Genomic DNA, 72,089 nt, shown 5'->3' with positions numbered 1-72,089 from the left:
TATATATATACATATAAATATATATATAATACATATATACACTTATCTCTATTTCCTAATTTTATATTGTTATTAAGTTGTTTCAGTCATGTCCACCTTTTTGTGACCCCATTTGGGGTTTTCTTGTCAAAGATACTGGAGTAGGTCACCATTTCCTTGGAAACTGGAGCAAACAGGGTTAAGTGACTTGTTCAGGGTCACATAGCTTTTAATTGTCTGAGACTGGATTTGAACTCAGGCCTTCCTGCCCCCAGGCCAAGTATTCTAGCTACCTAATTACCCAGAAATATGTATAGTATTGGGTTTTTCACACCATACACCCACTTGAATTCTGCTGCCTGCTCTGTCTCTATAGTCTACTCAGGGTTAGGTCTGTGTTTTAGATTTAATAGCAGTACCTACATGCTTTTCCTCATTGCTAGGTGGCATAGTGTGTCAGGCCTGAAGGAAGAATATACAAATACTCAGTTGAGTACAGAAATACTTTGCAATGAATGGGGAAGTAGGAAGGAAAGGGTAAAAGTGGGGAGGGTAAATTAATGGATGGGTTAATCCTAAACAAAACAAATTCTAAATATGTACAAATTATTTATAGTTCTTTTTGAGGTAACAAAGAAGGGGAATCTAAAGCAATTTCCATAAAATGGGGAATGGATGAACAAGCTATGGCAGATAAATAGGATAGAATACATTTTTTTTAAATTTGTGGAATAAAATAAGCACTTCTGTAACATAGTACAATTAAAAAAGATGATTATAGGGGCAGCTAGGTGGCGCAGTGGATGGAGCACCGGCCCTGGAGTCAGGAGTACCTGGGTTTGGATTCGGCCTCAGACACTTAACACTTACTAGCTGTGTGACCCTGGGCAGGTCACTTAACCCCAATTGCCTCACTAAAAAAAAAAAAAGATGATTATATATGAAACTGTAAATCTATTATGTGCAACTGGCTTTTCCTTTTAAATATACATTATTATCATGTAAATTTCTTTTTTTCTCTTCCCTCTCTCTCCTTTTACCCTCTCCCTTCCAGAGATGAGTACCATTAGACACAAATGGGCATCTTCTATATATAAAATTATTCCATATATACAAGTATTTATCATTTCTTTCTCTGGATGCATGTAGCATCTTTCTTCATATGTTCTTTAGAGTTAAATTGGATATTTATATTAGATAAAATGACTTATTCGCTCAAAGTCATTCTTAAAAGAACTGCTTTTACTGTATACAGTGTTTTCTTGGTTTTGCTAATTTCACTCTTCATTATTTCATGCAAGTCTATCCATATTTTTCTAAGATCATTGAGCTCATCATTTCTTATAGCACAGTAGTATTCCATCACAATCATGTACCACAACTTGTTCAGCCACACCCCAATTCATTTCACATTCACATTTAAAGTTATAATTGCTATTTGTGAATTTCTCTCCATATTATTTTTACTCAGTAAAAATTTTCCTTCTTGTACTCTCTTTTCACCCTATCCCTGTTACCTTATTTTTCCCCTTATCTTCTTATTCTACATTTTCCCCTCCCCTCTGAAAGTCCCTCCCTTAACTATTTATCCCATCCTCCTAATCCTAGCACAACATTACCCACAGCTGGGGATTAAAACTTGATAATGGTAATATTAAGTTTCTAAAAATAAAATAAGGCAAATTAAAAATAAAAAGAATAAATAAAGGAAAAAGAACCCAATCAATGACAGCAATTTTGGTGTGAAAGATCTGGATTCATATACAGAGAAAGATAGTGAGGTTAAAAATAAGTCATTCCTACCCTAAAGAGTAACACTGAATGGTCACAAACCACTCACTGCCCCCCCCCTATTTTTTTTGGGAAGAACTTACAAAAGAATTAAAATAAAATAAGAGAAATGAGAAAAAATTAGAAAAACATAAGCAATTGAAAAAAATTAGGAAAAGATAGTTAACCAATTAAATAAGAACAGGGAAAAATGAGAAAAAAAATGAAAAGAAAGTTGACCAATTAGAGAAAGAGAAACAAAATCTTAAGGAATAGCTCCTTGAAAACTAGAATCAGGCAATTGAATGATGTTATAAGACACCAAGATATAGTAAAACTAGAAAGAATAAAAGATAATCTGAAACATCTCTTTAGAAAAAACTGGAGGATAGAAGAAAATATAGAGGAAAGACAATATAAGAATTGTTGGACTACTTGAAAATTATGATAAAAATAATCTGGATACAATATAAGAAGAAATTATTAAAGAAAACTTCCCTGAACTTCTGAAACAGGAAGGTAAAATAGAAATAGAAAGAATCCACCTATTACAACATGAAAGAAATCCTAGTAAGAAACCTTACCGAAATATCCTAGCCAAGCTTCAAAATTCCCAGGTTAAAGAGAAAATTTAGCAAGCAACAAGAAAAAAACCAATTTAAATACTGTGGAAAAATAAACAGGGTTTCCCAAGACCTAGCAGTTTCTACACTGAAAGACCATGGGTCGGGGCAGCTAGATGGCGCAGTGGTAAAGCACCGGCCCTGGATTCAGGAGTACCTGAGTTCAAATCTGGCCTCAGACACTTACTAGCTGTGTGACCCTGGGCAAGTCACTTAACCCTCATTGCCCTGCAAAAAAAAAAAAAGACCATGGGTCATGGAACATTATATTTAGAAGAGCAAAGGAGCTAGGGTTGCATCCAAGATTAATTTATCCAGCAAAGTTGAGTATAGTCCTGAATGAAAAAAACAAAGGACATTTGATGAACTGAAATAGATGTTTGAGGCTGGGGAGCAATAGTATGGGCAGACTAAGTCAGGAGAGAGGTGTCATGGAGGCTAGGTACAGACTCATAGAATCACAGTGGAGAATTGGGCAAGTGCAGAAAGTCAAGTAACTGAATGAAGCAAGTTTAAGTATGGCAGAAAGAAAAGATCAATTAGGGTGCATTACCCATGGGTGTGAACCATGAGGGCCCCTGAGAAGATCAGGAGATGAAAGTACAGGGGCCCAGGGTGTCTAGGCCTGACCTCTGCACTCCTTGAGTCCCATAGCCCATAGCCAATAGTAGCCATTGCCCTTGCTACTCTGGAGTCTGCTGCTGTCACCATCAAGCATTGTTGTAGTGGTCCTTGAATGCCATGGTAACAGAATGAGAGGTAGCTAAGAGGTGTGACCCTGAGCAAAACCATGGCATTTGCCTTTGGTTCTGTTGGTGAGTGTATTGGAGTGGAGAGGAGAGCAGAGTTTTTTTGTGGTGTTTTTTGGCTTTGGTTTATTGTTCATTCTCCTTAGTTGAGATAACAGGAGCCCTTTCAGGCCAAGTAAGTATGAGCTGCTTTCTTTCCTGGACATTTATTTTCATTGTTCATCAGCTAAGATTAGCCCTTTGTCTCTAGGCAGTAGGTATTCTGTCATGATCAACTGTTTAGGGTTTGTAGGATAATGGGGGTAAAGGAGAAGTGGCCAAGTTCTGACACTGCCCCCCCCCAACCCCAATGGATTAATCAGGTTACTGATGCCAAGAGCCTGAAACTGACGTTACCCAGATAGATGATAACGGGAAGGCCTGAGAAGCAAAAGGAGAGGGGAGATATAATAGGAAACAATGGTGTCTCACTTCCAATGATCCCCAACAAAGAAAGCTCAAAAATAGAGGGTTATTGGCTAACACTGCCACCTAGCTGGGTAACAGTAAATGTGGGTGGAAATTTAGTCAATATGGAGGAAGAAATGCCCCTTTTTGGGATCAGCGTTTTTTGTTTTTTTTTTTCTGTAAATGAAGGGGCTTGAGCAGAGTTAGCATGGGTAGAAAAGACCCTTTCTATTACATTGGCATGATCCTGTTTGGATCATTCACTCATACTCAAGAAAAATAAGAATTCCACATGAAGAACATTTAGGGTAGCTTAATTTGACACACAAAAGGTAGGTAAAGGAACAAACTTGATAATTTTGTGGACACATACTATTTTGCATTTCTTTAGTAGACTTGCTTGAATTAAAGTGAACAAGGTCCATTCATCCATCCATACACAAATGCCTGTTTTTTTGTTTTTTTTGTGTGTACATCAAAGTGATTGCATGTATTTACAAAGGTATTTCTAAAGGACTAAGAAAAGGCACAAGTAGGATGGCAAACATTAAAAGGCTTTTCCAGCTGCCTGCCTTCTCTTTCTTGACCACTACATTTAATTTAATTTAATTTAAATTTTTTTTTCTTTCTTGCGTGGGGCAATGAAGGTTAAGTGACTTGCCCAGGGTCACACAGCTAGTAAGTGTCAAGTTCCTGAGGTCGAATTTGAACTCAGGTCCTCCTGAATCCAGGGCCGGTGCTTTATCCACTGCGCCACCTAGCAGGACCCCATTGACCACTACATTTAAAAGGCCACTGACCAAGACTGGTCTACAATTGGAATGAAGGCAGAGGAACATGGTTTTGGGAGCAGCTGGATAGTAGTAAGATTGGGCTAAGGGGAGGAGCCAGCTAGGTGGCACAGTGGATAAAGCACTGGCCCTGGATTCAGGAGTACCTGAGTTCAAATCTGGCCTCAGACATATATGACACTTACTAGCTGTGTGACCTTGGACAAGTCACTTGCCCCACCAAAAAAATAAAAAAAAGATTGGGCTAAAGGGGGAAGCAGGAGCAGAAGGAGGAGAGGAAGAAGGAGGAGTAGGAGGAGGAACTTTTTCTTCTAGGAGGGGATGCCTTCCCTAGGATTGATAATGATTGATATCCACAAAGCCTGCCACAGTTGTTGCAAGATCATTTGCTCTTCTTCCCCATCTAAAGTCCTTCATTCCTTTGGTATGGAGGCCAAAGCAGGGGCCTAGAGAAGGAGGGAGAGTATGTTATATGGAACACATGAAAGAATAACTGGATTGTGCATAGTTTTCCTAGCAGATTCTTTCTCATTGCTACTTCACCAAGACACAGTCTAGAATAGATCTGGATTTACCATAGTTCAGTGAAGAATTCCAAAGGGAGGAACACCTTTTGTCCCATCCTACGGGCTGAAACCAGTGTCCTCATGATGTTCTCCAGGTCTGATAAAAAGAAAGTGTGCTGATGACATCTTGTGGATGTGTACCTTGCAAATACATCTTCAGACTAGCTTGTTTCTTCATTTCCTGGACAAGCCCAATTCTCAAAGGAGACCAAGGAGGAAAATACCGTATTGGTGACCTCATATTGACCAAGTTTCCCAGAAGTTCCCATTTTGTTGGGCTTTAGGCTTTTTATTCCAGCTTGTATTGCTTTTCAGCACCACAGGGCCATTGTTCCTGGAGAACAGAGGGGGAAACCATTTCTTTGGATTTGCAAAGGGGTAGCATGTCAGGGTTTGAGCCTTAGGGAAGTTTTATATCTGCTTCTCACTGACCACTCCATCACCTTTCCTCCCACAGGAAATTCCATCGTTGCTAATCACTTTGGGGTTTTGCAGAACTCCCCTTGTTTTGCTGAGGTGAGTCCACTTGTCTTTGTCCATCAGGAAACGGTACAAGCCAAATTCAAGGTTAAATAGTTGCCCCCAAAGTGTCCCCACTTCCCCTGCATATGCTAAATGGAGCCCTCCTTGTATCCCAGAGGGGAAAACCAATAGCAGACACTGCCTTTGGTACTCTGGAGTCTGCTGCTGTCATCATCAAGCATTGTTGTTGTGATCTTTGGATGTCATGGTAACAGAATGAAGGGGGTAGCTAAGAGGCATGACCCTGAGGAATGCCATGGCTTTGGCCTTTTGTTATTTTGGTGAGTGGAGTGTTGTGCATCGGAATGTATTGTAGTAGAGAGGGGAGGGGAGATTAGGGTGATTTTCTTTGTGGTGTTTTTTGGAGGAGTGGTTTTGGTGTGCTTTCCATCTCCCTTAGCTGGCATCCTACGAGAGATTTGTGACCAAGTAGGCATGTGCAGCTTTCTTTCCTGGCCATATCTTTTCATTTTGTTCGGCAAATAGCCTAAACCCTTTGTTGGTCTAAGCTGTAATTACACCACTTTGATCAACTATTTAGGGCTCATAGAGTGTGGGGAAAAAGGAGAAAGAAAGATCAGAGTCCTTGGGTGGTGGCCTAGTCCCCACACCCCTAACTCCAATGGATCAATCAGACCACTGATGTCAAGAGCCTGAAACTGATCTTACCAGATAGATGATAAGTGGAAGTCTCCTGAGCAGCAAACAAAGAGGGGAGATATGCTAGGAAAGATAGAAGCCCAAGTTCCAATGATCCCTACAACTGAAAGCTAAAAAATAGAGGGATATTAGCTGCCATTGCCACCTAGCCACCCAGCGAGATGCACAACTAATGTGGATGGAAATATTAATATGGAGGAAGAAAAGCCACTTTTAAGGATCAGTTTCTTTGCTATAAATGATGGTGTTTGACCAGTGTTAGCATGGATGGAAATTACCTTTTCTGTCACATTGACATGTTCCTTTTTATGTCATTCACTCATACTGAAGCAAAACTAGAATTCTACAAGAAAAAAAGACATTCAACAATAATGGGCATATTAAATTGAAATAAAAAATTACAGTGAAAGTGCAAACTTGATAGTTATATGGACATGTAATATTTGGCATTTCTTTTGTAGACTTGAAATAATTTAAAGTGAATACATTCCCATCCATCTATTCATCCTTCCATCCATCCATCCATCCATCCTCATCCAATTATCCATCCTCAGATACAGAAATACCTTGTGCTACAAAGATATGTGCCGGCATGCACACATACATACATATACATACATATATATACACACATATATACCTAGATATATACAAACATGTAGACACCTAAACACATATAAACATAGGTGCTTGACAAACAAACCGAAACATACTAGCTGCCAACATCAGTTCATCTGACAGAATATATAACATTCAGCCTCTGTTTACCAGAGTCTCACCACCAAGTAGAATGAATTGTATTTCATTTTCTGTTTTTTGAGCTAGGGCCTATATTTTTCAATATGATGAAAGAATGGCAAACTTGCAGTATCTTTTTCATTTACATTACTTATAGTTATTTTGGAATATATTCCTTATTCTTCTTACTTCATTGCACATTGTTTGATAAAGCTTTACCCAAGCTGCTCTATATGTTTATGTTTTTTACATCTACTATGTATAATTTTTGATGTTGTATTTTCCAGTTTTGTGTGAATTCCTTGAGGGCAGTAAACTGTATTTTTACCTTTCTTTGAATCCCCAGAGTTCAGTGACTGACACATGATAAATGCTTTATAAATTATTCTTGACTGTCTAAACATAGTATTATATTCATGTTCCAGAATTTATTTACCTAATCTGTGATCAGTAAGGCATCCATTTTGTTTCCCACCAAGGAAGTTGTGGCTATAGGTATGGAAACTTTCTCTTATCTTGTAGCATATGTACTCAATAGTGGGATCAGTGATTCAAAGGACATTGTCATTTTAATGACCTTTATTAAATAATCTTAAATATTTTCTCCATAATTATTAGATCCATTTTTTGCTCTTCTAATAAGTATAGAAAGAGTTATCCTGTCTTTCCACAGCTTCCTTAGCATGCCTCTTCCCAGATATTATTATTTTTGCCAATTTGATCTGGATGAAGTGAAAACCCAGTTTGTTTGATTGACATTTTCCATTCCCATTCCTGATGTTGTATACTTTTTTGTAGGGCTATTGGTGGTATTTATTTCTTCTTTGGAAAATGATTTGTTTATATTGTTATTGGATAATTATCTATTGAAGGGAGTAAGATGACATTAAAGAGCAAAATCTTATAATTTCATATTAATTAATTATATATCTGAAATAGTCAATTTTGTAACTCAGAGAATAGAATGCAAGGACTTTTCACACCTGAGAAGTTTTCTTCTTATAAACTGCATTCTATTCACACAAAAATATGGATACTTGTCTTCTGTCTAGTCACCCAGCTCTTTGTACTCAGTTATGTCTGACCCTTCACTCTCCCTTACCACAAATATATCATCTTTTCAGTTATAAAATCTTGTCACTTCTACCTCCGTAATATCCCCAGCATTAACTCCTTGCACTATACTGATAGGAACATTTATGCCACTTACTCTTTTCTCTCTACTCTCTCTGACTTAGGGTCCTATCACCTCTTCCTTGGAATATTGAAAAGACATAGTGTTTTTAAAATTAAAAATTTTATTGATAACTCTTATTTTTTAAAACTCTGTACAAATTTGTTTGGTGGCCCTCTTCTTGCTCAGAGATTGCCATAACACTTTATAAGAAATAATATTTTAAAACAAAAGAGAAAAAGCATAAAAGGAAAACAATTAGAAAAACAGTTGTTGTACTGAAAACGTTTGAAAAAAAAGGCAATATTCCATCCCCTTGTGCCTCCCACCTCTGCAAAGGAGTTGAGGATAAGAAGCCTCTTAGAGGTTGAAGAAAAATTCCTCAAAGTCCCTTTTAATTCCTTAGGAGAAGGACCAAGGAAAAACTTGGAAATAAGTAGAACATCTCTTATATGAAACCTTCTCTCACAGCATGCAGGTAGCCAGTACCCCCCCCACCATGAGGTCCTTACTCCCTTACTATGGGATCCCACTAACACCTACTTTCTAGGTATAGTGGTCAAGTGACAGGAACATGGCACAGTGGGGTCAGAGCAAGCACATGGCTATCATAATCAGTGGATAAAGCAGAGTCCCTGTTACCATAGCCAGGATATAATTTCAAAGAAGGGCCAGAAACCAAGTTGATTTGATGCCCTTGATCCTGGACCACGTAAACTGTGCTTGCTTGGACTACATTCTTTGGAAGTTGGTCCATATTGTACTTTCATAGATTCTGCCTTTAAAGGGGTGTTGAGAAAATGACTTATCTCTTTCAGAAATCTTTCCCGATTGAAAAACAAAACATCATCCGAACATAAGTTTAGAGTCATATTAACTTATTTATTTAAAAATTTTGGCTTTGCTTTTCTATAGAAGGATATTTTAATTTTCTCTTTCTAAAAAGGTTTCTTTTCTGCTGGAAAGCACTGAAGCTACAGAAAAGAAAAATAAGACTGTTTAAAGAAAATACCGAAATGGAAAACATTTTTCGTGATGATTCAACTCTGTTATTTCTTTGGAGAAACAGGTAAACTCATGTATTACTAGTTGGGTTTCAGAAGTATAGAATCTCTTTAGCAAACAATGTACCAGGGGCAGCTAGATGGTGCAGTGGATAAAGCACTGGCCCTGGATTCAGGAGGACCTGAGTTCAAGTTCAGCCTCAGACACTTGACACTACATGTGTGACCCTGGGCAAGTCACTTAACACTCATTGCCCCACCAAAAAAAAAAAAAGCAAACAATGTGCCAGTCAGTATTCTTGTCAAGTTTAAAAAATAACAGTATGTGCCCCACATATGTCTCTGTCATTCTTTTATTGGGAATATAGCAAATGGAGTGCATTATGCAGACACTAAAAAAGAGATAGTTATATTCCTATAACATTTATAGTAGTATTCTTTTGTTACTCCAAAATCCTGGAGATGACTGAAATGCCTGGCAAGCTTGAGTCATCTGAAGAAATTCTAGACTATCAGCATAAAAGAATAATACCAAGTATTAAAATTCATCAGTAAGAGGAAAAGGAAAAGGGAAATTCTAGGAACATTTCTGTGAATTTGTGTAAGCACACACACACACACAAAACAGAACAAAAAAGTATTGTTTAATTTAGTAGCCTTCTACAAGGGAATATATATGCTCAGAATAAAAAGGCAAATGTTATATAGATAGTGATGAATGTTAAAGGGAACACATGAGAGAATAACTGATAAGTTATCAATATTATTTTGATTTCAGTAAATGGAATCTGTTATAGCTAATTCACTCAACTATATCAGTGGAAGAATTGGGATAGAAACCAAGATTCTTGATAATCCAAGTCAGCATGTTCCCCACTTAAAACACATACACTGTTGGTTTTGTTTTTCCAGAGAAATTAAATTCAAAAGACAGGAGCTGGCAACAAAAGCAGCCTGTCAAATTAAAGCTCAAAAATTTCTAACTGAAATCAAAGAGATGTGTAACAGGGTGAGTACCTCTTTTTTCCACAAGGATTTGATTGGGGCCTATTTGTGTCTGATCTCCAGAAAACTGGGTGATCTTATGTGTTGAGGGGGGATATAGGGAAGGCATCAAAGCAATAATCCTAACTTTGGGGATGCTATCAGTTTTGGTGGGTATCCCAAAACCTAAAAACAAATATTTCTGCAGAGAATCAATGCCTCTCAACCATTCCTAGGAATTCTGAATTAGCATTAGTTGAAGATGGAATGAGTCAGAGTCCACAAGTTTAAGACCTCGTCTCCCACGCTACAATGTGAAGGAGATCATCCCCAAATTTCCGGTATTTACTTATTTTCGTAGAAAATCAAACTGCATTCAGAAAATAGAAAAAAAACAGTAGGAAAGAAGGGAATAGAGCAAGATCACAGGGGACAGAATTGTGTGATTGATCGTAAAACAATACAAGAAAAGAGGAAGAAAAGGAATAGGATTGGAAACCAAGTTAATACATTGAAAAAAGGTTTAGAATATAGATAATATTGAATCTCCTTGTATTTGGCACTTCTTTATGCAAAACAGTAAGGGTTGGCAATCTCTTCTCACATCTTCTCTTTGGGTCATGGTTGCTTTTTTTTTTTTTTTGGTGAGGCAATTGGGGTTAAGTGACTTGCCCAGGGTCACACAGCCAGTAAGTGTTAAGTGTCTGAGGCCAGATTTGAACTCAGGTACTCCTGACTCCAGGGCCGGTGCTCTATCCACTGCGCTCTATCTAGCTGCCCCTCATGGTTGCTTTTTAAAGTTTGCAACATTATCTGCATTGTACAGAGAATAATTAGAAATTCCTACAGATATGTCGGTAGGATTTCCTTTCTGTGCTTGTAAATCTGGATTGTTGAACACTGGCTCTTGTGTGTTTCTGGGGATGTTTACAAAGTTGGTAACCTGGATGTTTTAGAAATAATTCTTTACTCGCTTGGACTGCATTTTTGGAAGTTGGTTTAAAGTTCATATTGCGCTTTCACATGTTCTGTCTTGGAAGGGGTATTGAGAAAATGACTAATCTCCTTCCGACCTTTTTCCTGCCCCCCTCCCCAATAATCATCAGAACAAAAGTTCAAAGTAGTCTCAGCTAAAAAATTTGTCTTTTGAATTTCTTTAAAAATATTTTTTGGGGCAGGTAGGTGGTGCAGTGGATAGAGCACCGGCCCTGGATTCAGGAGGACTTGAGTTCAAATCCAGCCTCAGACACTTAACATTTACTAGCTGTGTGACTCTGGGCAAGTCACTTAACCCCAACTGCCTCACAGCAAAAAAAAAAAAAAAAAAAAATTTCTCCCTAAAATGTTTCTTTTCTATAGGAAAACAATGAATATTCAGAAAAGAAAAATATCATTGAAGTAGAAAACATAAATGAGGAGGAAGACGTTTTTTATGATTATCCACTTATAATACATCTCTGGAAAACCAGGTACACTCATGTACTCCTAGTAGGATTTCAGAATGGTGGAATCTCTTTAGGAAACAATGTGGCAGTATCCTAGTGAAGTTAAAAAAAAAGTGTATCCCATCTTTGTGTCATTTCTTTATTGGGAATATACCAAATGAAGTGTATTATGCAAACGGGTAAAAGGGAGGGTTATGTTCAAATAACATTTGTAGTAGTATTCTTTTGTTATTTCAAAAACCTGAAGATGCCTGAAATGTCTGACAAGTTGAGACAAAAGAAATTCTAGATGGCCAAGATAGACGAATAATACTAGGAATTAAAATTGATCAGTATAAGGAAACGGAAAATTATAAAAACATCTGTACAATTTAGTGTGAGCACAAAAAAATTGTTGTCTGTCCTTCCTTCTCAAGGAGGACCATGACGTTGGGGAGATGATGTCATGACTTGTATTGAATTGGTTTTAAGTGAAGGGCTATGCAAAGTCAACAGCTTCACTCTCTCCTCTAGAGCCATCTGGGTCCAATGGCAAGATAGATGTATATGTATTTATGCATACACATATTGTAGAATGTTAAAATATAGGGTTTTTTTGTATCTGCCTGTTTCCTACAAAAACCCAAATCAGAGATATTAATCTTTAATCTCTCCTACAAAATTAATAAACAGATCAGAGAAGTCATAATATCTCATAATATCCTCCTACCAAAACCAGATCAGAGAACACGATATCTCCTACAAGACAAACCAGATCAGAGACAAACAGAAAAAAACATAATATCAATTTAATATTTTGTCCCAAGAAGAATATAACACATGATCATGCAGATACTCCCTTCCTAAGAAGAGAGCTCAGAGCTCCCCTTCTTTCTAAGGGTTTTTTTTTTTTGTACATGGGTTATGGGGCATTGACAATTACAGATCAACCCAAAAGCAAATACTATAACAAGAATGGATGTAACAGAGGCATCATGATAATAAGACACCTCCATCAAATCCAGGTGATCCATATATTCATATTAACAACTTACACATACTCACACGTACATATGCATATATGTATATATATGTCTCTCTCCATGTATAATACTTCTTCATTTATATCTCTCTCCATATATATGTATATGTGTATGTGTATGTATATATGTATGTATTACATATGCATGTACATATGTATACATGTATAAACAAAACTGGAGATGGGCAGGGATTCAGTAGGAGACCTTGGCCTTTTAAGCTAAGGCCCTTCACAGGTTTCAGTTTGCCTGAGACAATGCCCATTCAGTTCTTAAGGCTAGGTAAGAAAGGAGGCATAAATAGATAGATTTGGAGTGGGGGGGGTCAGGGGGGAAGAAACCCTCAGGATTTATGGCCAAAAGAGATACAATTGCTATTTAGGCCCATTCCGTGCCATCAAGAGGCCAGATAGTCTGGACTAGGACCTATTATTGTCCAATCAATGAGGGCCAGAGTTATTTAGGTTTAAGGTCCTTAGAAGACATCTTGCAGGTAGACCCCAAGAAATCTTGTGGGCACAATAAATAAAACCAGAATAAAAGGGGCATGCATTAATTTAGTAACTACTCATGAAGGACTTATATGCTTTGGATTAAAAGAGAAATGTTATACAGAGAGTGAGGAATGGACAAAATGGTAAAGAGGACATACAGGAAATCACTGATAAGAAGTTTTCATTATTATATAGATTTTAATGCATGGAGTCCAGTAAGCCTAATTCACTCCACTCTATCAATGAATGCTTTGGGCTAAAAGTCAATTCTCCTGATACACTAGCTAGAAGTCTCCCCACTGAAAACATACACTGTTTGTTTTGTTTTCCAGAGAAATTAGATATAAGAAACAAAGAATGGAATTTCAGAAAGTTTTGGAAGAGAAAAGCCAAGCATTCTTCAAGGAAATCAAAGAGTTATGTGCCATGGTGAGAGTTCAATTCACGGGTTCTCTTCCATTTTTGTATTTTACAAGGATTTATGTTTTTGTGCACCCTCTACTGAAAATTGTGGGATATAGTAAGGAGACTATAGAAAAGGCATCAAGGTAATGTTCTCCCACATGGGAGTTGTCATCAGTTTTGGTGGGAATCCCAAAACATAAAAACAAATGTTTCTGCAGAGAGGCAAAGGTACTTGCTTGTTCCTAGGAATTCTGAAGTAGGGAAGATTTTTTTTCAGCATTGTAATGTTTTTCTTATCAAGTGGCAATAGTAATATAGATTCACATTTGTCACCAAAATGACTATTATGAGAAAATGAAATTTCCAGAGAATGTTCTAAGTAGGATTGATTTATTATCAACCAGTTACATTAGTATAAACCCACAGTGTCCTGGAGAATTGCTTGCATTTGTTTTCTATATAGTCCTAAGAGCTCTAATCTTGCTTCATTTCATCAGAGACAGTAGCAACAGGAAAGAGTGTGGTGTTAAAAATGCTTGTGTTGACTTCTGGTGAATAGTAGTCTTTCTTCTGGGCAGCTTCAATTCTTAAGATTTCAGTGTAATTTCCAACTCACCCTTTCAGAGTGGTCAAAAGAAATATGTCTCTTAGAATGCCCTTCTAAAATTTGAACTGAGGTACCAATTGTGGTTTAGCTTGGGTGGGAGACTATTAATTAATCTCAATTGAGAGATAGGTGATATGAGAAGGGTCAGAAGTTTCCTTTATTTTATGCAAATGAGCTCAAAGAGCCCTTCCCACTCAGTCAGAGGTGTGGCTGTCATTAAGTTCTGTCCTCTGTTGGGAACTCCGTTCTCTCCCCCCCCCCCAAGTAAAAACCCAAACCAAACCAAACAAACCTCTGAAACAAAATAAAAAAAGAAAGAAAGAAAAGAAAAAGAAAAAGAAAGAAAAAAGAAACCTAGAAGTAACTTTTTCCCTCAAAGCTCACTTTGGTCACTGGATGTCACTTGAGACCATGCTATAACAAATTTACCAAGCCTGTGACATGCATACAAGCAAGCCAACATATATGTATATCAAGAACTACTTTGAATGACAACTATTTTCATCATCAAAATGATCCAGGACAATCCCCAAGAACTCAGGACAAAAGATGCTATCCAGAGAAAGAACTGATATTATCTGAATACAAGAATGAAGCATACTATTTTCCTTTCCTTCCTTCCTTCCTTCCTTCCTTCCTTCCTTCCTTCCTTCCTTCCTTCCTTCCTTCCTTCCTTCCTTCCTTCCTTCCTTCCTTCCTTCCTTCCTTCTTTTATTTGTCTTTTTATCAAAATGACTAATGAGATCGCTTACCCTCTCAGGGAGAGAGGGAGGGATAGAATTTGGAACTCAAAACTTTACAAAAAATGTTTAAACTTGTTTTAACATGCAATTAGGGAAAATATCATTTACATATATACATATCTATCCACATGCACAATATAATTTTTAAGTTTTGCTCTCCTTTAGGGGTTCCAAGCTTTTATTAATCTAGAGAAATACCAATAGCAATTCACTATGGGGGCAGGAATATTATCCTCAACTCCTAGACTAATGACAAAATATTGGGGAGTACCAAGAGCCAGAAAGAAAAAAAAATGGGTTTACATTCCAGTGAGAAAATAGGATTTCCCTCAATTTACTTAGCTAATTATTCTGTTGTAACCTTAAAAGTTAGTAACCTTTACCTTTTTTGTTTTGTTTTGTTTTGTTTTTTTTGGGGTAAGGCAGTTGGGGTTAAGTGACTTGCCCAGAGTCACACAGCTAGTAAGTGTTAAGAGTCTGAGGCCAGATTTGAACTCAGGTCCTCCTGAATCCAGGACCAGTGCTCTATCCACTGCACCATCTAGCTGCCCCACCTTTACCTTTTTGTCCTATTCTCAAGAGGCCTTCTTCAATGGAAGCTTATCTCCATAAAGGTCACCCATAAGAAGTGAATTTAAATTTTATTTTAACTTCTCCCTATTTAGTTCAAAATTCAAAAGATGCAGTTTACTTCATTTAGTTATTTTTGTGGAAGGAAAGTTTTTCTTTACTCTTGGTCTTCAGAAAAAACTAGTTAGATTTTAACATAGATAACATAAAAGAGACAGAGATTCCTGATCAATAGGCATCCATTTTATTTCTAGCCAGAAATTCTGGCTGCATGTATGGAGCCTTTCTCTTGTCTTTGAAATTCCCACGGTACCCCCTGCAGGGGCACTTGTGACCTGGTTTGGGGGACTAGCTCACCTAAAGAATTGGAGGCTCATCATGAATCTTGTAAAATAAAAGGAGATTTATTAGGAGAAATTTATTATTTGGCCAGGGAACAGATCACTATGGAGAACTGTTCCACTGGAGTAAGAGAAGACCTAGTCTTTTGTATCTTTACAAAATTAAAAAAAAAAAAGGGGGAGGGAATTACAAAGCAAGAAGAAATGCAAAAACTGGAGCCAGATAACTAAGAGGGGATCTTATCCAACCATATCCTACATATCATCTTGCAGACCTTAGTATTGTTTCTCAGCATACCAGGGTTATGCTTGGCCATACATTATTTCTGAGGTGCTTTTCCCTAGGGAAAGTTTTAAGGATTCCTTTGGGGTTGGGATCTTTAGGTTTCTTGGGGTCCCATTGTATTCCCATAACAGGTATTTCCATATATTATCATTATGGCCAATTTGATTTTGATGAAGGGAAAATCCAGTTAGTTTAATTGGCATTTCCAATCTTCCATGATGTAGGGTACTTTTCCATAGAGCTGTTGACTATTGTTATTGTACAATTACCTACTGAAAGGAAGAAGGATAGTAATATGTATATAGAAGACCCAAGTCTTATCAGTTTATATTAATTCTTATGGTAACTGGATGAATGCAGACTTCCTATCTGAGAGTTTTTCCTTTTGTAAGCTATATTGATTCTGCTCATGCAAAAGTTTGCTGATATAATTAAGATTATCTACAATTTTCTTTTGTGATGGCCTATACTGCTTATTGGTTGTGAATTTCCCCTATAATTATATCACAGAAAAGAAACTTCCTTCTATTTTACATGATGCTTGAATATTCCTTTCTTATATTAAGACTAGGTATGTCTCAAGAGCTTTTCCTGTTCAATTGTGTATGATATTATTAGAAACCTACTTAGCGCCTATCTGCTTTGCAGTTTTTCTTTCAGGAATCTTTCTCTCACTCATTTATAATATTAGGTTCCTTTCATAATGGACGTCTGGATTCACTTGCTTCTAAGGTCTTGGTTATACAGTCTGTTCACCTCATCTGCCTCCCCTCCCCCTTTTAAACTAAGACTAAAGAGTTTTGATGATGACTGACTGATTTCTGATATAGTTTGCCATGTAGTAATGCCGTACCCTTTTGATCCCTAATTTTTTTCAAAAGTTTTGCACCAAAAACCTTAATGATGTTATACTGTCCTTTTAGTCATGTGTGACTTTTGGTGAACCCATTTGGAGGTTTTTTGTTTTTTTGCAAAGATACTCGTTTGCCATTTCATTCTCCAGTTGTTTTGACAGAGGAGAAAACTGAGGCAAACAGGGTTACATGACTTGCCCAAGGTCACGCAGCTAGGTGGTACAGAGGATAGAGCACTTAGCCTGGAGTCAGAAAGACCTGTGTTCAAATCTGGCCTTGGAAACTTAGCTGTGTGAAGCCTGAGCAAGTCATTAAACCCTTTTTGCCTCTATAAAATGAACTGTAGAAGGAAATGACAAACCACTACAGTATCTTTGCCAAGAAAACAACAAATGAGGTTACAAAGAGTTGGACAAGACTAAAATGACTGAACAACAGCAACAATAGTGACCCCTTTTGATCTCTATTTTTTCCCCCAAATTTTCCACCCAAAACCTCAACCATCTTTTTAATTGTCGAATCCTATGGTGTCTTCTCAATCTTTCTAGTTCTTTGCTTCTCTACCACTTTTTGTTTTGTTTTGTTTTGTTTTTTAGCGAGGCAATTGGGGTTAAGTGACTTGCCCAGGGTCACATAGCTAGTAAGTGTTAAGTGTCTGAGGCCGGATTTGAACTCAGGTACTCCTGACTCCAGGGCCGGTGCTCTATCCACTGTGCCATCTAGCTGCCCCTCTACCACTTTTGATACAGTGGAGTTCCCATTCCACGTAGAGATTCTCTCCTCCCCCACCTTTCATGGTAATTCTCACTCCTGGTGCCTTTCATACCCTGTTGTACACTTCTCACTTCTCTATGTTGGGTCACCATCCATTTCCCACTCAATAAGATTGGGTGTCCTCTAGCATTCTGTCCCATGTAACCTCTTTCTACTCCCCTTTCCTTCCTGATCTCATGAGCGACATGACTTTGGGTAAATGATTATGTCTCTACAGAAAACTCCCAGATCTATAGACCCAAGCACAACATTTCTCTTGAGTTCTAGACACAATCAATCAATCAACCAGTCAATCAATCAACATGGATCTCATGCTCAACACATTCAAATTATCCAAAACTTTGATGCTTCTATTAAGGACACTGTCTGCTATCCAGTCTCCCAACTTTCTGCATTCAGTCTCTGAACTCTTCCTCACTTAAATGTGTATGTCATCTTATTGGTTGTGGAATCTTCTCATTTCTATCTCTATTGCATGTAATCCTTTCTACTTACAAGAAAACTACTTTCCTTGGTTTAGGGTCCTGACCATCATCCTTTGCCTGGACTATTGAAATAACATTGTTTTTTGAGGGTTTTTAATAGCTTTTAAAAAAATTGTAATTTCTCCTAGTGTCCCACCTCCCTCTCACAGATCCTCACACACTTTATTCTAAAACAATAAGAGAGAAGAGACAGAAAAGGAAAACAATTAGCAAAATGAATCAATGAATTTGTTTTTTGTTTTTTTGTGGGGCAATGGGGGTGACTTGCCCAGGGTCACACAGCTAGTAAGTGTCAAGTGTCTGAGGCTGGATTTGAACTCAGGTCTTCCTGAATCCAGGGCCAGCACTTTATCCACTGTACCACCTAGCTGCCCCCTGAATTTTTAAAAAAATAACACCCCTTTTACCTCCCACCTCTGCAAAGGAGTGAGGGTTGGGACATCTCACATCTCTTTTTTGGGTCATGTTTGCTCTTTAATGTTTGCAAAAACCTCTTCACTGAGTTGTAGAGGTTAAAGCAAAACTGCAGATGTCTCCATAGGATTTCTTTTTGTGCTTGTAAATTTGTTCTGTTGGGCAGTGGCTCCTGTGTGTTTCTTAGGATGTTAACTTGACTGCTTTGGAATTGATGACTTTTTCTTGATCGTACTGCTCTCTTTCAAAGTTGATCCACAGTCTGTACTGCACATTCACAGGTTCTGCCTTAGAAGGGGTGCTGAGAAAAGAAGGGTTATTCAGAAATCTTTCCTGCTTGAAAAAAAATGATCATCAAAGCATAAGTTCGAATAGTTTCAGCTCAATTATTTGGATTTGAATTTCTATAGAAATAAATTTTTTCTCTCAAAATGTTTCTTTTCTAAAGGAAAACATCAGTGAGAAGGAAAACATCATAATGGAGGAATATTTGACTAAAAAGGAAAACACTTATGATGCTTCAAAACTGTCATATCTATCACTTCTATGGAAACTCAGGTACACTCATGTACTACTAGTGGGATTTTGGAATGGTTAAATGTTTTAGGAAACAATGTGGCAGTATCCTGGTGAAGTTACAAAAATACCTGTATACCTCACCTTTTCCCTTTGTCATCTATCCCTTTATTGGGAAAAGACCAAATGGAATGTTTAAAAAGAGGTTATATGCAAAGAACATTTCTAGTACTATTCTTTTGTTATTCCCCAAACCTGCAGATGCCTGAAAGGCCTGATAAATTAAAGAAATTCTGTCAATTCTTCTGTCTGAAGAAATTCTAAATCATTACCATAGAATTATACTAACAGGAATGGAAATCAATCCATATAAGGAAAAGGAAAATTCTAGAAATATCTCTGTGAATTAGTGTGAGCACAAAAAATAAAACCAGAATAAAAAGGTAGAGATTAATTTCTACACTCTGGATTAAAAGAGAAATTTTATACAGATAGTGATGAATGCACAACATATTAAAGGGGATGCACAAGAGAATAATAATTTTTTTTGTTTTGTTTTTGTTTGTTTTTTTATTTTTATTTATTTTTAATTTTTTTTTTAAGTGAGGCAATAGGGGTTAAGTGACTTGCCCAGGGTCACACAGCTAGTAAGTGTTAAGTTTCTGAGGCCGGATTTGAACTCAGGTACTCCTGATTCCAGGGCCAGTGCTCTATCCACTGAGCCATCTAGCTGTCCCTATAATAAGTTTTTAATATTATAAAGATGCCAATGAAATGTAATATACCAAATTTACTCAACTATATCAGTGTAAGAATTGAGATAGAAGCCAGACTCTTGATGGCCAAATCTGCCCTCTACCCACTGAAAAAAAAACACATACTTTGTTTTGTTTTCCAGAGAAATTGAATTTAAAAGCCAAGAACAGATAAGAAAAGGCAGTTTGAAAGAAAGTACACAGCTATTCCTTGACGAAATCAAAGAGATATGTGCGATGGTGAGAGAGTCCAATTCATTTGTACTTTTCCCATTTGTATTCCACAAGGATTTCTGTTTGTGTGTACTCTCCTATATAGTGAGGAGAATGTGGGAAAGGAATAAAAACGATGCCTCTGAATTGGAATTGCGGGCAATTTTGGAAGGCACTCCCAAAACATAAAAATAAATGTTTTGGCAGAGGCAATACAACTCCCCTGTTCCTAGGAATTCTGAATTAGGAATTTTTTTTCAGCATTGTCATATTATTCTTCTCAAGTGGCAACAATAATATATATTCCCTATTGTTTCCAAAATGACTATTACTTAAGTCAAATAACTCTTCTAAGCTTCAACAATTGGAAAAAGTAATAAACATAATGAAACTCATCAGGTCAATTATTTGGTGGGGGAGGGAGTGGCTTATAAAGTTTATTGATACATTTTGTATCTATACACTAGTCATTATCAGATTCATCCCCATACTTTCACCACTGAGAAGTTCCTGTAATACAAAGGTACATGCATATAAACAAATCATACATATATACTTTTATAAATAAACATTTCAAGCAAAACCTGCCACCATAACTGTATCTGACAGAATATACAACATTCTGCATCTGTAGTCCACAGTGTCCTTACCAAATAGAGGCAACTAAATTCCATTTTCCAGTTTCTAGGCTAGGGATAGGATTTTCCAATACAGCTAATAAGAGAATAGCAATCTTTCGGTATTGTGCTGATTTACAGTAATTTTAGTTATGACTAATTCTGTATCAGTTTATAAATATTTACCTAGGCTACTCCAAATTCTTTGAATCTGTCATTTCCTACAGCACTAAGTCGTACTCTCCAAAGTTACCAGTGATGACTTCTGGTGCAAATCAAAAGTTATCTCTCAGTTCTTATCTTTCTCGATCTTTCTGTAACCTTTGACACCATTGATCATCCTGTTCTCTTGGATAGGCTTGTAAATTTGGACTATGGGTATTGCCTCCTGTGTGTTTCTTCGACATTTAGCCTCTACAAAGTTGGTAACCTGAATGCTTTCGAATGGATAACTCTTTTTTGCTTGGGCTGCACTGTTTGGAAGTTGGTTCAGAGTCCACATTACATTTTCAAAAGTTCTGCCTTAAAATAGGTGTTGGGGAAAGGACTCTTAATTTCTTTTGAAATCTTTCATGCCTGAAAAAAAATTATAATCAAAACATAAGTTTAGAATAGTTTCAGCTCAAAAATTTGGATTTGAATTTCTTTAGAAATATATTTTGTATCTCTCTCTTTTTTTTTAAGTGAGGCAACTGGGTTAAGTGACTTGCGCAGGGTCACACAGCTAGTAAGTGTTAAGTGTCTGAGGCTGGATTTGAACTCAGGTCCTCCTGAATCCAGGGCCAGTGCTTTATCTACTGTGCCACCTAGCTGCCCCCGTATCTCTCTTTCTAAAAATCTTACTTTGCTTCAGGACAGCGATGATGATTTGGAAGAAGAAAACAGCATTGAAATGGAAAGCATCACTGAAAATGAAAACACTATTACTGAGGAAAATATCACTGAAACAAAAAATACCACTAGGAAGAAAATTATTTGTTTTAATGGTTCATATGTGGCATGCCTCTGGACAAACAGGTACACTCATATACAACTAGTAGGAATTCAGAATGGTAGAATCTCTTTAGGAAACAATGTGGCAGTATCCAGGTGAAGTTAGAAAAATAACAGTGTACCCCACCCATATCCCTGTCATCTCTTTTTGGGGAATATACCAGGTAGAGTTTACTAGTACAGTATTCTTTTGTTAATCCCAAAACCTGGAGATGCCTGTTGACAATTCTAGGTCATATGCCAGGAGTTAAAACCAATCAATATAAAGAAAAGAAAAATTCTAGAAATATCTGTGTACATTGGTATGAGCATAAGAATAAAAGATTATAATAGATTAATTTAGAAACCACCTACAAGGGACTTATATGCATTCAAGTAAAAGAGAAATAGAATACAGATAGTGATGAATGGACAAAATGTCAAAAAAGGACACACAAGAGTAAGTGGTAAGAAGTTGATGTTATACATAGATTTCAATGAATGTAATGCAATATACCTTATTTGCTCAATTATTATTATAGAATAATTGAAATAGAAGCCAAAACTCTTGATATCTAGATCAATCCCCACTTAAAACACACACTGTTGCTTTTCTTATGCAGACAAAATGAAGTAAAAAACCAAGAAATGGCAAGAAAAACAGCTCTTGAAGAGAAAGCTGAGAAGTACATCACAGTAATCAAAGAGATATATGGGATGGTGAGAGGGTCCAATTCATGGATACTTTTTTGTGAATAATATTTCTCCCAATTACATGTAAAAATAATGTTTAAGGTTGTTTTAAAAAATTTTGAGTTCCAAATTCCCTTTCTCCCTCTCTCACCTCTCCCCTACCTAAGACAGTAAGCAATTTGATATTGCTTATTCATGTGCAACCATACAGAATATATTTCCATATTATTCATGTTGTGAAAGAAAACATGGACCAAAAAAACTCCATGAAAAAATAAAGTAAAAAAAAATGGTATGCTTTGATCTGCATTCAGAGTCCATCAGTTCTTTCTCTGAAAGTGGATAGCATTTTTCATTGTGAATCCTTTGGAATTGTTTTGGGTCACTGTATTGCTAAGAATAGCTAAATCAGTTACAGTTGATCATTGTAAAATATTTCTGTTACTGTGTACAATGTTCCTCCTGACTTTGCTCACTTCACTTTGTATCAATTCAAGTAATTCTTTCTAGGTTTTTCTGACATCAGTCTGCTCGTTGTTTCTTATATCACAATAGTAATCCATTACTATTATATACCACAACTTGTTCAGCCATTCTTCAATTGATGGGCATCCCTTCAATTTACAGTTCTATGCCTCCACAAAAAGAGATGCTATAACTATTTTTGTACAAATATGTCCTTTCCCGTAAAAACAAAGAAACAAAAAATAAAAAAAAATCCCCACCTCTTTAGGATATAGATCTAGTAGTAGTGATCTTGTTGGATCAAAGGTATGCATAGTTTTATATCCCATTGGGCATTATTCTGAATTGATCTCCAGTATGGTTGGATCAGTTCATACCTCCACAAACAGTGTGTTAATATCACAATTTTCCCACATCCCCTCCAAAATTTATCAGAATTGTTTTAATTTGTTCTCTAAGCATTAGTGATTTAGTTATTTTTTCACATGAGTATAGATAGCTTTGAATTCTTCATCTGAAAACTGCTGTTCTTCATCTGAAAACTGCCTGTTCATAGCCTTTGCCCATTTATCAATTGGGGAATGATTTATATTCTTATACAACTAATTCAGTTCTCTTTATATTTGAGAAATGAAGCCTTTATCAGAAAATACTTGCTGTAAAAAAGTTCCAGCTTTTAAACTTTTCTTCTAATCTTGGCTGCATTGGTTTTGTTTGTGCAAAACCTTTTTACATTTGATATAATCAAAATTATCCATTTTACATGTAATGCTCTCTTTGTATGGTCATAAATTCTTCCTTATTTATTGATCTGACAAAAAATTATTCCTTGCTTCCTTAATTTGTTTATGGTATCACCTTTTATATCTCTATCCAAAAACTATTCAAGACCTCCTGAAAATTGTGCAATATAGTTAGTATGATGTTGAAAAGGAATAAAAGCAATGCCTTCAGTTTAGGGTTATTAGAAGTTTTTGTTGGCATCCCAAAACATGAAAACAAATGTTTCTGTAAAAAGGTAAACGCCACTTCACCATTCCTAGGGATTCTGAATTAGTGAAGAATTGTTGTTGTTGTTGTTTTTAATATATATTCACTTTTGTTTCCAAAATAACTGTTACTTAAAACAAATCTCTCTTCCTAGCTTGATAATTTGAAGCACTAGTAAACACCATGACACCCATCATATCAATTATTTTTAGGGGGCATGAGGAGAGGGTGGGAGTGGTTTATATAGTTTATTGATAATTATGTATTTTTAATCTGATCATTCTCAGATTTATGCTCACACTTTCACCACTGAGCAGTTCCTTGTAATACAGATATATGCACATATATATATATATAAAATACATATACATACATACATACATACACACATACTCCATAAGTAAAAAACAAAACAGTTCAGCAAAACCTACCAACATGACTAAATCTGAATGAATATACAATCTTTGTTTCAGGAGCCCACAGCCTCCCTGCCAAGGGAGGAAACTGTATTTCATTTTCTGTTTCCAGGCTAGGTATAGGATTTTTCTAAAACCATTAATGAGAGAATGATAATCTTTCAGTGTTGTTTTTCTTTTCATTCATTTTAGCTATAATGATTATTCTCCTTATCTCAATGTTTCATCAATGTTTAGCTAGGCTGCTCTGAAATTTGTGATTGTCATTTTTGATAGCACTAAAGTATGCTCTCCAAAGTTACCAATGATGACTTCTGGTCCAAATCAAAAGGCTTTCTCTTTGTTCTCTTTCTTGATCTCTCTTTAACTTTTGACACCATGGATCATCCTATTCTTTTGGATAGGCTTTCCTCTCAGGGTTTTGTGACACTGCTCCTAGCTGGGGCTTCTCCTCTTTGTTCTGTCAGTCCACCTGAATCTCCTTTGGTTGAATCCACTCAACATGGATGTGTCCCCCAAGGCTTTGTCCTCTTTCCTTCTTCATTTCTCCCTCTATACTATCTTGCTTGGTAACCGTAGCAGTTCTCATGAGTTTATATGGAATGAATCTTCATTCCATATAAACAATCTTTTGCCAAACCTTCTCATTTCTATGTATACAAAATATCTCTTCTATATCCCTTTTCTCTACTCATTAAGTCATCACATTGGTGCCTTCCCTCTTTACCTCATCCCCAGTTGATTGCAAGAGCCTCTCCCTTCCTTAAATCTACTCTACTCCAATCCATTCCATGCTCACCTACCGGAGTGATCTTTTGAAAACACAGTTCTGACCATAGTTTTGCCCTAGTCTATAAAACCCAGAGTCTCCTAGATGAAGTCTGTGACTTTAATAGACCTTCACTACCTGGGCTCTCTCCAACCTTTCCAATCTTCTGATGTTTTATTCCCCTCCAAGTCCAGAGACCCAGGGGCTTCTTGCTCTTCCTCAAACATCACCCTCCATGTCCCAGCTCCATGCTCCTCCCATTCTCTTGTTCTTTCTGTCTGGAACTAGACCTAATGAAGTCAGGGGAGACAAGGTATGAAGAGCATGAAAATGGAAACATTAGCAAGAGTGAATGTTAGGACCATGAAGTAGTTGTTGTAAATGAAAGTATTAAGGAAGAAGAAAAAAGTAATTATGGGGCAGCTAGGTGGCGCAGTGGATAGAGCACCGGCCCTGAAGTCAGGAGTACCTGAGTTCAAATCCGGCCTCAGACACTTAACACTTACTAGCTGTGTGACCTTGGGCAAGTCACTTAACCCTAATTGCCTCACCAAAAAAAAAAAAAGTAATTATGATGATATTGGTTTCTTGGATATGATATTTTCAGGAAACTTATATTGGTTCATCATGATCATGGGTTTCCTTCTTGATGAGTTCATTAGCCATCCATTTCATGATATTTTCAGAAATTGATGATGCCTTTAATTTTTAGAATTGAAAAAAAACTTGATTCCTTTGGAAAGTGGGAACATCTCCCCATTTGGTAATTCTTGAGGATTTCTCAATGAGTACTGATGAGTAGTTTTGCCATTACACCAGAAAGTGTTCTATGTTCACTAAGATTCTAATCAATCCTCTGATTATAAATTGATGATGCATTTTATTTGTCTAGGGAATTGAAATACTGATTCAGGATCTGGAATAGACTGTCCCCAGTGGATATTTCCAGCCTTACTTACCATGATACTACTCTGCACACGTAATACTGCAATCCTCTCTACTTCTGTAAGGGCCTAAAATTCTAGCTATGATGTCTAAATCTAATGAGTGATCAATCACCTTAATTAGAAGCTTTAGCAAGAGTTTAGACTTTTAATTATTTATTAAAGTGCATCAGAAGTTAGTGAGGAGAGAGGGAGAGGTAAAAAGCAAACTTCATCTAACTATCTAAGAGAGCCCAGAATCTGTGTTCTCGCCAAGCCGCATTCCCCAAAATGAAAAAGGCCACTCAGTGGCTTCTCCAGAACCTCTTGTGAAACAGGAAACAGGGCCATCCACACACACAGATCCAAGCTAATTGGCTGGCAACTTTGATTGACAGGTTCACGGGTGGCAGACATCACTTCTGGATGCTAAAGTCATATGCTTTCTTTTCATGGCCAGAACTCACAATGTCCCTCCAGCAGAAGGTGTCATTCAATTCTCACACTTGCCTTTTCCACATTGCCCCTTTCACTGTTGTACTATCACATCTACACATGCAGCTCTACCCCTGGAATGCTAGAACTCTCCTTTTTTCTTCTGCAATCGTGTCCTTCCTTCAAGGGTAATTCCAACCTCTCCAAGAAGGCTCCCTGATATATCCTCCTCACTTAAAGGTCATATCCTCATGTTCATTTCTATTGTGAAGTTACATGATTCTAAGGCAATCAAAATGTTTCTCTTAATTGTTTGTGTTCCTCTCTTCCATTTCATGCTTGGGTAATATTTTCCTAAAAGGCAGAGTGACCATGTCTTCCAAGTTTTCTCAAGCTCATAGCAGCTACAGAGACAAGTTGCATGTAAATAGATCTTGACTGAATGAAATGTAATGGTGGTCATTGAAGAGTAGATGGTACAGAAATGAGTGATATATTGCAGCCTAAAAAAAATCTTAGCTTCTAAAAGTCAGTAGAAAAAAAATAAATTGGAATAATTGGAAAAAGAAGGAACAAACTATTTTTTTTTTAAATTTGTAGGTATCTGAAGTGGGAGAAAAACTAAGAAAAATGGAAGAAAACAAAGAAAATGAAAGAACTAAGAGGGATTTGGGACTTCAGATGAATATAGAAAAAGAAGAACCACCTATAATAGTATTAGAAACTGAAGATTCTTCCAATTTTGGTAAGACTGAATGAACCTGGACTCATCTGATGTGGAGATTCAGGAATACTTGGATTCCTCAAGAGCAGCTTAAGGGGTGGGGCAGCTACATGGCGCAGTGGTAAAGCACCGGCCTGGATTCAGGAGGACCTGAGTTCAAATCCAGCCTCAGACACTTGACACTTACTAGCTGTGTGACCCTGGGCAAGTCACTTAACCCCAATTGACTCCCCCCCCCCCAAAAAAAAGCAGCTTAAGGGTGAAGAACAGAGACATTAGGACTGATGACAGAGTAAATTTAGAATTGACATTTATGCAGATTCTGTCTAGCAATGGAGTAAATATATATTCACTGTCAATTTAAATGACCAGTTGTTAAATATAGAATAGTTATCAAATATAGTTATTAAATTATAGAATATATAGTTATTAAATATAGAATAGCTAGAGGACAGCTAGGTGGCACAGTGCATAAAGTACTGGCTCTGGATTCAGGAGGCCCTGAGTTCAAATCTGGCCTCAGACACTTGACACTTACTAGCTGTGTGACCCTGGGCAAGTCACTTAACCCCAATTGCCTCCCCCCCCAAATTAAAAAAAATATATATATGAGAGACATAGTTTCTGGGTAATTTAATCATTTTATTAATAAGGCTGGAAGGTTGTTAATTTATTTTTTATTTCTTTTTTTTTTTGAGGCAATTGGGGGTTAAGTGACTTGCCCAGGGTCACACAGCTAGTAAGTGTCAAGTATCTGAGGCTGGATTTGAACTCAGGTCCTCCTGAATACAGGGCCAGTGCTTTATCCACTGCACCACCTAGCTGCCCCCTGGCAGGTTGTTAATAAAAGGAAGGCTAAGGGCCATCTCTCTCAGGAACTTTCGAGGTTATTTTGTTCAAACCTGCTCTCATTTTGTAAGTGAAATGACTGAGATGCAGAAAGATTAATTACACAGCTAGCTAGGCATGGAGTGGAGACTCCAGTGCTCTTGGCTCCTAATACAGTGTTCTTGATACTACACCATACATGCTACTACAGGGTGAGCCCAAAGTCACAATATTTAATAACTCCTTTATTTTTTGTTTTTAACTTATAGTACCATAGCATCATATAGAGGAAATGAATTTATATTATGTATAAAAAATAAAATCTTACAAATGGCAAAAAATCAAGAAAAATAATTTTCAAAAAGTTTGTGACTTTTGGCCTACCCTGTACTATGAAGATGAGTTTATAAAATTCACAAGTGTAATGATTGGAATGACGCCACCTGCTGGAGAGTTACTGTAGGAGAGCTCCACCATGAGGAGAAGGCATCTGAGGGCAAGCCATGTGGTTTTCTTTGGTGTAAGAAATGAGGAGTCTCCCATTTCTGGGAGGAGAACACGAAGTAGGAAGCGGACGCTGGCGGGGGTTCTTCCTCTTTGGGTTCTAGACATTGGCTTGGTGGCAGGACTTCATGTGGGAGGCGCTAGGTAGGCTAGGATTTCCATTACAGTAACTCTCCAGCAGGTGGCAGCACTCCAATCTAAAGCTATGCTATCTAAAATCTAATGAGTGGTCGGCAATAAATTATAAGCTTTAGCAAGAATATTTAAGTGTTTAAGTATTTATTAAAGAGCATTAGGATCAGAGAGAAAGGTAAAAATCTAACTGTTTCTAAGAGACCCCATCATCTAACCCACCATGGAGAAGTCAGGAACAAAAAGGACCCAACGCTTCCTCCTTCCTCCCAGAAGTCTCCTGTGAAACTGGGAACATCCCCCACACACACAGCTCCTAGCTAATTGGCTAGTAGCTTTGATAGACAGTACCCATGAGCAAACATTACTTCCTGACGCCAAAGAAAACCGCATGGCTTGCCCTCATAAACGGGATAATTTTCAGAGTTTGACTCACTGAATTCTTATTTCTAGATAATGAATATGAGAAAGTAGCTCCTTTGAAAAGATCACCAGTGACAAAGCCTGGAAAATGGTTTCCCAGTTTTTTTCGGTAAGACTTATTTTGTAGACTGATAACAACAACAAAAAGAACTGAATAAAAATAGTTTTCCTTTGCTTGATTTTAATTGTTTAACTACCATCTTTTCTCTTTTTCTTAGTGCCCTTTTAGCTATGTCCAGAGATTCTCATGGACTCCAGTTGTCCTCAACTATGTCATAGAGTAGTAGAAAGAATTCTGAGTATGGGCAGTCAGAGGATCTAGGTTCAAATCCTTGCTTTCCCACTTTTACCAGTTTATCCATTAGCAAGAGGCTTTGAAACCCCTCAGACTCAATTTCCACATTTTAAACATCAGGGAAAAGGGCTAAGAATGGCACTTAACTTCTCAAACTACTATGTTCTATCTTTTGGTAAGTCATAGAGTAAGGGCAAGCAGACACACTCCTGTGGTTGTATGTTGGATTGAATCATTAGAAACTGATTGGAACATTTTCAAGTGCTACCCAACTGTGGGATCAATATCTAAGACTTCACTAAGGGGGAGAAGGAAATCTATTAATGTCCAAAAAGTAAAATGAACTCCTTATTAACCATTCACTCACACATGTGCATGTACTTGTGCACTCTCTCTCTTTCTCTCTCTTGGACACACACACATTTTTAATGTACAAGTTTTTCTATCTTGTAGCACATACAGGACTTACAGTAGGTAAAGTTATTTGGTCAATGATATAATCTGACTCAATGTCTGCCATGCATCCTTAACTGTTTATTAAAATGGGTCCTCTTTTTTCACCTTGGATTTCAGAACCCTAAGGAAAAAATCCAGAAAGGGGCCGAAAGACACAAAAAAAATCCCAGAAGGTAAACTTTTATTTTGATGAATTTGTCATGTAGCCTTAAGTACATCTGTTTTCACATTCTAATTAAATATATACTGAGTCTATTTGTAACCTGGATTGTGAGGAAAAAAATTTGGCACACACGCCCCTATATGGTGGGGTTAACTTATGTATCATAATTACTTAGGAGCTGGGGGCAAGACAGTAGTGAAACAATTCAATTACTTATAGTAAAGAGAACAATTTGACCAAACTTGAATTCCTATCCCTGCCTTGTAAAGATCCTCAGGACCCTTTCTTGATGAAAAAAATAAGAAACCTTTTGCAGCTTTTGGATTGCATAATTTTTCTTACTCTTATTGAATGTTTCAAGATTGAGGCAATAGCCTAGTGATTCAACTTTATCCTTTGAAAAACCATTACATCAGTCAATAGCTAAGCTGGATTTCAGTTCCACAAGAGGAAGGCATAACATTGCCTGCTTTATCCAGGAGGGATATTGAAATGCTGCCATGATTGTTCCATGATATCAGAAGTTAGTATTCACCTACATGGGCTAGAAAGGAATGACTTTTTGGTAAGAAATAATAGGCAATGGATATGCCACTGGCTTTTAAGTAGATTCAAATTGCCTTTTTGCAGCTCCCACACATGTGTTTGTATATACTTATAGAAATGTTTCTGAATTTGTCTTGGAGAAGAAGAAAACACAGGTTTCAGTTGAGAGAGGTATATATTTATATACACATACACACATATACATATATATACATACATAAACACACATACACATACACACACACACACACACACACACATATATATATATATATATTTAAATAATCACACTTGGAGTTTACCTAAGCAAGAAGGATGACTTTAAGGACAAAAGAATAAAGATTTGAAGCTCAAACATTGTGGGCCAACAGTCCTCCATTGATTTTACTCCTTTGCAGTGAGGCTTTGGGAACCTAGCAAGAATAAATTAAAGTACTGCCTCTCTTTTCTTTGGCAATGATATCACTTCCCTAGAAACATTTATCTCTTTAGCAAATGCTAAATCACATAATGCTTATTTCACTGTAAGGCCAAGCCCTCCATCTTAACCTCAAATCAAACTCCTTAGACTGATGTAATACTTCCTAAGTAATGGCAATTGTCATGTTGCTATCACTTTGTAAGCTAAAGAAGTTTTTATCATTAACTTTCTTGAAAGAAGAGCCCTCTACACATCAACTCAAATAAAAACCTTATCTTACTTTGTCTATGCGGTTTGCTTTCTGTTTTAGGTGAGAAGACAATAGATTCCTATTCTTCAGTCTATGAAAGTATGGGGGCTCTTGGTTAGATTCTTATTGCCCAAGCTGCCCTGAGTCTGCCTTTTAGAAATTTCACACCTCAATTGGCTTTGTTGAACATCTTTTTTTTTTTTTTTTAAAGAAAAGAATAATTAGGTTCAGGTTTTTAGGGATTATCATGGAAGGAGTGTGGTTTAGTTACTTGAATTGATTGTTTTTTGGGATATGCTATTCTTTTCCCTTCTGGGACTTACTGTAGTAAAAGGACATTCCTTCTATTCAAATCATCTTGTATTTATTTTTCATGCAAATCTCTCTTGGTCACTTGCTAATTTATTTTCTAGTTTGACTTGGAAATTTTCAAATTTAGCTTGATGAATATTGGAGTTTGAATTAGATGGGTGTTTTTTTGTTTTTGTTTTGTTTTTCTGGAGAGGATCAGAAGATTCCCTCAATTGAGCATTTGAGGTCTATATTAAAAAATCTAGGGAAACTTTTTGTATTATTTCCCACATTACCATATTCTGCATTCTGTTTTTCTTCCCATCTTATTTCTCCTCTTCTTTTGGGAGACCTATATTGCTTAAGGTATCTTGGTGCCTCTTGTCTTCAAGTTTAGTCACTTTGATTTGTATATAGTTTTACAAGTTCCTTTTTTTTTTTTTTGGCAGGGCAATGAGGGTTAAGTGACTTGCCCAGGGTCACACAGCTAGTTAAGTGTCAAGTGTCTGAGGCCAGATTTGAACTCAGGGAGTCCTGAATCCAGGGCTGGTGCTTTATCCACTGCGCCACCTAGCTGCCCCCTACAAGTTCCTTTTGATTAAGATTAGTCCATTTTGCTTTATTTCACACAAATTTTCCTCTACTATTTTTATTCTAAATCAGTTCATCTCTCACTTCTTTAGAGAGACTCTTTAATCATATAAGACTCCTCCCCCCTTTTATTTTTCTAATCTGCTAAATGAATTTAAAAAATTCTTCCAGAGCATTAGTAATTGTGAGGCAAATGGCTTCTGGTTGAGTAAAGTTTGTGTAGGCTAGGGTCAGGGGGATACTTAACCTAGAACTGGAACCCAGTCACAAAAGAAAACTTCCTTTCAGCCTGATCTTCTTCCCCTTGAGTTTCATGTAGATGAGCAAAGGCAATGTCTGCCACTGTGGGAACAGGAATAGAAAAAGGGTTGTTTCTGTTGAAGACTGTCGCTAGCACTGGACTTGCATAGATGAAACACAGGTACAAGCCTATGAGTTTTTCATGCTCTTACTTAACTGACAGAGACTTGGAGGTAAAGGCTATTGACTGCTTTAAAGATTCCAGTTCCTCCAGGATGAGTTCATAAGGCTTAGAACCAGTTACATGGTATGGTGGATAGAGTCCTAGTTCTTGAGTAAAGGGACCCGAGTTTAAATTTAGCTTCGGATACTTATCTCTGTGATCTGGGAAAATCACTTAGCCTCTGTCTGAGTATTTTCAACTCTAAAAAGGGCACAATAATAGCAACTCCCTTCCAGGGCTGTTGTGAGGATCAAATCAGATGATATTTGAAAAGAACTTAGCACAGTGCCTGACAAACAGTCAGGTCTTAAATAATGCTTATTGTTTATTTTTTCTCTCCTCTCTTCCTTCTTTCATTATGTGTCTGGGAAGGGATGTGTATACAATCTCTTTTGGATTGTTATGATCCCTCTACATCTAACCTAGGATTCTTTTTGAGGATTGTAGAGTGAAAGTGGTTCAGAGAAAGTTACTAGACTGCCACCTTTTGCTCATCTCATGATCTGGAAGTGTGCATGTCCCATTTTAACATTTGTTTGGTAATAGCCAAAGTTACTCTATTTGTAGGGTTCTGGATTGAATAGAATGGAAAAGGGACCACCATCTTGGTAGGAGCAAGGCTTTTGGCCCTTACCAGAGAATTGACCTGGCCAAATAATTTGCACATCTATATTTGCTTCAATTACCTCCTTTGCCAACTGGAAGGGGGGGGGCAGTAAAGGTAAGGAAGTGTTACATCTCCTCCAACTCTAAATTGACTTTACCATTCCTTCTTTACTGTAGACAGTAACACACTCAATACAAAAGAAAGAAGCATTATAGAAACCCCTTCTAGTCAGGAAGCAAGTAATGTTTATAAGGTGAGTGGACCCAGTTTATAGGTCCCTGAATGATGAAACTCTGGGACAGAAAGTGAAGAAAAACACTGTTCAAGTAGTATATTCATACTTTCCAGTAACATTTAGAGGACAGCATCTTGAATACATCAACTAGATGAAAAATACAGCATTTATACAACTCTTTCAGATTTGCAATGGGGGTTTTCACAACAAGTCTGGGATGTACAGGGAAATCTAGCACCAGAAGTTAAACATCTTTACCTTCTTGTCCAGGTAGCTACTGAACTAGATCATCCCACCAGCATGTAGGCCAGTAAGAATTGATTCTGTGCTCATGGGATCAGGATATTTTAGGATTAATGGTGGTGAAAAGAGAAAATAGTTCCCTGAAGATGGATCTAAAATCTAAGATATGAAAGAAGGTCAGTGGTATCTTTATGATAAAATAACCTGAGGAAGATACATAGAAGTAGAAACTATATGATAAAATAGAAAACTGATTCATGCTAGGATGAATTGATTTAAACATAGTGTCTTATGAACAATGAATAATTACTTCCTTTTGCCAATTTTCTTTGCCCAAGAGGAAGGGTAAGATGGACAGTCAGAGACTACTCTCTCTTTAGTAAGCCATCCATGACACCTGAGCACTTCTCAACTGTTGTAAAGATGTTGCAAGTAGGTTTTAATGTGTATTTTCTAAAAAGGCATCCCTCGATGGAATACTAATAGTGAAAATGATGCTTTCCATGGGTTACCTGAGGAGATTGTGAAGCTGTGTAAAATGATTGGGCCAAGAGGACACCAATATTGAATGATATAGGGATGGATGTGATGATAAGATGGCAGATCTAACATTGACTAAAAAGGGACTTCATGGTCAACCTAATCCACCTGAGTGGACTCCAACTAATTGACTCCAACTGAGTCATTTAGTCCAAATGAGTTTCCCTATTTTTGAAAGGTGAAGTGGAAACTGAAGCCCAGTCAAGTTAAGGGACTTGTCTAAATATGCCACAAGGAATCGCCATCAGAAGCTGAATTTGAACCCAGGTCTTCTATCTGAAGTCAGGGCTCCCCCCCACCCCAAACCTCGCTTACCATACCATGTTGCTTCTCTAAAATACTGCAACCTTGTCTTTCCTGGAAGTTAGAAAAGAGTAAGGTGTTTAGAGCAAGGCTCTCCATATATTTTTCTATGGCCTGTGTGTGGGCAATAGTTTCCCAAATCCTGGATTAGAATCACCAAAAATAAGGTCCTTTGGAGATGTTTCAAGAGAAAACAGGATAGACAATTAGAGATATTTGTTCAAAATGTCAGCTGTCAATAGGAACAAAAGCCAAACTTCAAATTGTTAGTCAAGAGAAGACAGCATTAATCCACAGAACTTAGCCATCAGAAATTTGTTTCATGATGTAGGAATTTTTAACATTCTGGAGAGGCCTAAAAGACACTTCTCGAAGAGAACCTATTGTTTGCTTCCAAAAGAAAACCTACTGGGTGCAGGCATTTCCTTCATGGACCAGGACTGAGTTAAATTGCAGTGTAAAACAGGTTTGGATTCCGTTACAGCAAATTAAGTATTTTGGGGGAATTGAATGTGATGCTTTTCAGATTTCAGTTCTTATATTTCATCCTATTGACTTTTTTCCCATCCTATGACATTATTCAAACCTTTGAGATATAAATTGTCTTTTTATATATTTTAAAAACATTTCTCAATCGTTCTTGTTGCTTTTGCAACAGTGACTGGATGATGGAGGATGAAGAAATGAGTTGGATAAGAAACACTAGAAAATGTTATTAGTGTAGTGTAGTGTAAGTGTAAGTGTAAGTGTAGTGTAAGCATACCTCCCAGCTTTGACATTTTAGGGTTTGTAATGTCTATTCCTTGCAAGTGGGGACTTTCAGTCTTTGTGCTTGTGTCTCCAGCACCCTATATAGTACCTGACCCATTGCAAGTACTTAATTGATGCTTGATCATTGATTGATTGACTCTCCAGGCTTTTAAGTATTGTCTCTCTTGACTTTGCAGTTTCCATGTTATTACAACTTGTGGTGTTGTGTGTCTAAAGCAGAAATACAAGAGGAGGAGGACAAAGATGATGTGAGTTGGAATAAACAATCTTACAAAAGTCGACAATCTTCAATGCCGGCCTTATAGCAGCTGTCCTATAAGATCTCTTCCAAATATGACCTCCTGTTCATAGATTCATAGATTGCATGACATCTTCAGCTTTATTTAGAATCTACCCTTCTTGACTGTGGCAGTGTTGGAATAATTATTACATAGTACTGAGAAATCCTTTGGCATCTTGTCAGAAAAAGAAAATTAGACTGCCAAGCAAAACTACAGAATGAAATAGTACTGTGAAATGTGGGGCTTGAAGCAAAAGACCTTTTAGTTCTATTCTGGCTCTGATGTTCTAGAATTTCCATATTGTATAATATTCTATGATTTTCAATTATATTCTCATCTTCTTGTATTGGCAGGATCGAGGAAATTTTCCAATAACTCAACTGGAAATATCACACTGTACTACGGAAAGAGCGTTCGACCATTCAAATGGCAAAACAGAAGTGTATTCTTAGAGCGTGCTAGACTGAAAAATATGAATGAGTGAATATGAAAGAATTAATGAAAAAACATTTAAGTCCTTAATATGTTGTTATAAGGATCATATCCAGCTGTAGCTGGATACACACACACACGCACACACACACACACACACACACACACATATATATTAACATAGGGTTCTATGATTTTATATCATGATGAGCATCTAAGTACACGGTCTCCTTCTCTTGACTTGGCAGTTCCCAGAAACTTACCACCATAGGGAGTTTTCTGAGGCTGTTGCATTGTGAATATGATTTCCTTTTCTACTGTTTCCTCCTGGATATTACTGCTATATAGAAGTACTGACCTTTTAATCAATTTTTTTTTCTGGTATCTTGAACCTTTATGAGGTTCTTCATTATATCAAGTAAGTTTCTTTGTTGATTTGCTGGGATTTTCTAAGGCCTAGTTATCTATAGATAGGTCTGATCTTGTCATCACAACAACTCAATGAGGTAGGAGCTGTTTTTAAAATCTCATTTCACAGATGGGGAAACTGATGTTGAAAGAAATAAAGTGACTTGCTCATGGTCATATAGCTTGTATCTGAGGCAGAATTTAAATTCAGGCTTTCCCTGCCAGTAAGTCCGACACTATTCATTGTGCCACCTAGCTGAACTAAAGTATCTAGTCACCAAAGTCTATGTAAAACCCAAGCAAGGGGCAGCTAGGTGGCGCAGTGGATAGAGCACTGGCTCTGGAGTCAGGAGTACCTGAGTTCAAATCCAGCCTCAGACACTTAACACGTACTAGCTGTGTGACCCTGGGCAAGTCACTTAACCCCAATTGCCTCACTAAAAAAAAAAAAAAAAAAAAAAAAAAAAAAACCCAAGCAAAGATCAATCAACCATAATCATCAAACAAAATCTCTAGTGTAGCTGGTATGTGCAGGGCATAGAGGAGAATATAAAATTAGCCAGTAAAATTGTCTCCCTGGTTGGGGACATAGAACCTAGGAAGTAGAACTAAAAGTGAGGAGACTAGTTTGCTGATTTGCCTAAAGGCCAGCATTTCTACATTCACATGAATGTGAATTTTCCAAGGAATCCCTGCAGTTGCTTTATATATATTTTAGAACTCATAGAGTCATTGGATTCTAAGATCCTACATTGAGAAGTGGAAGGGATCTCTCAGAGGTCAAGTCCAACACTAGGACCTCACAGATGAAGATACTTAGGACCAGAGAAATTAATAACTTGCCCAAGGTCACACAAATAGTAGAGGAAAGAGCTGAAACTTGAACCCAGGTCCTTTGACTCATGTTCATTTTTCTTTTAGTTTACAAGCCACATAAGACAAGTAATCTCATATTTCTTAGTCACATTAGTTTGTCATCCATTAGCTCATTCATTCATTCAACAAAATGGTAGTGCCCAGCTTGATCACCTTATTCATTAGACTTAGATTTGATTAACTTTTGACTCTTTTAAAAAATGTAACAATCTCTTGGAACAGACTTTAGGTGACTCAAAGAGAATTTAAACTCTATAGGAATATATTGTCTTATTTTTTTTTGTACCTGTTTCCAAAGATTAGTGAAGTGCCCAGCATAGAATAGTCCCATGATAAATGCTTATTGATTGTATATGAATCCATTTTTAATGCTTTTATGTATTCTTCCCTTCGTCTTTTCCCCACCTTTCCTCTTTTACATCACTACCAATTTACTCTCCTACCCCCTCAAACCTGTAACAAGTAAGTATAATCAAGGAAAACAATACATTAGGCCAGAACATGTGTCTCATTCTGAGCCTCAAAACTGCCCTTTGCACAGGTGCAGGAAACACACCTCAGCAGTCTTTTTTTTTTTTGGTGGGCCAATGAGGGTTAAGTGACTTGCCCAGGGTCATACAGCTAAGTGTCAAGTGTCTGAGGCTGGATTTGAACTCAGGTCCTCCTGAATCTAGGGCTGGTGCTTTATCCACTGTGCCACCTAGCTGCCCCTTCAGCAGTCTTTTAATGTCATGGTTGCTTGGAGTTCTTAAGTTTTTCAAAGTTTTGTTATTGTTTATATTACTTGGGGTCATTGTGTAAATTGTTCTAATTCTCATTTTACTCTACATCACTTCAAACAAGTCTTCTAAAGTTTCTATGAATCCTTTATATTGTTTCTTATTTTGTTTTGTTTTGTGGGGCAATGAGGGTTAAGTGACTTGCCCAGGGTCACACAGCTACTAAGTGTCAAGTGTCTGAGGTAAAATTTGAACTCAGGTTCTCTTGAATCCAGGTCCAGTGCTTTATCCACTGCACCACCTAGCTGCTCCCATATTGTTTCTTTCTTTCTTTTTTTTTGGGGGGGGGGGGCAATGGGGGTTAAGTGACTTGCCCAGGGTTACACAGCTAGTGTCAAGTGTCTGAGGCCGGATTTGAACTCAGGTCCTCCTCAATCCAGGGTTGGTGCTTTATCTACTTTGCCACCTAGCTGCCCTCCCATACTGTTTAAGGCACAATAATATTCCCTTATATTCATATACCACAATTTGTTCAGTCTTTTCCCCATCTTGTTTCTAATTTTTTGTTACATTAAAAGTTATCTTTAATGTTATTAATATTATTTTTAATGAGTCCTTTTCCTTATCTTTAACTTCTGGGGTACATTTTCCAGAATGTTGGACTTTAGCAGCCCCACCAACAGGACATTTGTGTGCCTATCTTCCCACAGTCTCCAAAAATTGTTTTATCTTTGTCAATCTGATGCCTATGAGGTAGAACCCTAGAAATGCTTTAATTTAAATTTCTCTTATTGTTAGTGATTTTAAACAGTGTTCATGATTGCTGATACACTTCTTCAGTAAATCAATATTTTCCTAAACCTAGAATTACACACACACACACACACACACACACACCCCACTTTGTATAAGGTAATAGACCCTAAATAAAACATGTAAAAACTATAGAAGTTGAAATTCACTCATAATAATTTCAACCTGACAAAATAGTTAAGATACAAGGCTAACTTATTTTACATAGCATGACAAAGGTAGTATGGGTAAATGAAAAGGAGCAAGGGATGTGTCAAAGGGTTTGTGCTGAAATCCTAGCTCTGCCACATGATGACCTGTATTATCTTGGGGAAGTCGAAAGCTCTCTAGGCCTGTTCAATCACTTGAGATTAGACTAGATGATCTCTATAGCCTCTTTTCTAGTTGTAAAGCATAAAGACCTGACATCTCATACTTAAGACATTTTTAGGCAGTAAGATAGCAACACCAACTGGCCAAATGTGATGCTGCAGATGGGCTCCTTTCAGGCATTATATGTGTTTAGATAGAAAGAAAAGGATAGGAAAGTCTTAAGGAAAAAAAATGGTGCTCAGGAGTTAACAGATGGTACAGGTGATCCAAAGGTAAGTTGGAAAAGTGCTGGAAAGTACTGAGTTGACTGACATTATGCAAATTATAATTTTGTAGTCCAAATCCCTCATTTATAGTTGAGGCTGTGGCACAGCTTGTGACTTGAACTGCACTTCCTGGTCAATGCTCTTTCCACTATACTATACCACTTCTGTTGAAAACAATCAAGAGGGCAGCTAGGTGTTATGGTGGATAAAGCACCAGCCCTGGATTCAGGAGGACCTGAGTTCAAATCCAGCCTCAGACACTTGACCCTTACTAGCTGCGTGACCCTGGGCAAGTCACTTAACCCTCATTGCCCAGCCCGCCCCCCCCCCCCCCCAAATCAAGAGTACTGGAGCTAGAAGAGACCTCAGAAAGCATCCAGTCCAATTCCCTTATCTTACTGATAAGAAAACTGAAGCCTAGAGAAATGACTTATTGAAGGTCACACATTAGACAAATGTTTCATCTATGTGCAAACATTTGCTTGGCTCTTGGTATCCAAGGATATAGAAAGTATTAAACTGACATATTATTCTTTGAACTTATTTGAGCACAATTCTAGGAAAATTTCTGCTTGAATTTGATTCTATGGGGAACATGGAAATCAAAATAAGAATTATGTTCATCTAAGAAATTGCCTTTTCCAGGAAATTATATAGAACCCAATCAACCCCAGAAGAGTTAGTTGCTTGCAATGGGTACTATGGGGCATCTCATTAAAATGACTTATTCTACAATAAACACAATCCTACAATTATGTTCTGTAACTTAACCTCACGCTTTCTGGAATTTAGCCACACCATTAAAATTTTGAGACTATAATGATGCAAGTAGAGTTTGCTTCACTCCAAATGTCAAAATTGAATTAAATAAATGAAGCAATAATATATTTTGCTACTGTTAAGAAACTGAGCCAAAGTGGTGAATCACATGCTTAAAGATATCTACTGCTCATGTGATGGTCAAGGATTTACTAAACAGCTATTAAAAAATAAAAAGAAAAAATCAAATATTGATACCAGAGCATCTAAAGAAAAAAATCTCAAACAAAAACCTGGCTAATACAGAGGATGAGATACCACAGAGTATGTTTTTTTCTGAATGTTATTTTCTAGAGAACTCAAATCAAAGGCTTCTCCTCCCCCCACCTTAGAATTAAGAGGGATTATTTTTATTAATTTTGCAGGGGAATAAGTTGCCTTAAAATAATTCCTAACTTTGAAGTTTTGGCATTCTGCAGAATGTTCAGTATTTGTGAATTAGGCTGAACAATCCAAGAATCAACTAACCTGAAAACAAAGATCCATCTGACCCAGTTAGGCTGATCTATCTAAATTGGGTCGTTTTTGCATTAATCATTTATTTTCAGATTTCCACTCAGTACAAAAAAGTAAATTGATATGCCATACTTTCACCAAAACTACATGCCATTCTCTTCAATTTCCATAGCAAAATAACCATGAATCTTGTTTGATCTATTTGGTCTGTATAGCTAGGCAGGAAACACTCAGATTTCACAACAATCACTATGTAAAGAAGAGATAATAATACTCAATAACAAGTTACAACTACTTATGGTATTTTTATGGAAAAATATTTTATTTTTCTGCATATTTATAAATAAAATTTGTGGACAATTTGATGCTAAGGTTGTCCACCAGTCATTTGGTTTCCGTTCTTTTAACAGAATGGATCCCTTTGAAACAAGAATATTTCTTGACAAGCTATAAAGTGTATACAATTGAATATTCAGAATCTAGCCTTTAAAAAAAACAAACTTTTTTTGAAAAATAGGTATGTTGTTGCTTTCATCCTCTTTATATTTATGTGTCTGGCTATCTCTTGAGGAAGACAGACCTACTACAAAGGTTTATTTAGAGACATAAAAAGCTCTACTTGTAAAAATGTGGAAATAAGATCTTTATTTCTATCTACAAGTGCCCCAAATGACTAAGTACCCCACTTAATAGTCAAGGCACTATTATGTGGTAAAAGAAATAGAAATGAAACATTTAGAATACGACTCTGGACCATCTGGGCGTTGACATGGCAAGGGATGGTTATACCATTGGCACAATACAGAAAACTTACAAGCCAAAGATACAGCTTATGAAAAGTATTAAAATAGTGTCTGTACAACTTAAGCTGCCAAAGTTGGTACATATTAAAAAAGTGCAAAAGGTGAAAAAAAGATATAAAAATATTTTCTAGATAATTGAAGTTGAAATTAATGTCACTGAATCAACCCTAATTTAAGCCAAGAAGCCCTATTTTTAAATAGTTTATATATTCACTGATTTTGCAAATAAATTTCTTAGTTTTCTTCATAGGGTCATGGTCAAGGGAATGTGATGAAAAATAAGAGTTGAGTTGACTTATAGGCATTTATTAGCACAGTAACTGTGACTATTTCCTTGTGGAAAGTAAGTGTTCACAGAACTCACTGGAGATGAGTTTATCTCCATGTTGATTACCTAAATATCAAACTTTGTCAAAACACTATTACTTATAGTATACAGCTCTGTATAAGTCCTTGCTTTTTTTGGAAAACATTTTTCAGTGCTTTGTTTATCTAACACAAAGTAGCAAACCTCTTTTTCAAGAATGGGGCACTTCTTTTTTGGTAAGAAGTACAAACGGCTGACGAAAAATAAATGATAAATCAAGTGCTCCAGCTGATGAATATATAGGCAGGTCAAAATAGCAAAGAGTGAAAAAGTAATATTTCAGGGTGGGGGAAAGAATGCATTAAAAGATAGGCAAAATATGAAGTAGCAGGAACTACTTAAAACATATAGGATTATAGAGGACTGTTTACTGAAGAAAAGGGCGATATAATGAAGTAGTTTCACAGCATGGACCCTTAGGATTTCATCAGGAGTCTTATTAGGGATGGTTTCTGTACTTGCATCGTTTATATCTATAATTAAACACGTTAAGATGGGAAGGGAAGGTAGGGATTATTTTTCCCAACCTCTCATCTTGGCAGCCCATTTAAAAAATACTGACAGTGGTGTTAAGTACAGGAAAAAAAGGGAATCACTGCTTTTCTTTATGATAAGTGATAATTTAAATATTTTCTTTTTAAGCATAAAGTGTTAATCAAAGAAGGTAATACTAGATTTTGTCATTTCCATGGGTCATTTCTTAAATAGGTGTTTGATACCCCCATTTAACAACTACAGGTGGAACCCAAAATAGAAGAGCAATGAATACATTCTGGTATAATTACATATATTTTCAGGGTAGTTATTGGCAAAAGGCCAGTGATATAAGATTAGTCTTTTCAAGTTTATATTGTCAAAAAAATAAGTTCTGTCACTGACTGAGGTATTCTGTAACATGCAGCAGTTTCATTTTATCACTGGATCACAAAAATAGATTTGGCAAATGAAACAAAAAATTGTCTATAATAAACAAATGTGTTACATTCTGACACTTGTTTTTTAAACCAAAGGCCTAAAATATCTTAGGTTACATAATGATGTTGATGTATGCAACTTGACACAAAGTAAATATCTAGAGAAAATGAAAATGAGGAAAATATCAAAACCTTAAAAGTTTTAGATTTGAGGAAGACCAATTTAAAAAATGTAGTAAAAAGTACTGCTTTTCCAACAAACATGGAGGAAGTTTCTAAACCTGAATCTAAATATCACAACTATAATTTACCAAAATTGTGCGACTTGACAAGACTTACATAGGTCTGAATTTAGAAGCTTTCAGAAATGAAATTGAAGTGCATCACAATGGGAAAAGAAACAACCTTCATCTTCTTAACCTGTGATTTATTTTTGGAAGGATATATGTAAAACTGAAATTTTTAAATAAAAAGGAGAAAGAGCCAAAACTCTCTCTCCATAAACATATAATATGGGATCAAGCCTTGGATCCAAATGAATTACTGCTTTTTATAAATGTAGGTGGTTAATATGTATTAAACAGAAATATGAGTGAACATTTGCCATTTTTTGAGAATCTCATAAATCACAAACCCTTAAGTTTACAGATGCTGAAATAAATATTTTTTTTACCTAGAAATAAGTATTTTAAAAAACTGAACATTTTTGACAGTGTTTATAGACAAAATGTCAAGTACAAACAAAGCAGCTGCCACCTAGTTTCCACTTAATTTCTTCATAATGTGACTGTCAGCTGTGGCATTCGTGAAGATACTTCCAACAACCACATGGGTACCCCAAAGTCTATGGCGAATCACTTTGCAGCAGCCCAGATCATCAACAGAAAACCCTAATTGTCGATAACGTTCATCTGTTTCAAAAAGGGTGTTGCTTGTATATGGTCCAAAAAACTAAGGATAAAAAAAATAATAATCAGTATGGAAGATATTTATTATCTGGAACCAGTGAATAGGATAAACTCTTTCTAAACAAATCCTAATTCTAAGGCATAGATAAGTTTACCTCAAAAACAGTACTTCAGATAGTGCCTCTTATAGCACTCTTTTTCTAAGAAATAAGCAATAGAAAGACTGCCCCTCTAAATTAAAATATTGCTCTCTACCCTTCTGATTTGTCTTTCTTGTGTGAAAACAAAGTCTAGTCTATCCTATACAAAACGCATCATTATACTGTCCTCTAAGTAATATCTTATGTACGGCCTAATTTAATTTGCCTAACTGGCAAAAGAAAAATGCTAGCTACATTACATACTGAAAATATATACACACACACACATATACAGACAATATATACACATATACATATCTATATAAATCAGTTGTATTTAGATTAAAAATATATAGTGTTTTTTTTTTCCTACAATGGCTTCAAAGGGATAGGAATTTGATATGTAATTTTAGTTTTTTTAATTTTATAGGAAAATCTCAGGTGAGAAAACTCCTGTTTCCAAAGCAAGCTGGCACCTTTTCTGCAATTTATAGTCACTTAGAATTTGTCTAGAATACTGAGGGTTTCAGTTTCAGAGCTACTATGTGTCTGAGGCAAGACCTGAACTCAAGTTTTCCAAGCTTAAAGGCTAGTTTTGTTTTTGTTTTTTTTTTTGGGCAGGGCAATGAGGGTTAAGTGACTTGCCCAGGGTCACATAGCTAGTTAAGTCTCAAGTGTCTGAGGCTGGATTGAAGTCAGGTCCTACTGAATCCAAGGCCAGTGCTTTATCCACTGCGCCACCTAGCTGCCCTAAAGGCTAGTTTTGTATTGATTATATCACGATACTGGTTTTTTGTCATCATGATGCTTTTCACAGATTCTTTACATGTGTAATATGAACATACATTTTCACTAAGGGCCAAGCTTTTAAAATGTTGGCATCTACAATATTAATAAGGATGGTATTCAATAAATACTCTCGGTAATTTAGTTTTTTCCTTAAATGAATTTGGAGTGTTTAGTTATGGAAGCCAATTTGACTTAGTATATTTCTAATGTTCCATTAAATATACAACAGTCAGTATGCACTCAATACATGTTTAGTATGGTGCAAAGCACTGTGCTAAGTGCCGGAGATACAAAGAAGAGCAAAGGACTGTCCATGCTTGCCAGCAGCACACACTCTAAGCATATAACATACAACCATCGAGGTACATACAAGAAAGCTATAGAGTATATAAAAAAATCTAAATGGGGAAGGTATCAGCAGTTGGGAAGACAGGAAAGATCTCCTTGTGATCTAATAGTGATTGTTACTTATGAAAAATAAGCTGATTTTACTGCATAACAGAAATTCTGTCAGCTTCTCAAAGTACAGATGAGAAGCTGCAATGAGAAGCTTTTCCAAGTGTTACTCAAGTATGATTTCTGAGCAATATTTCCTTAGGTTTAAATTAAGAGTCCACCCCATCTCAATCTTTTCCAATCTCAAATATTCTAGCTTTCATTACTTACTGCCAATCCAGATGATGGATCAATAAAGTCAGCCCAATAGCCTTCAGTACGTAGAGCATAGCAAATTTCTTTAGCACCGTTTATAAACTGCAAGACAAATGAAGAAATTACACAAACGATAAATTATTTAGGATATCATTCTAGAGTCAGTTTTTTACTTTGCCAAAATAAAATTCTGAATAGAACTTCTTTTGCTTTGAGAAGACCATTAACAATACTAAAAACTAAAATTAATGATAAGTCACTATTCTAATAATACTGTAATATTTTTGCCAAATGGAAAGAGGGATGGATTGTACATTTTACAATCGCTTTGATCATTAAAGCAGACTAAAAATTCACACTTGTTAACTTTCATTAAAAAGTGTAATAAATTCAGTAATATTCTAATTTACTTCCTATTTTATGAACTATTATTCAAAATAAGTTCTGGATAGGTAATTGACCATATTTCTCCCACCTTGCGCCCAAATGACCTATAGTTACTCTTTGGATGAATGTGAATGTCAGGTGAAAAGACGAAAATATTAAGAGAAAACACTGGGCCAATTGCTGTCCCTTGACTGAAAATCCTAAAATTCATTTAGAACTGTATTTAAAAACTGATGTCAACTAAATGACACAGTCCAAGCTCTTGAAGAGTTTACAATCTCTTCTGGATCTAAATAGGATATGAAAACAGGATCTCTATACATAGACATAAAAATATCAGTCTATACTTGTTTTTTTTTTCTTTCTTTTTTGTTCTTGTGGGACAGTGAAGGTTAAGTGACTTGCCCAGGGTCACACAGCTAGTAATCAGTCTATACTTGTTGATTGATTTTTAGAACTTCAGAGTTCTAGCCTACTTTTCTTTTAAGGCGCTCGAGGTACTGTAGAAAGACTTCATAAATTGCATCTCCATTTCTAATATTCCATAAAGTAATACATAAAAATTCTAATAAGCTAACTATTAAGGACAAATAAAATAAAGAAGTACAGAGTTACGAAGGGACTGATGTCTAGTGTGAAAAGAAAGATTTTTAAACAGAAGAAATTATAGGAGATAATGTAAAGGTAGATAAATATAATTAAAATTAATATAACACATTGAAAAAACACCTGACAAAATAAAAGCTTTTCACTGCCACACCTTTCCCAAGCAAACAATGTATGGAAAAACATCCATTCCCTAATGGATAGTCAAAGGATACAAATGGTTCACAATAGATTATAATCATTTGAAAGTATTTACTCTGCTTAACAAAGCAAAATAATATAAAAACAACTATTATGTACCAATTAGCACCTACCAAAATGGTAAAAATAAACAAAAATGACAAAAAGTGGGATCATAGAAAAAACAGGTACACCCAAACAGATCTGGTAGTATTGTGAAAGGCTTTCCAAAAAGGTTTTTCTTTTTTTTCTTTTCTTTCTTCTTCTTCTTTTTTGCCAATATGGCAGTTTATTTAGAGAGTTATAATAATAATCATACCCTTTGACCTAGTGATGTCCATTATTGGGATTAAATCTTGAGATCATTATCCAAAAGAAAAAGAATAGTTATGTTCTAAGATATTTTTTAGCAATGTTATTTGTCATTACAAAAAGAGAGATCTCTACATCTGAAAATTGAGAAAAGATTGAATAATTTGTTGTATTACAAATATATCAGAACATGAAAATGCATTTAAGAGCAGTAGGCATAAATTCAATAAATTCAGCAAGCATTCTATTAGCTCAAGGCACTGTGCTAGCTGCCAGGGAAACAAAAACCAAACCCAAACCCAAACAAGTCCTTTTCTCCAAAAGGACTACTGTTTGTCTATCTAGGGGAAAGAATAAAGAACAGTAAGGTTTAGGCTGAAATTGGAGCACAAGAACATTAATAATTACAGGAGGAGAAATCACTAAAAGGTCGGTGGAACCAGAGTTGAAATGTGAATAAAGATAAGGATGAGAGTTAGGAGGGCAAGCATTCCAAGCACGGAGACAGCCTGTGGAAAGGTATTGAGGTGGGAGATAAAATGTTGAGTTCAGGAAAAAAGAACATTGATCAGCTCAGCTGGAATACAGAGTATAACAATAACACGGAAACATTTATACAGTGCATATCATGTGCCAGGCACTGTGCTAAGTGCTTTATCATTATTCCCTCATGGGAGTTAAGTGCTATTATGCCCCCTATTTTACAGATGAGGAAACTGGGGTAAACAGATTAAGTGATTTGCCTAGGGTCACATAACTGGGAAATGTCTGGAGTCAAGTCGTCGTCTTTTTTTTTTTTTTTAATTTTTCAAAAATTTTTTTTTTTTTTTGCCAGGCAATGGGGGTTAAGTGACTTGCCCAGGGTCACACAGCTAGTAAGTGTCAAGAGTCCGAGGCCAGATTTGAACTCAGGTACTCCTGAATCCAGGGCCGGTGCTTTATTTATACACTGTGCCACCTAGCCGCCCGAGTCAGGTATTCTTAACTCCAGGTGGGGCACTTAACCACTGCGCCAACTAGCTGTTAAGGGATATAAGGTGAAATAATCTGGAAAGGTATGATGGAGTCAGATTTAAATGCCCAAGAGTGGTAGTTTATAATAGAAACAGCTGAAAGTTCTTGAGAAGGAGAGTGAGGTCAGACCTATACTTTAGGAAGATTATTTTGACAGATGTATAGGGGGTCATCTAGTCAGATGCAAGTCACTGCAAAGGTTAAAAGCCTTAATTAGGAGTGGGTGGTTATTATGTGAAAGATGTAAAAACAATAAGACCTGGCAACTGATTTGAGTAGTTCAGCATGTGGACTTTATAGACTGTATACATAATGGCAAATGCACTTTCTCTAAAGTCAGGACTTGGGTTCATATCTTGCTTCTAATGCTAACTACCTGTGTGACTATGGACAAATCACTTGACCTCCAGTGGCCTCAGTTTCCTCATTTCTGATATAAAGGCATTTGGACCAGATGGCCTTTGGGGTCTTTTCCAGCGTTAGCTACCTAATTCAGAATGTGAGGCAGAATAGTGACGGGAAGAGAGCTGGACTCGAGAGTCAGAACCAGGATCTTGCTCCTTACACTTTCTATCTCTGTGGTCCTGGGCAGGTTGCTTCTTTAAAAATCAGTTTTTTCATCTATAAAGTGGGGATATTTATAATATCACCCACTGGACAGGGTAATTGTGAGGATCAAACGAGAATGTAAAGTATTTTCTGAACCAAAGCTTCTTAAACTGTGGGTCACAATCCCATATGGGGTCATGTAATTGCATGTGGGGGTCACAAAAAATCTGACAACAGAAAAAAGTTGTGTATATCTATTTTATATACCGATATACTCAGGGTTGTGTAAAAATTTCTTGGGTGAAAAGGGGTCATGAGTGGAAAGTTTAAGAAGCCCTATTCTAAACCATAAAATGCAATATAAATGTTAGCTATGATCATTATTCATAGACATAAATAAATGTCTAAATGTAAAAACATTTTGACAGAGTATTAAAAAGAATGGAGAAAGGAGGGGAGAGGAAAAGCAGTGAGGCAAAGTGGAGAGATAGTGGGCTGGCCTTGAGTCAGGAAGGCTTAGGATCAAATCCTACATCTGATGTGTTCTAGCTTTGTTTCCATGGGAAAATTAGTTTAACTTTTCAATACTCCAGGCAAATCTCTAAGACTATAAGTTACAGATGAGTTGCCAAATGACACTGATGCAAAGTTTCCACATGATGGAATTCCTTATACCAATGAGATCAAAGATCCATTTCATTCACCCTTGGGAGAAAATGTTAAGAAATATCAGGTGTACGTACCTTTTCCAACAGTATTTCTCTTTCATTTTCAACCTCCTCACTCCATATGGTCATATCATTTTTGGTTTTCTGTGTTACAGTTAGTACCACTAGTTTGCCAGAATTCACTTCTGGAAACATTGATTCAAAATCTAATGAGAGAATAAAATCAACATTCCATGAAGATAAAGATTACACTTCCACTTTTTCAATTCAATATACTTTTACTCATTCAATTCCAAAAATAAGGTACCTTATTAGTGCCAAAGAGTTTCAACATCCATTATTATAATTATTTAACTCAAATGGGTTGCTGTTGATATATTTATAAGCTACTTATGTAACCTTACTCAAAATTTTTTTTTTTGGTGAGGCAATTGGGGTTAAGTGACTTGCCCAGGGTCACACAGCTAGTATCCGTCAAGTGCCTAAGGCTGCATTTGAACCCAGGTCCTCCTGACTCCAGGGCCGGTGCTCTATCCACTGCACCACCTAGCTGCTCCCAAATTATTATTATTTTTTTTTTTAGTGAGGCAATTGGGGTTAAGTGACTTGCCCAGGGTCACACAGCTAGTAAGTGTTAAGTGTCTGAGGCCGGATTTGAACTCAGGTACTCCTGACTCCAGGGCCGGTGCTTTATCCACTGCGCCACCTAGCTGCCCCTCCCCAAATTATTTTTAAAGAGTAAAGTAAGTATTGTAGGTATTATCACCTTTTTAACAGATTAAGCAAGATCATGCTGGTGTTAGGAGAGACCTAATTTCAAAATTACCCTAACTCCGAATACAACTGTTTTCCTACTAGATACTGAAGCTTCTCAATAATGATGATAATGATGATAATAGTTATTTTGTTTTTAGATTGTTAAGAAATAGACTGAAATTTTAAATTTAAAACCCCAATTCATCCTTATTCTCTACAGACTAGAAAAACTTCCACTAGGGTCTTATCCCAATGTTCGAGACATAGAAGTGGCCCTGGCTTTTGAAGGCTATGTTAGTAAAAGAAATTCTGGCAGGTCCTACTGAGCTGGAAGGACAGGCCCAATGGCAGATTGTTTGAAGGAAAGTTTAGCTTAAGTTTGATGAAGCTTACTTATCACCAAAATGATCAAATATTTTTGGCCATAAGAACTCATGCAAGTAGCTCTGTTAAGATGTAAAGTGGTTGCAATGTACCTCAATGGAAACAGTATGCATGCCAGTGATATAAATTTTTAAAAAGTATTTCAAGAAGGCTATATAGTAATTTCAGCATTATTACCTTTTTAGAGCTTGATCAGGATGTGAACAAGGCATTTAGGGAAGAAATACATTACTCTAGTATCTTTTTTTTTTTTTTTTTGGTGAGGCAATTGGGGTTAAGTGACTTGCCCAGGGTCACACAGCTAGTAAGTATGTAAAGTGTCTGAGGCCAGATTTGAACTCAGGTCCTCCTGAATCCAGGGCCGGTGCTCTATCCACTGTGCCACCTAGCTGCCCCTAGTATCTTTGTAAGAAAGAATACTGCAAATTCTGCAAGGTATTTTTTACATAAGAATAAAAAATGAAATTCAAAATAAGCCCAATTACTTTAAAAGATGCAAATAATTTCTGAAAAAGAGGAATTTTGGTTTCAAGATGAACTTAAAATTTCTACATTTATATCCAAATGACTTTTTAGTTCTGTTGACAAACACATATGCATTAGAACTAAGTGAAATCAGAGGTCCTCCTCCTTCTCCTTCTTCCACTTTACTGATGAAATAAAAGCCCAAAAAGGTTTGCTTAAGTTCATGTTATCTGGTAAGGCTCAGAATCAGGACTGGACCCAGGTCTCCCGACTCCTACTGGTATTCCAGTATACCAAACTGAATTTTTTAGAATCACATCTGGGGTTCATAAAACACATTATCTGGTAGAATGCAAGTTCTTTGAGGACAGAGGCTGACGTTTTTGTATCTTAGTGCTTAGCACAATACACAGCATGTAGTAGGTAAATTAATAATAACAAACTGTTAATGTTTATTATAACATAGCAACATATTCAATTTTCTACTCCAAAGTGGAATAGGAAAAAAAATGGACAGCACAAAAAGTGACAAAACTAAAATCCCCCTTAAGGAATGTCATTATGGGGTAATATGTTAGAAAGTACTTGTTGGGGCCAAGGAAAAGCATTCAAATACAGAAGTGTATTAAATCACTGAGATTTAAACATTACCACCATTAGGGAGCGTTTTTCAAGAGTAAGAAAATTCTGATGTTATCTGGTTATCAGTGCCACAGAGGTTAAAACATATTGTACCTCTTCGAAGTAGCTCTGGACATGTTTGTATTACACATTCTACTTTGGCATTTTCAAAATAAGTTTCTGCCTTGTTAATTTCCAGTTGTTCAACAGGTTCATCACTGTCCTAAGGAGAACAAAACAACATAAGTAGGTAAAATCTGCATTTCAAGCAACCTGTCATTTTCTTGAGTTGTCTCTAGTTAGCGTGAATTAAAAAAAAAAAATCACAGGCTATAATCACATAAAGGTGGAGGCATGAACAATTGAAGTTGTTTTTATAACATACTCTATCAAACTGAACTACTTCTGAGAAAAGAACGAAGAAAAAGAGTCTCACATACGTAAATGTGGTGATATTTATTACATATAACAGGTTGAGTTGAATCAAACTCCAGAATTATGTTGCAGTGTCAAATCATCTTGTAACATGTCCCCATTTGTCTTTCTAAAACAAGGACAGTATTAACCTGCGTAGGATTCTTGTGTAAGGTGACAGATGGTATAAAGAAATTATCAAGCACTTAACTGAGATATGTACAATTTAAGGCCCAAAGATATCATTAGGTACACAGGAATGAATAACTCAACTTGTTAAACAAAAAGTATGACCCATCAAACAAACATTTTCTGTATGCTACCACATTTACTTTCCCACCCTTCTTGTTAAGCCTTGACACACTAAGATATTGCTTCCAACTTATATCAGTTTTGCCTGTATAGGAAGATTCCATCTTTTGTCTTATTAAAAAAAATTAAAATAATTTTCTACTCTATTAAAATGAAGAGTTTCTCACAAGGAGTTTGCTCCCTAATTTGAGAGATCAAAATGACTTTTGGTATGATTTGGGGATTCCCTATAGTGAATTTAAAATAAAATTCTATTTAGAATAATTCAGTCTGTTCATTCAGGAAAATGATTTGGAATTATGTTAAAAAAATATCACTAAAACATCCATATCTTTTGACTCAAAGACTCTATACTAGTTAGTCATATGCCTCAAGAAGGTCAGACATAAATGATGTGTGTGAAGATATGGATATATGTATAATGTATGTATATGAGTGTATACATCTACACACATGCATGTACACATAAAAATATTCATGTAAGTATTTTTTGTGTGATACTATAATTGTGTTTACTTTTGATGATTTCATGGGAATTTTAGTCCTTTTTGCCTTTGAACTTTTAAGTATGCCTTTTCTGATAACTTATGTGCTTCACTTTACACACTGGGCATGCACTTAAAATTGTATATAAATTGATTTTTTTTTCAAACAAAGTGCAATAAGAAAAAACATGAGGTAGCTAGGTGGCACAGTGGACAGAGTACTGGCCCTGGAGTCAGGAGGACCTGAATTCAAATCTTACCTCAGAGTTACTAGATGTGTGACCCTGGGCAAGTCACTTAACCTCAACTGCCTTAAAATATCAGGGCCATCTCTAGTCATCCTGATGTACATCTGGCCACTGGAGGAGAGAGTGAGGTTGGTGACCTTGCACAGCCCTGCCTCACTTAAATCCAATTCAGTGCAAGTCATCATGAAGGACAAACAAGAACAACCAGTAGAGCAACACCATACCACTGTTGTGTACTCATTGTGTGTATACTCATACATGTACTTTATATGCCCCAATCAGCTGGGGAATGGTTGTCCAAATTGTGGTGCATCAATATAATAACAGATCATTATTGCATTGTGAGAAATTAATATGATGAATTCAGAGAAGCACTCAAAGAACTAAATGAACTGATATAACATGAAATAAGAATCAGAAAAAAATACTTAATTTAAATAATGTAAATGAAATGAACAAAAAAAGAAACAGAAAGCTTTGTAAATCTGGTCTGAGAAAAAAGATTAGAAAATGAACCTTTCTCCCAGATTCTTTGCAGAGGTGGGAGGTACTATAAGTATATATGACTGCATAGGCCATCAAATTTGGTTATTAATTTTGTTGAACTGCCTTTCCCTTTCTGTTTCCTGTAATGAAATATGGGTCTTTGGGTAGGGGAGAAGGAAGGGATATATTTAGAAATAAAGGTGATAACAATATTTTAAAAATATCTCTATTAGACAAGGGTGTACAAACACAACAAAAAAGCCAATCTCTTATTATTTCATCATTTCTATTGAAATTCTATATTATGCAACCTAAAGAAAAAAAAACGAATAAAGGTCTGTTCATCATAAAGAATAGAGGGAAAATGCACATGGTGAAGCACCCTTCTAGTAGATTTAGAAATAAATATTAGAACCCTTGCTAAAAAGTGCTGTATTATGGAGTGGCAATAAATAATCTGAATCTATTACAATGACCCTTTACCCCAACATCTTTTTTAAATTTTTTGTCTTAAAACACACAAAAATCAAGAAGATTAAGTTGATACAGTATAATCTCTCTGGAACCTCTCTCCAAAGACATATGAAGGCCAACTATGCAAACTAAAAGTATTATGTTAATGTCTTTGAGCTTTCATTCTATAGAAAGACTTCTCATATTATGTGACATTCATGTCTCATACTCCCATTATTCCTCTATGGGGCTCATTCAAAGTTCTGGAGGTTTTTCCTATTGATCACTGAACATTATATGGAAAGCACTAAGATACTTTTGCTACTTGCCTAGCCCATCTCCTTTCTCAGTTATATTTGATGATAAACACATTTCATGGGTATTAAATAGAACATTATGAATATTATTACACACAAAAAATGCCCAGAGAAATTGTTTTGCATCCTGAATTGAATATAAGTTGTTGCTCCTGTATTCTATAATGACAAAGTCAAGCTGAGACTGGAGGTATGTGAATAGTGATAGGAATGCTAAGATATTTAAACATTCTGCCTTAGTGTTTTTTAAATTGAGAAACATTTTTTAGAAACTCTAACTAAAAGCCAAAATTTTAATATTACTTTTGGGTCAGGAATACTTTTGCATTAGATATCTGCCAGCCATAGTGCAATCATGAAATCAGGAAGTAGTTATTAAAATTCTACTATATGCCAGGCAGTTCTACTGCATCCATGTTGGGGAAACAAAGATTAAAAACTCAAATAGCCTCTCCCCTCAAGTAGTTGGCATTCGAATTTTGGACATAGCTTTCAGGTAGTCCAGTGATTTTCAAATTATCTCTCCTGGATCTATTTTGCAGGTCATCAGCTGTTTTTCCAAAGAGATTTCATATTGCCCTTTATTTTTTTATTCATTTGGATTTGCTTTACTGTGTCTTGGTTTCTCATAAAGTCACTAGCATCCATGCAATTATTTTCTTCAGAGAGCTTTTGTATCTCCTTTCCCATTTAGCTTTTTAAGCTATTGCTTTTCTTCTCATGACTCTCCTGCATTGCTCATTTCTTTCCATTTTTTCCTCCATCTCTCTAACTCTTCCTTCTATCTTCCTACTTTCTCTTCAAAGTCCCGTTTGAGCACTTCCATGGCCTGAGACCAATTCATATTTTTCTTGGAAGCTTTGGATGTTGGAGCTCTGACTTATCTTTTTTCTGAGGGTGTATTCTGTTCTACTTTGCCCCCCCCAAAAGCTTTCTATAGTCTGTTGCTTTCTCATCTCTATCTGGAAGCAGATGTCTGATTGAAATCTGATTCTCTATGTTCGGAAGTTTGGCATGCCTGTGCCCCACCCCAATGAGCTGCCACCACTTGATTTGGCCCACTGGTTCAGAACCAGGACGCTCTGCCCCAACTCCAGCAGCCACTTCACCCTGGTCAACTGCCGAACCCCCTCACTGGTCCATGAGCCGAGCCTCAGAAGAAGCTGCTGGCGCCAAGGACTCCAAGGCGCTGGAGGTGTGGTCTGTTCCTGACTGGGTCCAGGCTGAGCGCTGAGCGCTGAGCTCCTCTCTCAGTCTGATCAGCAGGTGATTTCAATTGCTGTTTTTGGCTGGAAAATAGTCTCACTCTGTTCTTATGTGAATTAGTCTGCTCTGGTGGTTGTTTTAGGACATTATTTTGGAGTGAGTAGATGGTTTATCAGGAGCTTGTGGGAGTCACAGCCTTTTCTCTGTCATCTGGGCTCTGTGCCCCCTCAATTCAAGTAGTTGGCATTCTTAAGGGTAAGCCAATTCATACACACAAAACATTAAAAAATGAGGTAGTTTTGAAAGATAAGGTAGTGGCAGAAGTTATAGTATAAATAAACTATAAGTTCAGAGAAAGGTAAATGTTTTCAGCACAGAACACCTCTTCCTTATTAATAGTATTAGAGAATATCAAATTTTGAGAGGCAGCATGACAGAATAGTCAGCTAGCTGGAGCACTGGCATTGGAGTCAGGAAGGCTTTCAGGACTTGCTTCTGACACATGCTAGTCTTGTGATTACATGTGAATCACTTAATCTGAGATAAATTACAGTTGAATTGCTCATTTGTAATGGTCGAAATAATTTCTTAAGATTTTTCGCTCTTTACAAGACAATAACAATTCTTACCTCATATTCGTTTATATACTGTGCCACGACAAATTCATGTCTTTCACTTGATAAAGGTTCTGCTAGAACATCAGGCAAAGTTTTATGGACTGGACTTTTCTTCAGCAAAGTTGTCCCATGGAGGTGACAGTCAAAACCTATGTTCCCAGGGAGCTGAAATCTTTGATCCTGGGGCCCAAATGGTCCCATTGTTTCATCTGGCCACACAGTTCTTGAACCTAAAAAGAAATGGAGATAATTTTTTTCTCTAATTTTGGCACAGAAATGATAGTTTTGGGGCCTATGATATTTATAAAAAATTATTTTGAAAAAGAAAATTTGGGGGGGAAGGGAAGGAAATGGGTAAGGTCTTAGAAATGTACCTCTTAATGAGAACATAAATCATCTTTATCAATGCCATTTGTTAACTAAAATGCAAGGTTTATTTAGAAAACAAACACGCTAAAAATTTGATGATGAGGTGTGGAAATTTCAATTTGGGGTGTTCTTTGCTTTTTTTTTCCTGGTTGAAACGTCCATATTTTTTGGTTGCAGTTACTCTTTAGAAATTCTCCTGTCTACTACAAGTTCATTTCTTCCATTGCATTTCCTACCTTCACGGTCTGGCTCAACAGTGACTCCGAGATTTCCAACTAAGATGAATGGGAAAATTATGGTACCACTAATTTAAGTCAGAAACCACCTCTGGGGTGAAAATCATGGTTGTTTTATTTTTTTCCAAGACTTAATGAGAAATTAATAGATTACAAATATAGGATATGATTCTTTGGTTTCATTCTCTACAGATGGAGACTTCCATTTTTTCCTTTGCTTTTTCACATTTAATTTTTTATTTGGGTTATAAATACATCTTTGGGGAAAAAAGAATACCACAGAGTTGGTAAAGTTATTTCATCAACTTTATATTAAGTATGATTCTTGCAGAACTTAAGGAAAAAAATAAGAGGTCTTACCAAAGAGAAAAATAAGTTATTAATCACATGACAGACACAAGTAACTTTAATACTGCAAGTCTATTTCCTAGCCACTTAGCTGTCTTCATTCAGACTATTCGCCACTGAGATAAATAGGACTTTCTACCAATTTTCATCCTTAACTAATCTATTTAGATTTGGGATATAAAATAGCTATGATTAAAGTAGTAGTGCAATGTCCACTAAGTTTTATTCAACATTTCAAAAATACTTAACTTGTTTCATTATTATTTAGGCTTAAATTAATTGCAATGCAGGAAACATAATTTTATAGGCATTCCTGAGTCCTAATTACGTTTGTTTATGCATTCACTTTTTTTCTCTTTTCTTAACCAACCCCCCCCCCCCCCCCAACAACAAATCCTTTGACCTGCTCTTTTCTGACCTGGGCTGGTTTGCCTCTCCTTAGGCACACCTTGATGCACCCTCAGCACCCACCTAGCCCTTCTCCCCAGGACTCATCGTGTTAGTGCCAGACTTAGTGTAGAAATCTGACCAGCTTAGTCCTTGTGCAGCTTAGAACTCCAGAGCTCAAGTGCCTCAGTTTCTCTAGCAGCAGGGATTATAGGCCTATGCCCTCACACCAGCTCTTACTTTCATTATTTTTACATGGCTCTAGTTAAGTTTGAATTCTATTTTTTTTTTGTGGACTAGGAAGGTAGATGCAAGAAGGATGAGGAGGAAGACCAGAAGGAGGAAGAAATGGCAAGGTGCCCTAGAAACCAGCAACTCTAGGGAAATTTCTGGCAGGAGAAACTGGTGGCTAGCCATTTTATTCCATTCTATTTGATAAGGAACAGAGGAGGGAGATGGAAAAATTGCCAGGCAGTCAAGTTTTTTGCTGCTGCTAAGCACTGCTGCAAGTAAGAGTGCAGTGAAACATACCAGTGAACAGAGGTAAGGACAGAGCAAGACTGGATTGGTATTTATCATAACCTCAAGGACTAGTCAGTATATAATACCAATGCAGGCTGTATTGCAGCTTTATGTTCCACCTAGCCATCCAATTTCACCATCTGTCAGTAGCCACTGAACTGTTATCTGGACCTGTAGCATACATACTAGGTTTCAGATCTAGATCTCCACACTGGGGATTTCTTGAACCCTTGACCCAATCCTTGGAAAAATTAATTCACTTATCTTTGGCTCACCTATCCTACTGAGTGGGGTCTGTTCATTCTTCCTGCCCGTTCCAGCACAAAACTCTCCTTCCTGGTTACTCATGCCTGTTCCCCGTCAGAATGAAATTAGAAAAGGATTGTTTCTTTAAAAAATTTTGTATCCCCAGTAATTAGTACATTGTCTAGCACATAATAAGCATCTAAAAATGCTTTAAAAAAAACCTCATTCGTTCTGCCTTTTTTTTTTTTTAATTGGTGAGGCAATTGGGGTTAAGTGACTTGCCCAGGGTCACACAGCTAGTAAGTGTTAAGTGTCTGAGGCCGGATTTGAACTCAGGTCCTCCTGACTCCAGGGCCGGTGGTCTATCCACTGCACCACCTAGCTGCCCCTCCTTCTGCTTTTTAAAAAAATTTGTATTATTTCATAAAAGTCTGTTCCTACGTGTTCCTATCATGTTGGCCTTTATTGTTACATGATTCCATCATATTAATGTACAAAATTATTTAATCTTGATTTAACTATTCCTGTTAGACATTTAGGTGTTTGTAGTTTTGTAATTACAAATTATTTGCTATGAAAAATTTTAATAAGTTTATTTTTGCTTGTTTATGACACTTTAAAGATACAACTTCTCACTAACATTGGAATTATTGGGCCAATTGGTATAATTTTTGTGATTTTACTGGGTCCTGGCGGATCACTCTCCAAAAATTTTTATATTTCTAATTTATTCAGCAATTAATTTACCAGTTTCACATTAATCTCACCATTACTGAGTTTCTAGCCAATTTGATGGCAAGTTATTTTAAATTCAAATCTCTTTGATAAATAGTACAGTTGAGCATTATTTCAAGTGATTCTTAACAACAAGGGGCTTTTCTCTTTTGAAAATTACATCTTTTGACCATTTTATGTATCGTAGTCTGGATATTAACTATGTAATTTTTTTTTAACAGCTCCTTATGATTTAGATGTCAAAATAGTTTTCTTGATCTCTGCTCTTTTAAGTAAAATGCAATTGAGTTCAGCAGTAGACTAGCTGAATTTAAGGTGACAGTAAGATTTGGGTTGATAATTAAAGCATAGGCTTAGGAATAAAGAGAGAGCCAATGGCTGAGCCTTGGGAAATACTCAGTTAAGGGATGTAAAAAGGAAACAGAGAAGCAGGAAGAAAATTGGAACAGTGTAAGTGAAACAGAAGATAAAAGAAAAAGTTTAAAGAACAAATGCATTTACATTTGATAAATAGGGGTGAACATAATGACCAAAGAATGTAGTGTTAGTATATGAATAATGATGAAAACCAGATTAAATTTAGGCCTTAAAGGAAAAGATGAGCAATGAGAAAATGGAGGCAGCAGATAAAGATCATATATTAAGTCTGACAACAAAGGTAGAAAAATTATAGAAATTTCAGGAGGCAGAAATATCAGTCATGTTTTGTCTGGATAAGTCAATATGTAAACATGTGAAGGCAGGGAAGAGAAGGGAATGGAATAAGCTTTTATTAGCACCTATCATGTTCCGGGCACTAGCACTGGATCCTGCTATTTCCATTTTTCTTATATGGCTGATTCTTCTTTAATTTAAACTTTTACTAGGCAAATACAAGGAAGGCAGAGTATACTCAAATAGTCTGCTGTAAATAAAATAATTCAAATGATATAAAAATAACTTTTACTTACATATATCTGGGGGTGCAGTAGCTACATGAGACTCATCTGAACCTGAAGATCCAGCAGTGGAAAAAGCTTTGGGATTTACAACCCTCCTGACTAAAGAGTAAAATCCTGGCACATATGTAACCAGCCTGGCTCTGTTACAGAGCACCTAAAATTAAAAAAGAAAGTGCAAATGATTGGAATACAAATTATTTCTTTTTTCTTTCTTTCTTTCTTTTTTTTTAAACAAATGATCTATTTACATCACTTGCACATGTTTCCTTGGTGACAGAGACCCATTAAGATTCTTATTGTATAAATTCAACAAAATACAATTGAGGCAAGCATATTATATTTATTGAAATATTAAGTAGGCTCTTTAAGGATACTTTTCACAGTACAAACTAGAAGACTGAACAGTGTCATTCATGTAGTAGACACTTCAATGTGTAAACTGACTTATAAAAATTAGTATATTAAAAAGTTATCACTAGAAACTGCTAAAGTGCTATTTTTTATGCAAGATGATGACTCTATCAACTGGGCATGTGTCAAACTACGTTTTTCCATGTCCAAGAATTAATAGGATCCTATTCACAATATTCCTCTTCTCCCTTTTGTAAGCAAAAACACATTTTGAGAATACTAAGGAATGCTAGAAATGGGATGCGATCATTGGTTTTATTCATAGGCTTGATAAAATAAAAGGGCTGAAACTCTGGGCTTGGCTTCAAAGGTAAGCTCTAATACTAAACTAACTGGTCTCAGCCAAAACTTGTTCAACATACTGCAAGCTGTAATATTAACCTAATTACTCTCTGCCCAAACTTGCTAAAAAATAATGCATAATATAGAAAATTCTGGTGATTAAAGGTGAGGCATAGAGATTAACACAATGGGATAGTTTTGAAATACAGAAAAGATTTGCTTATTTGAAGTAAAAGAAGTAGACATAGTTAAATGTGAAATAATTTTAAAAAGATTTACTTATTAACTTTTTTTTTAAAGTGAGGCAATTGGGGTTAAGTGACTTGCCTAAGGTCACACAGCTAGTAAGTGTTATGTGTCTGAGACCGGATTTGAACTCAGGTATTCCTGACTCCAGGGCCGGTGCTCTATCCACTGCCCCATCTAGCTGCCCTACTTATTAACTTTTAACAACTATATATAGTATAAACCAAGATAAAAATGATAATAAAGCAAATTAATGAAGAGCAAAATTAAAAATAGATCTATAATAATCATAAATATAAAAAGTAGTATAAAAATCTTGTTATAACACTTTTGATGCTGAACTTTTAACTTAACTTTAAAATACTGAACTTTGTACTCATACTGTCATTTAAAAAATGTGTTTAACCAGAGTCAAAGCCCAGGGCCTTGAACACAAAAGGAACATAGAGTTTGCTGAAATGTTGAATGTGGAAATTGTGACATTTGAATAAAGATCTAAATTAATATGGTTTTATGGTAGTTGCAAAAAATTATTCACCTCCAAAAATTTTATTTGATCAGAAAAAACTTAACTGGCCTTGTCCCCATTCACTATCATAAGTCTAGCCAGCTTCCTGTGTAACAAGGCTAATGGAACACAAACATGTATAGACAGTAAATACACTAAGTTCTTTCAAAACCACAAGCTCCACTTTTTTCAGCAAACTTTCCTCATTACTGCTGATCCCCAGCAACTCTCCATCTCCAACTTCAAATCATTTAGCATTTATTGCTGTTGCCACTTAAATATATATATATAGCTTTGCAATATTTTTTGAATCATTTCATTTTTCTTAAGTATATGACTTATGTGTTTTCAACTCTGAATTGAATTCTGAAAATGTTTTAAATAACAGCATTATTAGAATAGATTTAATTGCTATGAAGCAGAGACTACTCACTAGGAATGTGGATTTTGGTATGTTTACCAAAAATACATTGAATAACAGTTCTACTTCCTAAATAATGTAGAATAAAACAGTGACCCTCCTAAAAAAAAAGGAATAAAAGGAAGCAAAACAGTGGCTATTGCTCACTGCCCTAATTTATTCTATGTTCTTGGCACTTCAGCTAGTATATTATGTTTTTGTTAGCCCAACAAGTGTTGTTTCTTTTTTTAAATTGGTGAGGCAATTGGGGTTAAGTGACTTGCCCAGGGTCACACAGCTAGTAAGTGTTAAGTGTCTCAGGCCAGATTTGAACTCAGGTACTCCTGAATCCAGGGCCCCTGCTCTATCCACTGTGCCACCTAGCTGCCCCCACATTCAGTTTTGTATAGAAATCTAACTCAACCAATAGGAAAATAGAAAGGAAGATTTGGGGGGTGGTGGAAGAAATTGCAGGGGAGCAGGGCAGATTAAGGAAATCAGTGGTTAGAAGAAAACAGACTTTTTTGGGGGGGCGGGGCAATGAGGGTTAAGTGACTTGTCCAGGGTCACACACAGCCAGTGTCAAGTGTCTGAGGCCAGATTAGAACTCAGGTCCTCCTGAATCCAGGGCCAGTGTTTCATCCACTTCGCCACCTAACTGCCCTACAAAACAGACTTTTGAGGAAGAGCAGGATAAAAAGGGAAGAAAAAGAAAATGGGATGGAGGAAAATATACAGCTAATAATCATAACTGGGAATAGGAAGAGCTCACACATAAAATGGAAGTTGATAGTAAAATAGATTAGAAAGTAGAATCCTAACAATATATTGTATAAGAGACATATTTGAAACAGAAGGAAACAGAGTTTTAAAAAGGGCCGGAGTAGAATCTATTATGCTTCAGCTTAAGTGAAAACAACAGGGGCAGCAATCATGGTCTCAGAAAAACCTAAGAAAAATATTAATTATTAATAATTAAAAGAGATAATAAAGTATACTACATTTTGCTAAAAGGTACCATAAACAATGAAGCACTATTCAAAAATTTACAGCAAGTTTTCTCTGATAAAGGCCTCATTTCTCACATATATACAGAGTATAGGATTGCATCAAATTTATAAAAATAAGAGCCATTCTCCAATTGATAAATGGCCAAAGGATATGAAAAGGAAAAATGTTCTAAATCACTATGGATTAGAGAAAGGCAAATTAAAACAACTCTGAGGTACCAGTTCACCTGATATCAGAAATGTCAAATCCAGGAGGGGAGAAGGGGAAAATAGATACATTAATAATATGTTTGGTGCAGTAGTGACTGGTCCCAACTATTCTGGAGACAATTTGGACTATGCCCAAAGGGCCCTAAAACTGGGACATTCTCCCGATTCAGACATACCCACTACAAGGTATGTGAAAGAGATCAAAGAAAAAGGGACTATACAACAAAATCTTTATAGCAGCTCCTTTTGTTGTGGTAAAGAATTGGAAATCAAAGGTCTGCTCTCATCAACTGGGGAATGGCTGAATAAGTTGGGGGTGTGTGATTGTGATGGAGTACTATTGTGCTATAAGAAATGGATAGAGCACAGGCCCTGGAGTCAGGAGTACCTGAGTTCAAATCCAGCCTCAGACACTTAACACTTACTAGCTGTGTGACACTGGGCAAGTCACTTAACCCCAGTTGCCTCACTAAAAGAAAAAAAAAAAAGAAATGATGAGGAGGGTGGTTTCAGAAAAACACGGTAAGACCCATATGAACTGATGCAAAGTGAAGTGAGAAAAACCGAGAGATAATTGTGCACAGTAATGGCAATGTTGTAATGATGATCAACTGTGAAAGACTGATCATGATGAAAAAATGCTATTCAACTCCAGAGAGAGAACAAATGAACTGGGGTTGCAAAATGAAGTATAATATTTTAATTTTCTTAATTTTTCTTGCTTTTTTGGGGGGTGAGGGGATATGGCTAATATGGAAATATGCTCTGCAAGATTTCACATGTGTAATTGATATATTGCTTGCCTTCACAGTGGGTGAGGGAATGACAGGAAGAGATTTTGGAATGCCCAAAATAAATAAAAATTTAAAGCTACAGCTAAAAATCATAGGTCTAAATCAGACTAAGCAGTTTCAATTTGTATATTCAACATGTATAATACATCATATACATAAATATGAACTTGTTCTTCTGATTATATGTCAGATTCTTCAGATATTTTAAGATCCCTTTTGCAAAGGAAAACATTTCTCCAACAACATGAGGACACACTTTACATTTTTATACTGCAAAGATATGTATATATGCAAAGTACTGTACATGGACTATGTCTACAAGAATGACTTAGGTTCCTAAAGGTCACAACATTAAATACCATACCGTGTATATCTTTTTCCACAAAATTTTTCTTGTAAAAATATAGGCTCTTTCCAACTAAGTGAATTTATACTCTCCAGAAGTCACCCGAGTTTTCCTAAAAGCAAACACTTTGCCAGACGACTCTGAACCTACCAATAATGTCATTCAAATGTATGTAGAATTTTCCTTTAAAAATACACACTTTTATCTTTCCACAGAACTTAGGCATGGTAAAATAAACTTTTAGTGAACTTGTTCCTCTTTTCAATTCAATTCAATAAATATGTATTAAGCTATTTATATACTATGTGCCAGGCACTGTGAATGAATGAGAGGGAATTACATTTATAAACCTAAAAGTCACAGAACTGTTTAAGAATCACGCACACTTCTTATGACTCAATGGAAAAACAGGGTCAAAATCCACTATATTAAACACTAACCAATCAATCAATCAATATTAAGTGTCTACTTATTATGTGCTAAACACTGTGCTAAGCGCTGGAGATACAAGAAACAAAATAGTGCCCATGACCTAGAAATCTACAATCTAATGGAAAAGACAACATGTAAACACATATATACAAAGCTGACCACACAGGGTAAGTTCTTACACACCCATTTTTTGTTAGGCTTTCGCAAAAGCAGCACCAAAGTTTACACTGTGATAGGAGGGACTGTTTTTTGCTTCTTTCTGTATCCTTAAAGCGCTTAGTACAGTGCCTAGGCACACAGCAGGCGCCGAATTAATGTTTAACGACTGAATTACCCCCCAAATTAAGACAAAAAAACCCTCCGCCCTTCTCCCAATTCTCCCTTCATCAAAATACGGAAGTTATTGCTACAGACCAGATGTTTTAAGGACTACACTTAATTTACTCACATTGGCCATTTCTGATGAGAGGAAAAGCAACAAAATAATTTTTTTCTTTTATTGCTTTTTTCCCCCTTTCCTAAATGGCAAGTTCTTCCTGGAGGAGAAAAGACAAAAACAGTAAGAACGAGTTGGTGGCAGAGCTAACAAGGTTCCGAGGGGGCTCGAAGGCTGGGACCCCGAGCCCCGGCAGTCCCCGCCCCCGAAGGCGTCACCGACCTCCCCCCCCCTCCCCCATTTCCAGCCGGCGTGGGGGAGCCAGGGCTCCGAGCACGCAGCCTCCCTTAGGTTTGGGGGCCTCCGCGAGGCGGGGAATGGAGACAAGTGACACAAGCCCGAGCGGCGGGACTGTGACAGGGCCCGGAGAAAGGTTTCAACTAGACAGCCCGGGGGGCGGACGGAGAGCGAGGCGAAAACCGGGGGCGGTGAGGTGGGGGAAGGAAGGACAAAGGAAGGGGTCACCAGAGCTCACCTGAGCTCTTACCGCCGCCCGAGGCCGGGAGCCCCACTTTCTGGCCGCAGTCAAAATGGAGCCAGCGTCGTCATCGTCGCAGGCGGAGGTGGGAGAAATCGCAGCCAGAGAACATCGAGCGGAAGGAACACCGAGCTTTTTTTTAGTTAAGCGTAGTTAAGGCTGTAGCAAGATCCCAGACATGCGCGGACGGTCCCAGGAGGCTCCACCCCCGTTCCGCCTCCTTCTCTCTTCTCTACCTCCTTTGGGGTGCTTGTATGTCTAGTTAGTATTTGGTGCTAGTTAAGTAGAGTGCAGAGGAAGGGTAAGCTCTTGAGCTTTAATTGTTCATTGATTGAATGAATATTTATTTAATTTAGATGTTAAACTCTGCTAAGAAAATACAAAAGCAAAAAAAAAAAAAGTTCCTGCCCTCAGGGTTCTTACATTTTAATGGAAGGAAACTCTTTTACCCAAGATGTGTTGGAGGCTGCCCCAGTTGGCTTTGGAGAAGCAGTTGTTAAATTTGCAGTATAAGCAATTGAATTTGCAATATTACAAAGGAGTGGTTTTATTTTGTTTTTTATGTTGTCAATTGTCTAGACAAAGTGATGGAGAAATTGTTAATAATGCAGATTAAACATAAAGTATTGTTTTCCCCTCTTGGAGAGTCAGCTGTTAAACATTTATCAACAAGCCCCTACCCCTTACTTAGGGGGATGGTGGCCAGGGAGGGGCTCTCTGTGATCCAGGAAGTTAAGGGATGATGAAAGGGGCCATTGGGAAGTAGACTGCTATACTCCTTCCATTAGGGTATGATAAAATAATGAAATTAAATTAATTTGATTGTAGTTCTTGGTTCCAGAACTTTTGTTGTTTTGTCTTTCAGTCATGTCCCACTTGATCCTATTTGGGGTTTTCTTGGCAAAGATACTGGAATGGTTTGCCATTATCTTTTCCAGTTCAACTGAGGCAAACAGGGTTAAGTGGCTTTCCCAGGGTCACACAGCTAGTAAGGGTTTAAGGCTGGATTTGAACTCAGGTTTTCCCGACTCGATGTTGGGCACTCTATCTACTGCACTACCCAGCTGCCTTCCAGAACCATGGAGACTGTATTCTAAGAAAGCTAGGAGGGCTTGGGAGGACTGGAGAGAATCAATAAAAACCTATATGAAGTAATTGTTTTATGTGGGTGTATGAGTGCCTTTGTAAATGAGTACACCAATGACTTTGACTTGCTTGAGTTCCCTAATTATCCAGGTAACCTAGAAGAGCTGTATGAGGACTGGCTCTCTTGACTAAGGAACATAATTGCTTGACAGTTCTTTGTAGTAACGAAGAGTAAACCTAGCCGGACATGCAGAAAATTAGTAACTCTGAAGCCAATTAAGCTCATACCAGCTTTGAAGAAGATCCTGAGCCATTTGGTGGTGGTAGTTTATGGACCTTCAAGAGACATCCCTACCTTCAAAGATTTACCTGACTACAGATTATGTATGAGACTATGAATATATCCTGTTTATGGGGTTTTTGGAGAGAACCTTATCTTCAGGGACTCCCCTAACTTGAATTATGAGGCTCTCAGAATTATCGTTTTTTAATGAAGATATCTCCTAATCAGGCGATTAGGTGAACTGCTTCTCACCAAGGGTACCTTCTGATTTGTGTTATCAAAGGCCATATCCTTGACCCCTGGAATTCCTCACTCCCCCTCTGACTCATTCTTTTCTAAGCCTACCTTTTCCTCCAAAATTCCTTACCTGCCTTGGTTAAGTTAGGGTTAAGTAAGGGTTAAGTGACTTGCCCAGGGTCACACAGCTAGTAAGTGTCAAGAGTCTGAGGCCAGGGGGGCAGCTAGGTGGCACAGTGGATAAAGCACCGACCCTGGATTCAGGAGAACCTGGGTTCAAATTCGGTCTCAGACACTTGACAGTTACTAGCTGTGTGACCCTGGGCAAGTCACTTAACCCTCATTGCCTTGGGGAAAAAAAAAAAGAAAAAGAAGAGTATGAGGCCAGATTTGAACTCCTGAATCCAGGGCAGGTGCTTTATCCATCGTGCCACCTAGCTGCTCCCTGCCATGTTTAAAACATATAAATCCACTCAATTTGTTACTTGGTGTGCCATTCAGCATAGGCTGGACAGTACCCATGCACATGTGAAGTTTTTCTTTTCTTCCTTGCTTAATAAAATCTTTCTTTAATTTCACAGGCATCATCTTTTTCTGGTTTCCTTACCTTTTAGGGAAAAGGGTATTTAAATCTCAAGAATTGGCCTTTGCATTCTATGGTATCTAAATTCCCTTAAGAAAGTATTTAAGTATTGCAATAAGAAGAGGTAATTGGAGGGCTAGTCCATTCTCCTTAGAACACTCTAAAACTTTAGCATTATACTAATAATTCCTCAAAGTACTCTCCAGTACCCTATGCCAAGTTCTTTAGTGACTGAATTCTCTTCAGGTAAACACACTTATAATGGGAACTCACAATATTTTAGACAGTGCATTAGTTGTTCTAGGGATTATAAAGATGTATAAAACAGGGACTATCATCAAGGAGCATAAAATCTAGTAGGGTGAATAAGACAAGAACCTAAATAAGTAGTTCAAGGTAGAATATGGTGAGTGAAATAAGAATGGTTTGCTCGAATTTTGCAGAAAGGTCAAGGAAGAGGGGGAAGGAAAACAATTATTTTGGTGATGGAGGTGGGGAGACATTTAGAAAGCAATTGCTAGGGTGGTGGGAATGGAAATGATTACAGAGGTTTAAGGAGAGTAGTCATTGTGAAAGCCTAGAAATTGGGGGGGGTAAAAGGAAGAATAAAGGACAGTTAAAGAGCAATAGGGTATTTTTTAGGATAGGGGAGAGCTGGGAATATTAAACACAGGGAAAAAAACCCAAGTAATTGGGGAGAAATGATATCCAAGAAAAGGCTAATCAAAAGAGTAAGATCCAGGGAGGGGCAAGAGGGCATAAAAGCTCACATTTATATAGCACTTAGTTTAAAAGGCATTATTTTCCTTAAAAAAGCCCTTCAAAATAGCATTACTTTTCTCATTTCTAAGAACTCACAGAATTTTTAATTATTTGAAAGGCAAAGGGATTAAACTTGTTACATTTGACCCCAGAAGATAGAACTAAGAAGAATGGATGAAAATTGAAGGGAAGATAAAGTCTTGATAACAAGACAGATCTAGGAACAGTTAGATCTATCCAAAATGGAAATGGGTTGTCTTGGGAAGTAGCACACATTTATATAGTGTTTAAAAGTTTACAAATAACTTTATATACATGATCTCATTTGAGCCACATGACACCTCTGAGGAAGATATTATAGGTATTATTATTATCCCTGTTTTACTGTTGAGGAAATTGAGGTTCTGAAAGGTTAAATGACTTACCAATGTTTTAAAATTAGAATCAAAGAAATGATTTAAATCATATCTTTTGCTTATCAAGCTGGAATATACCTTTTGGGGAATATGGTAGAGCTGTGTTATCTCAAATAGAAATTGATCTGGGCACCTTTGACTTTTTTTGTTTTGTTTTGTTGGGCAATGAGGGTTAAGTGACTTGCCCAGGGTCATAAAGCTAGTAAGGGTCAAGTGTCTGAGGTCAAATTTGAACTCAGCTCCTTCCGAATCCAGGGCCAGTGCTTTATCCACTGCACCACCTAGCTGCCCCCACTGTTGACTTTTAAAAACCACAAATTAACATTATCTATGTCATATTGTTTTTGAAATTAATTTTGTTAAACATTTATAATTACTTTTAAAATTCTTTTTTGTGTGGTTTAATTACATTTTAATCTACTAATTTTGCAGGCTGTGAGTTTGTGGTAGAGGTAGAATTGAATTTATAAACTTAAAAGCTTCAGAATTAAGTGAAGAATCATGCATACTTATGACATAATGGAAAAACAGGGTCAAAATACACCATATTGAAAACACTCTAACCAATCAATCAATATTCATTAAGTGTCTACCATGTGCTAAATATTGTACTAAGCACTGGGGATACAAAAGAGGCAAAATAGTGTCCTATGACCTAGAAACCTACAATCTAATGAGATCACTCAATCAATTAATTAAATCCTTATATAACAGCTATCTTAAGCAGCTACTTGCTTTTTTTTTTTTTTTGCATTACTAGACTGTAACATCCATGAGGACAGGAATTTTGTCCAAATCTTAATATCTTCTACACATGGGAATCTTCACTTTGAAGGCATTTAAAAAGATTTATGGGATTGATTTTCAAATTGGAATTGGAAGAGTTTTCAACAAGATGAATCAAATTCTTATTTTTCTGAGGGATACTATTTCACATGTACTTTTTGAACAAATTTGAACCTCTGAGGACTCTTCAAATTCTCAAATTTTACATATATGAGGTTAAGCATGGCCATACCAATAAGTAGGTTGGAGGTGCAGCTTGAACCTAGCTACAACTTTTACAAATTTTAATATTTTATTTTTTCCCCAATTACATATAAAAAACAATTTTAACATTCGTTTTTTCAAATTTTGAGTTCCAAATGCTCTCCCTCCTTCCTCTACCCCACTCATTGAGAAGCCAAGTGATTTGACATAGGTTATACATGTGTCTCTCTACAGCTTTCAAGCACTGTACTCTCTTCTTTGCCGAGAAGGGACAATGATTGTTCTATGAATTTATTTCAATCCAACTTTCCCACCCAACACTGAACTGAAACTATTCACATATAGGACATGAATAACCTTTATATACACATATGTAACACACACATGCACAACGTGCATATAGTATGTAATACACACATGCATGTGCACACACATATGTATATGCATATATGCACATCCATGTGCACATATGATCTAGGTCTTTTGCTAAAGTCCTAATCTAATGTTTTATGATGTGGCAGTGACTTTGGGGTTCTTTAAGTAATGCCCATGGAACTCAGGGTCTGGAAGTGTCAGCCAAAGTATTAGGGCTTCTTATGGGTCCAAAGATATGAGCCTGTATGCTTAGGTTGTTTGTACTAGTTGCTTGTATATTGTCTCCCTCATTAGACTATAAGCTCCTTGAAGGCAAGGACTGAGTTTTTTTACTTTACTTTTTATCAGTGCATAGGACAATTCCTGGCACATTGTAGATATTTAAAAATGTTTATTAGAGGAAAAAAAGGGGAAGGCCTTGGTAACATTAATACAAATCAATAATTTATCAGTTGCACTATTTGAACAGAGAGCCCTTTGGGAAGATGCTAAGTGAGGTCCTCATTCACTATTGTATAATACCTCTGTATTGTATATATTTCCCATCCATTTTTTCAGACTATTTTTTTCTTCTACCTAGATGCTTTGCAGCATTCACCCTCATTAATTTCATTTTCCATTGATTCTCACCCAGGTATTCATCATGCTTTGGTTCCTGGATTTATCACTTTTTATTATATAATTATATTGCCTTGACCATTTTTTCTGCCTTTTCATTTTCAATATACCCTTCCAGGACCATATTAATGAGTCTTATCCCACAAAATTGCTTGTTGTCAATTGTCTTCTTTCTTGAAGAGGACCAGGACATCAGGGTGATGTCATGACTTGCAGTGAATTGGATTTAAGTGAGGGAGAACTGTGCAAGGTCACCAACCTCACTGTTTCTCACTGTTCCCCAGAGCCATCTAGATCCAGTGGCAAGATATATATCAGGACAACTGGAGATGGTCTCAGATGTTTAAGACAATTGGGGTTAAGTGACTTGTCCAGGATCACACAATTAGTAAGTGTCTGAGGTGAGACTTTAACTCAGGTCTGCCCAACTTCAGGGTGTTCTATCCACTATTCCACTTCACAGAATTTCAGTGCTTAGAGGAAATGACAAATAAGAAGTTGAATTTGCCTCCTTGTTTTGGGATTTCTAGTATACCCTGTTTGTTCCTTCTTCCTCTGTCTCTCTTATCACCAGTCCTTAGCAAGCTCTAAGGTAGGATCCAGGTAGTATGATTTAGTTATCTTTCACATTTTAGAAATACTCACATTTGGGGGCAGCTAGGTGGCACAGTGGATAGAGCACCGGCCTTGGTTCAGGAGTACCTGAGTTCAAATCCAGCCTCGGACACTTGACACTTACTATCTGTGTGACCCTGGGCAAGTCACTAAACCCTTATTGCCCAGCAAAAAAAAAAAAGAAAGAAAAAAGAAAAAGAAAAAAAAGAAATACTCATATTTAAGAACAGGATATAAATTGAAAAGATCTTTATCTTTTATATCCAGATTTTAAACCAAATCACTTCCATTCAGAAACAGCTAAATCACACAGTCTGAACCTTTATTTCTGTGCAAGGAATGATAGGTATAAATCTTCCTTGTCTGGGAAGATGGACAGCCTACCCTTAAATCTTCTTTCTTATCCTACAAGATACTCTGTAAATGGATAAAGCACTAGATTTAGACTTAGAAAACCTGGATTTCTATCCCTCACCATCAGGGTAACCTTGGAAAAGTCACTAACTGATGTGGAGTTCAGTTTTCTCTTCTTCAAAAGAGGGCTACAGATACTTGGTCTTCCTACCTTATTAGGTTGTTGCAAGGAAGGCTTAAATGAGATACTGTACTGATAAAATATTATATAATGGGAGCTGTGCATATCATCTTCTCTGACCAGATAAGCCTGGCTGTGTTCCCAGATTCTAAAAAGGATGGTTAAGTTCATTGTGAACTGAATTGTGTCACTGGGCAGAGAAGTAGGTAGGCAGCTACCCCAGTGAGATATTTGACAAAGTGAACAGCCAAGTTGTGCTTACCTTACCCACTCTTAGCCTTTTCAATGCTGTACAGTTAAAGGAAGATGCAGGTCTGAATGGAGCAGCTAGGAGCCCTAGTGGTTAGGGTCCTGGGCCTGGAGTCAGGAGAACTTGAGTTCAAATTCTTCTCAGTCACTTACTAGCTGTGTGACCCTGGGCAACTCACTTAACTCTGTTTGCCTCAGTTTCATCATCTCTAAAACAGCTGGAGAAGGAAATGGCAAATCACTCTGGTATCTTTTGCCAAGAAAAGTTAGGCTGAACAGCAACAGCAACAACACAGGTCTGGGCAGCACTATCTCATCTTAGTCCTATGCCTCTGCGTGGGAAACAAGTCTAAAAGGAATTCCTATATTATTCCTGTCCTGCTTTAAGAATGAAGTTCGTGATGCAATAAGTAGAACCACACAAAAAGTATTTCAAAGTAGAGTCAGCAGATAATTTTCCAATTTTTAAAGAACAAATTTAGAAAGTAACTTTCTTCACTTAGTGCTTACTAGCTGTAATGATTGGAATGACGCCACCTGCTGGAGACTTACTGTAGGAAAGCTCCACTATGAGG

General features: G+C 36.7%; 1 protein-coding gene across 2 annotated transcripts; it reads right to left on the bottom strand.

Moving 5' to 3' along the window:
* Nucleotides 1-40,679: 40,679 nt before the first annotated feature.
* MMADHC (metabolism of cobalamin associated D) lies at nucleotides 40,680-64,914 on the bottom strand. Of its 2 annotated transcripts, XM_043996830.1 has the most exons (8): nucleotides 64,763-64,914; nucleotides 64,300-64,387; nucleotides 59,222-59,366; nucleotides 55,441-55,658; nucleotides 51,005-51,113; nucleotides 48,740-48,870; nucleotides 44,964-45,050; nucleotides 40,680-43,411 (listed from the first exon to the last, which is right to left on the bottom strand). In XM_043996830.1, the coding sequence occupies exons 2-8, from the start codon at nucleotides 64,306-64,308 to the stop codon at nucleotides 43,217-43,219; spliced, it is 894 nt and encodes a 297-aa protein (XP_043852765.1). In that variant the 5' UTR covers nucleotides 64,309-64,387; nucleotides 64,763-64,914; the 3' UTR covers nucleotides 40,680-43,216. The 2 variants fall into 2 exon arrangements, with proteins under 2 accessions (XP_043852765.1, XP_043852766.1); XM_043996831.1 differs by lacking the exon at nucleotides 64,300-64,387 and having other exon boundaries at nucleotides 64,763-64,904.
* Nucleotides 64,915-72,089: the final 7,175 nt, after the last annotated feature.

The sequence above is a fragment of the Dromiciops gliroides genome, chromosome 3, assembly GCF_019393635.1.
Source record: "Dromiciops gliroides isolate mDroGli1 chromosome 3, mDroGli1.pri, whole genome shotgun sequence".
In the NCBI taxonomy this organism is placed as follows: Eukaryota; Metazoa; Chordata; class Mammalia; order Microbiotheria; family Microbiotheriidae; genus Dromiciops; species Dromiciops gliroides.
The sequence above is the reverse complement of the archived record's forward strand: the minus strand, read 5'-3'. Positions and strand labels throughout refer to the sequence as shown.

Excerpts from the sequence above, each read along its gene's own strand:
- MMADHC (XM_043996830.1), bottom strand. Across the intron at positions 48,871-51,004 it reads TCCAGAGCTACTTCGAAGAG|ATTTTGAATCAATGTTTCCA; the intron begins GTACAATATGTT and ends TTCTCTCATTAG. Across the intron at positions 45,051-48,739 it reads GAGAAATACTGTTGGAAAAG|TTTATAAACGGTGCTAAAGA; the intron begins GTACGTACACCT and ends TTTGTCTTGCAG.